Source organism: Accipiter gentilis, chromosome 24 (assembly GCF_929443795.1).
Source record: "Accipiter gentilis chromosome 24, bAccGen1.1, whole genome shotgun sequence".
Taxonomy (NCBI): Eukaryota; Metazoa; Chordata; class Aves; order Accipitriformes; family Accipitridae; genus Astur; species Astur gentilis.
Genome location: NC_064903.1, coordinates 826,182 through 895,621, shown reverse-complemented (window position 1 = coordinate 895,621; position 69,440 = coordinate 826,182). Strand labels below are relative to the sequence as shown.

At 58.5% G+C, this 69,440-nt stretch overlaps 1 protein-coding gene across 3 annotated transcripts; it reads right to left on the bottom strand.

Annotated features, from left to right (window-relative positions):
* Positions 1-35,695: 35,695 nt before the first annotated feature.
* Positions 35,696-65,883, bottom strand: BCORL1 (BCL6 corepressor like 1). Of its 3 annotated transcripts, none has more exons than XM_049828241.1 (14): positions 65,739-65,883; positions 57,821-57,959; positions 54,778-54,868; positions 51,931-54,510; positions 51,454-51,619; positions 51,128-51,208; positions 50,545-50,970; positions 45,722-45,951; positions 45,403-45,609; positions 45,145-45,311; positions 44,824-44,969; positions 43,832-43,909; positions 38,967-39,120; positions 35,696-37,306 (listed from the first exon to the last, which is right to left on the bottom strand). In XM_049828241.1, exons 2-14 carry the CDS (start codon positions 57,904-57,906, stop codon positions 37,030-37,032), a joined length of 4,689 nt encoding a protein of 1,562 aa, XP_049684198.1. In that variant the 5' UTR covers positions 57,907-57,959; positions 65,739-65,883; the 3' UTR covers positions 35,696-37,029. The 3 variants fall into 3 exon arrangements, with proteins under 3 accessions (XP_049684198.1, XP_049684199.1, XP_049684200.1); XM_049828242.1 differs by lacking the exon at positions 65,739-65,883 and adding an exon at positions 61,914-62,068; XM_049828243.1 differs by lacking the exons at positions 57,821-57,959; positions 65,739-65,883 and adding an exon at positions 55,356-56,078.
* Positions 65,884-69,440: the final 3,557 nt, after the last annotated feature.

Sequence of the window (69,440 nt, the reverse complement as noted above, 5' to 3'; positions counted from 1 at the left end):
AGAGGAACCCCTTCCCTGCGGTGCTGCCCGGACACTTGCTGGCAGAGCTGAGCCCGGTCCCGGTCCTGGTCCCAGTCCAGGTCCAGGTCCCGGTCCCGGTCCCAGTCCAGGTCCCGGTCTCCTGCACAGTGACCGCCAGGGCTTTGTGATGCCATTGTGACACGGGTCCCCTCGGGGGTATATAAGGAGCGAGAGCCCTGGGGCTCCCGCTCCCAGGAGAGCAGCTCCTTCAGGAGACCAGCTCCTTCAGGAGGCAGCATCTCCCCTGGGTGCCCATGGCAGGTCTGCGGCAGAGGACGCCGAAGATGCCCACGGACGAGGAGGCGAACGCCCGCTCCCAGCCCGCTGACGGGCTGCCGAGCCTGCGGAAGAGGAGCCAGGTGAGGGACGGGGCCACACGGGGCTGCCTCGGTGCCGGGCTTGCCGGCACCGTGGGGACCGCTGCGCCAAGGCGGCCGCCTCCATCGCGTTCCTCATCTTCCTCCTCCTCCTGCCCGCAGGTGGGACGCCAGCAGCCGGAGGCAGCGCCGCAGGGCGGACGGAGCCAGGCCTCGTCCCTCCGTGGGGACAGGCTGCCACGGCTAGAGAGCTCGCAGGCCACGGGGAGCCGCCACACGCAGGTAGGGAGCCCCGAGGGAGACGGGGCCGAACGTCTTCCCGACCCCAGGAGCTGCCGAGGGGCGAGCGGGAGGTGCGGGAGGGCACAGGCGGGTCCGGCCCCGGGAGCAAGCGGAGCCCCTCTTCCAGCCGGGACGCGGGGGCGAGGCAAGGGGGCAAGGGCCGCAGGCACGCAGCCTCTCTCCTTGGCTTCTCTTGCAGACGGACAGTCTGGCGCGCAGGGTGGCACTGCCCCGCAGCAGGGCGGCGCGGGAGGAGACAACCCGTCTGCCAGCCTTGACGCCTCTCCCCAGGCCGGCGGCGGCAGCCAGGCACGCACCCGCGGCTCGGCCGCAGGGCGCTGCCAGCACCCGCTGCAAGCTGCCGCCTCTGCCGGCAGCACCCGCTACGTCTTCTGCCAGGGGCAGGGAAACCGAGGCCAGCACGGCAGCCAGGGGCCACCGAGGAATCGTCCCATCTGCTCGGGGCGTCCGCGGTGACCAGGGCACAGCCGCGAGGGTGCAGGTCCAGAGGCCTGCCCCGCTCAGCCCCACAGCCCGTGCCGCAGCTGCGAAGGGGACAGCCCAGTGCCTCAGGAGCGAGGTCCCGGGCAAGGTTGCAGCTGCAGGGCGGAGACCCAGCCGGCAGCCGGAGGCACGGCGAGACGGGGCGCACGGCACGGCTGTCGCAACGACCGCAAGAACGGAGGAGGTTGGGGCAGCCGACGGCAGCGCGGCCCCTACAGCTCGGCCCGCCTTGGCCGAAGAGGAGGAGTGGGAAGAGGACAGCAACAAAGAGCTGTCCCAAGGGGAAGACTTCAGCACCAAGACCATCTGGGTCAACCCCTTGGTCCTGGAGCTCTTCCAGGACCCGCACACTGGTCCCCACGCAGGGCCCAGCAGCGAGGGCACACAGGCGGCAGCAGAGGCGGCTGGCAAGCTGCAGAGTGCCTCTCCTGCTCCAGCGGGGCTCAGGGATGCTGAGCCAGCAGGTTCTGCTCTGCCCACTGCTCAGGAGGAAGAGGGGCACCACACGTCTCTCTGTCCCACAGTGCAGGAGGAAGCGAAGAAGTCACCAGCTTCTCCTGTCTTTGGCGGGCAGGACGCAGCAGAAGTGGCAGAGAGCCAGGCACCTGCCCCGCACAGCTCCATGGCCTTCACTGCGGATCTGCAGGACATTGCCAACCGCATTGTGAGGGAGGTCCTGATTGAGGCTCTGGCTGCACTGAAGGTACCCAGCCAGCAGCCGATGGAGCAGCGGGACCTGGCACACAGCATGGCTGTGGCAACAACAGAAACAGCACACGAGGTCCGGGCAACCGACAGCGGCGAGGCCCGTACGGCTCAGCCCGCCTTGGCTGAGGAGGAGGAGTGGGGAGAGGACAGTGACAAAGAGCTGTCCCAAGAGGAAGACTGCACCATCAACACCATCTGGGTCAACCCCTTGGTCCCCGAGGTCTTCCAGGACCCCGACACTGGTCCCCAGGAGGGGAGCATCAGCCAGAGTGCAGAGGCAGCAGCAGAGGCAGCTGGCGAGCTGCAGAACGCATCTCCTGCTCCAGCGGGGCTCACAGATGCTGGGCCAGCAGGTTCTGCTGTGCCCAGTGCTCATGAGGAAGAGGGGCACCACACGCCTCTCTGTCCCGCGGTGCAGGACGAAGCGAAGGAGTCACCAGCTTCTCCTGTCTTTGGCGAGCAGGACACAGCAGCGGCGGCAGAGAGCCAGGCACCGGCCCCGCACAGCTCCACAGGCTACGCCGCATCTCCGCAGGACATTGCCGCTCGCGTTGTGAGGGAAGTCCGGATGGAGGCTCTGGCTGCACTGGAGATACCCAGCCAGCAGCCGGCGGAACAGCGGGACCGGGCACACAGCATGGATGCGGCGATGGCACCGAGGACACCCGCAGGACCTCAGGACTTCGAGTCGCCCTTGGCTCGAGAGCCTCAGGCAGAGGCCATCACAGCCCCGCTTGTGCCAGCAGCATGCGAGGATGGAGAAGACACGGCTTCTCCCATGTCTGGAGAGCAGCAAGAAGAGGCCAGCAGCACTGTTGTCTCCCAGGCAGCGCAGCAGGACGAAGTGGCTTCTTCATCGCCGCCAAACCCTCTGGCAGATGCTGGCGCGCCCCACCTTGCCCCAGCAGTGGACGAGGAAGGAGTGGCAGCGGCTTCTTCTCCCTTGGCTCGGGACCCTCAGCACCAGGTGAGCCAGGCGCGCGTGGCCGGCACCGGGCATCCCAAGGCACGGGAGGCAGTGCCCGGGCTGTGTGCCGCGGGGAGATGGCTGGTGCTCTCCGTGTCACCCCAGCGCCACCTCCTCCCTCCCTCACCCGTGTGCTTGCTCTCCCCATGCAGGCGGCCTCCGAGCACAGAGGCGACACGCAGCAATCCTCCGGCCGCAGCGACGTTCCCGAGTCGAGTGCCGCCCCGGCCAGGGCAGCACTACGCACACGGGGCTGTCGGCAGCCCAGTCTCCCCAGCCTCTCGCCTACAGTTCTCCTTTCCTTTCCCCGCAGGCATGGCCGCCCTCCTGCACGCCCCAGCTCGACGGCGACGGCCCTCCCTCTTCAGGAGGGCGCTCAGGGCTCTGCGCAGGGCGTTCCGCTCTGCCTGTGTGGCGGGACAGCAAGAGCAGTAGTGCCCCGCTGGCAGCGCCAGGCGGGTCCCAGGAGAAGGCAGCTGGCCCTGAGCCTGCATAGCGTCCAGAGGGAGCGGCACGGGGAGGCTCGCGAGGGATGGGGGCATGGACGGCACCCCAGGCACTCAGCCGCCCTGAGGACACGATGCTGCCAGCCACCGCTCGGTCGCGGACACTTTCTGCGCCCAGTAAGAGCTCACAATTTTCTCCCGGTGCTCCTCTGTGCCTGCTCCATCTCGGGAGAAAGACGGATGCAGGCAAGGCCTGTGCCCACAGGCAGAGCTGGAGAGACCCTGTGCTCCCTCTTTTCCAGGCCAAGAAGAGCCCGTGCCCTCGGCCTCTGCCCGTGCCTCCAGCGCTCCAGCTCCCGCCCAGCTGGGGCCCCCACCGGCCTCGCTCCATGCTGCCCATGTCTGCCTGGGCCTGGGCAGCCGGTGCCCAGGCACGGCCTCCCCTGGGCCCAGAGGAACCCCTTCCCTGCGGTGCTGCCCGGACACTTGCTGGCAGAGCTGAGCCCGGTCCCGGTCCTGGTCCCAGTCCAGGTCCAGGTCCCGGTCCCGGTCCCAGTCCAGGTCCCGGTCTCCTGCACAGTGACCGCCAGGGCTTTGTGATGCCATTGTGACACGGGTCCCCTCGGGGGTATATAAGGAGCGAGAGCCCTGGGGCTCCCGCTCCCAGGAGAGCAGCTCCTTCAGGAGACCAGCTCCTTCAGGAGGCAGCATCTCCCCTGGGTGCCCATGGCAGGTCTGCGGCAGAGGACGCCGAAGATGCCCATGGACGAGGAGGCGAACGCCCGCTCCCAGCCCGCTGACGGGCTGCCGAGCCTGCGGAAGAGGAGCCAGGTGAGGGACGGGGCCACACGGGGCTGCTTCGGTGCCGGGCTTGCCGGCACCGTGGGGACCGCTGCGCCAAGGCGGCCGCCTCCATCGCGTTCCTCATCTTCCTCCTCCTCCTGCCCGCAGGTGGGACGCCAGCAGCCGGAGGCAGCGCCGCAGGGCGGACGGAGCCGGGCCTCGTCCCTCCGTGGGGACAGGCTGCCACGGCTAGAGAGCTCGCAGGCCACGGGGAGCCGCCACACGCAGGTAGGGAGCCCCGAGGGAGACGGGGCCGAACGTCTTCCCGACCCCAGGAGCTGCCGAGGGGCGAGCGGGAGGTGCGGGAGGGCACAGGCGGGTCCGGCCCCGGGAGCAAGCGGAGCCCCTCTTCCAGGCGGGACGCGGGGGCGAGGCAAGGGGGCAAGGGCCGCAGGCACGCAGCCTCTCTCCTTGGCTTCTCTTGCAGACGGACAGTCTGGCGCGCAGGGTGGCACTGCCCCGCAGCAGGGCGGCGCGGGAGGAGACAACCCGTCTGCCAGCCTTGACGCCTCTCCCCAGGCCGGCGGCGGCAGCCAGGCACGCACCCGCGGCTCGGCCGCAGGGCGCTGCCAGCACCCGCTGCAAGCTGCCGCCTCTGCCGGCAGCACCCGCTACGTCTTCTGCCAGGGGCAGGGAAACCGAGGCCAGCACGGCAGCCAGGGGCCACCGACGAATCGTCCCATCTGCTCGGGGCGTCCGCGGTGACCAGGGCACAGCCGCGAGGGTGCAGGTCCAGAGGTCTGCCCCGCTCAGCCCCACAGCCCGTGCCGCAGCTGCGAAGGGGACAGCCCAGTGGCTCAGGAGCGAGGTCCCGGGCAAGGTTGCAGCTGCAGGGCGGAGACCCAGCCGGCAGCCGGAGGCACGGCGAGACAGGGCGCACGGCACGGCTGTCGCAACAACTGCGAGAACGGAGGAGGTTGGGGCAGCTGACGGCGGCGCGGCCCCTCCAGCTCGGCCCGCCTTGGCCGAAGAGGAGGAGTGGGAAGAGGACAGCAACAAAGAGCTGTCCCAAGGGGAAGACTTCAGCACCAAGACCATCTGGGTCAACCCCTTGGTCCTGGAGCTCTTCCAGGACCCGCACACTGGTCCCCACGCAGGGCCCAGCAGCGAGGGCACACAGGCGGCAGCAGAGGAGGCTGGCAAGCTGCAGAGTGCCTCTCCTGCTCCAGCGGGGCTCAGGGATGCTGAGCCAGCAGGTTCTGCTCTGCCCACTGCTCAGGAGGAAGAGGGGCACCACACGTCTCTCTGTCCCACAGTGCAGGAGGAAGCGAAGAAGTCACCAGCTTCTCCTGTCTTTGGCGAGCAGGACACAGCAGAAGTGGCAGAGAGCCAGGCACCTGCCCCGCACAGCTCCATGGCCTTCACTGCGGATCTGCAGGACATTGCCAACCGCATTGTGAGGGAGGTCCTGATTGAGGCTCTGGCTGCACTGAAGGTACCCAGCCAGCAGCCGATGGAGCAGCGGGACCTGGCACACAGCATGGCTGTGGCAACAACAGAAACAGCACACGAGGTCCGGGCAACCGACAGCGGCGAGGCCCGTACGGCTCAGCCCGCCTTGGCTGAGGAGGAGGAGTGGGGAGAGGACAGTGACAAAGAGCTGTCCCAAGAGGAAGACTGCACCATCAACACCATCTGGGTCAACCCCTTGGTCCCCGAGGTCTTCCAGGACCCCGACACTGGTCCCCAGGAGGGGAGCATCAGCCAGAGTGCAGAGGCAGCAGCAGAGGCAGCTGGCGAGCTGCAGAACGCATCTCCTGCTCCAGCGGGGCTCACAGATGCTGGGCCAGCAGGTTCTGCTGTGCCCAGTGCTCATGAGGAAGAGGGGCACCACACGCCTCTCTGTCCCGCGGTGCAGGACGAAGCGAAGGAGTCACCAGCTTCTCCTGTCTTTGGCGAGCAGGACACAGCAGCGGCGGCAGAGAGCCAGGCACCGGCCCCGCACAGCTCCACAGGCTACGCCGCATCTCCGCAGGACATTGCCGCTCGCGTTGTGAGGGAAGTCCGGATGGAGGCTCTGGCTGCACTGGAGATACCCAGCCAGCAGCCGGCGGAACAGCGGGACCGGGCACACAGCATGGATGCGGCGATGGCACCGAGGACACCCGCAGGACCTCAGGACTTCGAGTCGCCCTTGGCTCGAGAGCCTCAGGCAGAGGCCATCACAGCCCCGCTTGTGCCAGCAGCATGCGAGGATGGAGAAGACACGGCTTCTCCCATGTCTGGAGAGCAGCAAGAAGAGGCCAGCAGCACTGTTGTCTCCCAGGCAGCGCAGCAGGACGAAGTGGCTTCTTCATCGCCGCCAAACCCTCTGGCAGATGCTGGCGCGCCCCACCTTGCCCCAGCAGTGGACGAGGAAGGAGTGGCAGCGGCTTCTTCTCCCTTGGCTCGGGACCCTCAGCACCAGGTGAGCCAGGCGCGCGTGGCCGGCACCGGGCATCCCAAGGCACGGGAGGCAGTGCCCGGGCTGTGTGCCGCGGGGAGATGGCTGGTGCTCTCCGTGTCACCCCAGCGCCACCTCCTCCCTCCCTCACCCGTGTGCTTGCTCTCCCCATGCAGGCGGCCTCCGAGCACAGAGGCGACACGCAGCAATCCTCCGGCCGCAGCGACGTTCCCGAGTCGAGTGCCGCCCCGGCCAGGGCAGCACTACGCACACGGGGCTGTCGGCAGCCCAGTCTCCCCAGCCTCTCGCCTACAGTTCTCCTTTCCTTTCCCCGCAGGCATGGCCGCCCTCCTGCACGCCCCAGCTCGACGGCGACGGCCCTCCCTCTTCAGGAGGGCGCTCAGGGCTCTGCGCAGGGCGTTCCGCTCTGCCTGTGTGGCGGGACAGCAAGAGCAGTAGTGCCCCGCTGGCAGCGCCAGGCGGGTCCCAGGAGAAGGCAGCTGGCCCTGAGCCTGCATAGCGTCCAGAGGGAGCGGCACGGGGAGGCTCGCGAGGGATGGGGGCATGGACGGCACCCCAGGCACTCAGCCGCCCTGAGGACACGATGCTGCCAGCCACCGCTCGGTCGCGGACACTTTCTGCGCCCAGTAAGAGCTCACAATTTTCTCCCGGTGCTCCTCTGTGCCTGCTCCATCTCGGGAGAAAGACGGATGCAGGCAAGGCCTGTGCCCACAGGCAGAGCTGGAGAGACCCTGTGCTCCCTCTTTTCCAGGCCAAGAAGAGCCCGTGCCCTCGGCCTCTGCCCGTGCCTCCAGCGCTCCAGCTCCCGCCCAGCTGGGGCCCCCACCGGCCTCGCTCCATGCTGCCCATGTCTGCCTGGGCCTGGGCAGCCGGTGCCCAGGCACGGCCTCCCCTGGGCCCAGAGGAACCCCTTCCCTGCGGTGCTGCCCGGACACTTGCTGGCAGAGCTGAGCCCGGTCCCGGTCCTGGTCCCAGTCCAGGTCCAGGTCCCGGTCCCGGTCCCAGTCCAGGTCCCGGTCTCCTGCACAGTGACCGCCAGGGCTTTGTGATGCCATTGTGACACGGGTCCCCTCGGGGGTATATAAGGAGCGAGAGCCCTGGGGCTCCCGCTCCCAGGAGAGCAGCTCCTTCAGGAGACCAGCTCCTTCAGGAGGCAGCATCTCCCCTGGGTGCCCATGGCAGGTCTGCGGCAGAGGACGCCGAAGATGCCCATGGACGAGGAGGCGAACGCCCGCTCCCAGCCCGCTGACGGGCTGCCGAGCCTGCGGAAGAGGAGCCAGGTGAGGGACGGGGCCACACGGGGCTGCTTCGGTGCCGGGCTTGCCGGCACCGTGGGGACCGCTGCGCCAAGGCGGCCGCCTCCATCGCGTTCCTCATCTTCCTCCTCCTCCTGCCCGCAGGTGGGACGCCAGCAGCCGGAGGCAGCGCCGCAGGGCGGACGGAGCCGGGCCTCGTCCCTCCGTGGGGACAGGCTGCCACGGCTAGAGAGCTCGCAGGCCACGGGGAGCCGCCACACGCAGGTAGGGAGCCCCGAGGGAGACGGGGCCGAACGTCTTCCCGACCCCAGGAGCTGCCGAGGGGCGAGCGGGAGGTGCGGGAGGGCACAGGCGGGTCCGGCCCCGGGAGCAAGCGGAGCCCCTCTTCCAGCCGGGACGCGGGGGCGAGGCAAGGGGGCAAGGGCCGCAGGCACGCAGCCTCTCTCCTTGGCTTCTCTTGCAGACGGACAGTCTGGCGCGCAGGGTGGCACTGCCCCGCAGCAGGGCGGCGCGGGAGGAGACAACCCGTCTGCCAGCCTTGACGCCTCTCCCCAGGCCGGCGGCGGCAGCCAGGCACGCACCCGCGGCTCGGCCGCAGGGCGCTGCCAGCACCCGCTGCAAGCTGCCGCCTCTGCCGGCAGCACCCGCTACGTCTTCTGCCAGGGGCAGGGAAACCGAGGCCAGCACGGCAGCCAGGGGCCACCGACGAATCGTCCCATCTGCTCGGGGCGTCCGCGGTGACCAGGGCACAGCCGCGAGGGTGCAGGTCCAGAGGCCTGCCCCGCTCAGCCCCACAGCCCGTGCCGCAGCTGCGAAGGGGACAGCCCAGTGCCTCAGGAGCGAGGTCCCGGGCAAGGTTGCAGCTGCAGGGCGGAGACCCAGCCGGCAGCCGGAGGCACGGCGAGACGGGGCGCACGGCACGGCTGTCGCAACAACTGCGAGAACGGAGGAGGTTGGGGCAGCCGACGGCGGCGCGGCCCCTACAGCTCGGCCCGCCTTGGCCGAAGAGGAGGAGTGGGAAGAGGACAGCAACAAAGAGCTGTCCCAAGGGGAAGACTTCAGCACCAAGACCATCTGGGTCAACCCCTTGGTCCTGGAGCTCTTCCAGGACCCCCACACTGGTCCCCACGCAGGGCCCAGCAGCGAGGGCACACAGGCGGCAGCAGAGGAGGCTGGCAAGCTGCAGAGTGCCTCTCCTGCTCCAGCGGGGCTCAGGGATGCTGAGCCAGCAGGTTCTGCTCTGCCCACTGCTCAGGAGGAAGAGGGGCACCACACGTCTCTCTGTCCCACAGTGCAGGAGGAAGCGAAGAAGTCACCAGCTTCTCCTGTCTTTGGCGAGCAGGACACAGCAGAAGTGGCAGAGAGCCAGGCACCTGCCCCGCACAGCTCCATGGCCTTCACTGCGGATCTGCAGGACATTGCCAACCGCATTGTGAGGGAGGTCCTGATTGAGGCTCTGGCTGCACTGAAGGTACCCAGCCAGCAGCCGATGGAGCAGCGGGACCTGGCACACAGCATGGCTGTGGCAACAACAGAAACAGCACACGAGGTCCGGGCAACCGACAGCGGCGAGGCCCGTACGGCTCAGCCCGCCTTGGCTGAGGAGGAGGAGTGGGGAGAGGACAGTGACAAAGAGCTGTCCCAAGAGGAAGACTGCACCATCAACACCATCTGGGTCAACCCCTTGGTCCCCGAGGTCTTCCAGGACCCCGACACTGGTCCCCAGGAGGGGAGCATCAGCCAGAGTGCAGAGGCAGCAGCAGAGGCAGCTGGCGAGCTGCAGAACGCATCTCCTGCTCCAGCGGGGCTCACAGATGCTGGGCCAGCAGGTTCTGCTGTGCCCAGTGCTCATGAGGAAGAGGGGCACCACACGCCTCTCTGTCCCGCGGTGCAGGACGAAGCGAAGGAGTCACCAGCTTCTCCTGTCTTTGGCGAGCAGGACACAGCAGCGGCGGCAGAGAGCCAGGCACCGGCCCCGCACAGCTCCACAGGCTACGCCGCATCTCCGCAGGACATTGCCGTCCGCGTTGTGAGGGAAGTCCTGATGGAGGCTCTGGCTGCACTGAAGGTACCCAGCCAGCAGCCAGTGGAGCAGCGGGACCGGGCACACAGCATGGCTGTGGCAACGACAGAAACAACGCATGAGGTCCAGGCAACCGACAGCGGCGAGGACGAGGCCCCTGCAGCTCAGCCCGCCTTGGCCGAGGAGGAGGAGTGGGAAGAGGACAGCGACAAAGAGCTGTCCCAAGGGGAAGACTTCACCACCAACACCATCTGGGTCAACCCCTTGGTCCCGGAGGTCTTCCAGGACCCCCACACTGGTCCCCAGGAGGGACCCAGCAGCGAGGGCGCCGAGGCGGCAGCAGAGGCGGCTGGCGAGCTGCAGAGTGCCTCTCCTGCTCCAGCGGGGCTCAGGGATGCTGAGCCAGCAGGTCCTGCTCTGGATGGTGCTCCTGAGGAAGAGGGACACCACGCACTTCTCGCTCCCGCAGCACAGGACGAAGCAAAGTCACCAGTTTCTGTCTTTGGCGAGCAGGACACAGCAGCGGCGGCAGAGAGCCAGGCACCGGCCCCGCACAGCTCCACAGGCTACGCCGCATCTCCGCAGGACATTGCCGCTCGCGTTGTGAGGGAAGTCCTGATGGAGGCTCTGGCTGCACTGAAGATACCCAGCCAGCAGCCGGCGGAACAGCGGGACCGGGCACACAGCATGGATGCGGCGATGGCACCGAGGACACCCGCAGGACCTCAGGACTTCGAGTCGCCCTTGGCTCGAGAGCCTCAGGCAGAGGCCATCACAGCCCCGCTTGTGCCAGCAGCATGCGAGGATGGAGAAGACACGGCTTCTCCCATGTCTGGAGAGCAGCAAGAAGAGGCCAGCAGCACTGTTGTCTCCCAGGCAGCGCAGCAGGACGAAGTGGCTTCTTCATCGCCGCCAAACCCTCTGGCAGATGCTGGCGCGCCCCACCTTGCCCCAGCAGTGGACGAGGAAGGAGAGGCAGCGGCTTCTTCTCCCTTGGCTCGGGACCCTCAGCACCAGGTGAGCCAGGCGCGCGTGGCCGGCACCGGGCATCCCAAGGCACGGGAGGCAGTGCCCGGGCTGTGTGCCGCGGGGAGATGGCTGGTGCTCTCCGTGTCACCCCAGCGCCACCTCCTCCCTCCCTCACCCGTGTGCTTGCTCTCCCCATGCAGGCGGCCTCCGAGCACAGAGGCGACACGCAGCAATCCTCCGGCCGCAGCGACGTGCCCGAGGATGACTCGGGTACGTTCCCAAGTCGAGTGCCGCCCCGGCCAGGGCAGCACTACGCACACGGGGCTGTCGGCAGCCCAGTCTCCCCAGCCTCTCGCCTACAGTTCTCCTTTCCTTTCCCCGCAGGCATGGCCGCCCTCCTGCACGCCCCAGCTCGACGGTGACGGCCCTCCCTCTTCAGGAGGGCGCTCAGGGCTCTGCGCAGGGCGTTCCGCTCTGCCTGTGTGGCGGGACAGCAAGAGCAGTAGTGCCCCGCTGGCAGCGCCAGGCGGGTCCCCGGAGAAGGCAGCTGGCCCTGAGCCTGCATAGCGTCCAGAGGGAGCGGCACGGGGAGGCTCGCGAGGGATGGGGGCATGGACGGCACCCCAGGCACTCAGCCGCCCTGAGGACACGATGCTGCCAGCCACCGCTCGGTCGCGGACACTTTCTGCGCCCAGTAAGAGCTCACAATTTTCTCCCGGTGCTCCTCTGTGCCTGCTCCATCTCGGGAGAAAGACGGATGCAGGCAAGGCCTGTGCCCACAGGCAGAGCTGGAGAGACCCTGTGCTCCCTCTTTTCCAGGCCAAGAAGAGCCCGTGCCCTCGGCCTCTGCCCGTGCCTCCAGCGCTCCAGCTCCCGCCCAGCTGGGGCCCCCACCGGCCTCGCTCCATGCTGCCCATGTCTGCCTGGGCCTGGGCAGCCGGTGCCCAGGCACGGCCTCCCCTGGGCCCAGAGGAACCCCTTCCCTGCGGTGCTGCCCGGACACTTGCTGGCAGAGCTGAGCCCGGTCCCGGTCCTGGTCCCAGTCCAGGTCCAGGTCCCGGTCCCGGTCCCAGTCCAGGTCCCGGTCTCCTGCACAGTGACCGCCAGGGCTTTGTGATGCCATTGTGACACGGGTCCCCTCGGGGGTATATAAGGAGCGAGAGCCCTGGGGCTCCCGCTCCCAGGAGAGCAGCTCCTTCAGGAGACCAGCTCCTTCAGGAGGCAGCATCTCCCCTGGGTGCCCATGGCAGGTCTGCGGCAGAGGACGCCGAAGATGCCCATGGACGAGGAGGCGAACGCCCGCTCCCAGCCCGCTGACGGGCTGCCGAGCCTGCGGAAGAGGAGCCAGGTGAGGGACGGGGCCACACGGGGCTGCTTCGGTGCCGGGCTTGCCGGCACCGTGGGGACCGCTGCGCCAAGGCGGCCGCCTCCATCGCGTTCCTCATCTTCCTCCTCCTCCTGCCCGCAGGTGGGACGCCAGCAGCCGGAGGCAGCGCCGCAGGGCGGACGGAGCCGGGCCTCGTCCCTCCGTGGGGACAGGCTGCCACGGCTAGAGAGCTCGCAGGCCACGGGGAGCCGCCACACGCAGGTAGGGAGCCCCGAGGGAGACGGGGCCGAACGTCTTCCCGACCCCAGGAGCTGCCGAGGGGCGAGCGGGAGGTGCGGGAGGGCACAGGCGGGTCCGGCCCCGGGAGCAAGCGGAGCCCCTCTTCCAGGCGGGACGCGGGGGCGAGGCAAGGGGGCAAGGGCCGCAGGCACGCAGCCTCTCTCCTTGGCTTCTCTTGCAGACGGACAGTCTGGCGCGCAGGGTGGCACTGCCCCGCAGCAGGGCGGCGCGGGAGGAGACAACCCGTCTGCCAGCCTTGACGCCTCTCCCCAGGCCGGCGGCGGCAGCCAGGCACGCACCCGCGGCTCGGCCGCAGGGCGCTGCCAGCACCCGCTGCAAGCTGCCGCCTCTGCCGGCAGCACCCGCTACGTCTTCTGCCAGGGGCAGGGAAACCGAGGCCAGCACGGCAGCCAGGGGCCACCGACGAATCGTCCCATCTGCTCGGGGCGTCCGCGGTGACCAGGGCACAGCCGCGAGGGTGCAGGTCCAGAGGTCTGCCCCGCTCAGCCCCACAGCCCGTGCCGCAGCTGCGAAGGGGACAGCCCAGTGGCTCAGGAGCGAGGTCCCGGGCAAGGTTGCAGCTGCAGGGCGGAGACCCAGCCGGCAGCCGGAGGCACGGCGAGACAGGGCGCACGGCACGGCTGTCGCAACAACTGCGAGAACGGAGGAGGTTGGGGCAGCTGACGGCGGCGCGGCCCCTCCAGCTCGGCCCGCCTTGGCCGAAGAGGAGGAGTGGGAAGAGGACAGCAACAAAGAGCTGTCCCAAGGGGAAGACTTCAGCACCAAGACCATCTGGGTCAACCCCTTGGTCCTGGAGCTCTTCCAGGACCCGCACACTGGTCCCCACGCAGGGCCCAGCAGCGAGGGCACACAGGCGGCAGCAGAGGAGGCTGGCAAGCTGCAGAGTGCCTCTCCTGCTCCAGCGGGGCTCAGGGATGCTGAGCCAGCAGGTTCTGCTCTGCCCACTGCTCAGGAGGAAGAGGGGCACCACACGTCTCTCTGTCCCACAGTGCAGGAGGAAGCGAAGAAGTCACCAGCTTCTCCTGTCTTTGGCGAGCAGGACACAGCAGAAGTGGCAGAGAGCCAGGCACCTGCCCCGCACAGCTCCATGGCCTTCACTGCGGATCTGCAGGACATTGCCAACCGCATTGTGAGGGAGGTCCTGATTGAGGCTCTGGCTGCACTGAAGGTACCCAGCCAGCAGCCGATGGAGCAGCGGGACCTGGCACACAGCATGGCTGTGGCAACAACAGAAACAGCACACGAGGTCCGGGCAACCGACAGCGGCGAGGCCCGTACGGCTCAGCCCGCCTTGGCTGAGGAGGAGGAGTGGGGAGAGGACAGTGACAAAGAGCTGTCCCAAGAGGAAGACTGCACCATCAACACCATCTGGGTCAACCCCTTGGTCCCCGAGGTCTTCCAGGACCCCGACACTGGTCCCCAGGAGGGGAGCATCAGCCAGAGTGCAGAGGCAGCAGCAGAGGCAGCTGGCGAGCTGCAGAACGCATCTCCTGCTCCAGCGGGGCTCACAGATGCTGGGCCAGCAGGTTCTGCTGTGCCCAGTGCTCATGAGGAAGAGGGGCACCACACGCCTCTCTGTCCCGCGGTGCAGGACGAAGCGAAGGAGTCACCAGCTTCTCCTGTCTTTGGCGAGCAGGACACAGCAGAAGTGGCAGAGAGCCAGGCACCGGCCCCGCACAGCTCCACAGGCTACGCCGCATCTCCGCAGGACATTGCCGTCCGCGTTGTGAGGGAAGTCCTGATGGAGGCTCTGGCTGCACTGAAGGTACCCAGCCAGCAGCCAGTGGAGCAGCGGGACCGGGCACACAGCATGGCTGTGGCAACGACAGAAACAACGCATGAGGTCCAGGCAACCGACAGCGGCGAGGACGAGGCCCCTGCAGCTCAGCCCGCCTTGGCCGAGGAGGAGGAGTGGGAAGAGGACAGCGACAAAGAGCTGTCCCAAGGGGAAGACTTCACCACCAACACCATCTGGGTCAACCCCTTGGTCCCGGAGGTCTTCCAGGACCCCCACACTGGTCCCCAGGAGGGACCCAGCAGCGAGGGCGCCGAGGCGGCAGCAGAGGCGGCTGGCGAGCTGCAGAGTGCCTCTCCTGCTCCAGCGGGGCTCAGGGATGCTGAGCCAGCAGGTCCTGCTCTGGATGGTGCTCCTGAGGAAGAGGGACACCACGCACTTCTCGCTCCCGCAGCACAGGACGAAGCAAAGTCACCAGTTTCTGTCTTTGGCGAGCAGGACACAGCAGCGGCGGCAGAGAGCCAGGCACCGGCCCCGCACAGCTCCACAGGCTACGCCGCATCTCCGCAGGACATTGCCGCTCGCGTTGTGAGGGAAGTCCTGATGGAGGCTCTGGCTGCACTGAAGATACCCAGCCAGCAGCCGGCGGAACAGCGGGACCGGGCACACAGCATGGATGCGGCGATGGCACCGAGGACACCCGCAGGACCTCAGGACTTCGAGTCGCCCTTGGCTCGAGAGCCTCAGGCAGAGGCCATCACAGCCCCGCTTGTGCCAGCAGCATGCGAGGATGGAGAAGACACGGCTTCTCCCATGTCTGGAGAGCAGCAAGAAGAGGCCAGCAGCACTGTTGTCTCCCAGGCAGCGCAGCAGGACGAAGTGGCTTCTTCATCGCCGCCAAACCCTCTGGCAGATGCTGGCGCGCCCCACCTTGCCCCAGCAGTGGACGAGGAAGGAGAGGCAGCGGCTTCTTCTCCCTTGGCTCGGGACCCTCAGCACCAGGTGAGCCAGGCGCGCGTGGCCGGCACCGGGCATCCCAAGGCACGGGAGGCAGTGCCCGGGCTGTGTGCCGCGGGGAGATGGCTGGTGCTCTCCGTGTCACCCCAGCGCCACCTCCTCCCTCCCTCACCCGTGTGCTTGCTCTCCCCATGCAGGCGGCCTCCGAGCACAGAGGCGACACGCAGCAATCCTCCGGCCGCAGCGACGTGCCCGAGGATGACTCGGGTAAGTTCCCAAGTCGAGTGCCGCCCCGGCCAGGGCAGCACTACGCACACAGGGCTGTCGGCAGCCCAGTCTCCCCAGCCTCTCGCCTACAGTTCTCCTTTCCTTTCCCCGCAGGCATGGCTGCCCTCCTGCACGCCCCAGCTCGACGGCGACGGCCCTCCCTCTTCAGGAGGGCGCTCAGGGCTCTGCGCAGGGCGTTCCGCTCTGCCTGTGTGGCGGGACAGCAAGAGCAGTAGTGCCCCGCTGGCAGCGCCAGGCGGGTCCCAGGAGAAGGCAGCTGGCCCTGAGCCTGCATAGCGTCCAGAGGGAGCGGCACGGGGAGGCTCGCGAGGGATGGGGGCATGGACGGCACCCCAGGCACTCAGCCGCCCTGAGGACACGATGCTGCCAGCCACCGCTCGGTCGCGGACACTTTCTGCGCCCAGTAAGAGCTCACAATTTTCTCCCGGTGCTCCTCTGTGCCTGCTCCATCTCGGGAGAAAGACGGATGCAGGCAAGGCCTGTGCCCACAGGCAGAGCTGGAGAGACCCTGTGCTCCCTCTTTTCCAGGCCAAGAAGAGCCCGTGCCCTCGGCCTCTGCCCGTGCCTCCAGCGCTCCAGCTCCCGCCCAGCTGGGGCCCCCACCGGCCTCGCTCCATGCTGCCCATGTCTGCCTGGGCCTGGGCAGCCGGTGCCCAGGCACGGCCTCCCCTGGGCCCAGAGGAACCCCTTCCCTGCGGTGCTGCCCGGACACTTGCTGGCAGAGCTGAGCCCGGTCCCGGTCCTGGTCCCAGTCCAGGTCCAGGTCCCGGTCCTGGTCCCAGTCCAGGTCCCGGTCTCCTGCACAGTGACCGCCAGGGCTTTGTGATGCCATTGTGACACGGGTCCCCTCGGGGGTATATAAGGAGCGAGAGCCCTGGGGCTCCCGCTCCCAGGAGAGCAGCTCCTTCAGGAGACCAGCTCCTTCAGGAGGCAGCATCTCCTCTGGGTGCCCATGGCAGGTCTGCGGCAGAGGACGCCGAAGATGCCCATGGACGAGGAGGCGAACGCCCGCTCCCAGCCCGCTGACGGGCTGCCGAGCCTGCGGAAGAGGAGCCAGGTGAGGGACGGGGCCACACGGGGCTGCTTCGGTGCCGGGCTTGCCGGCACCGTGGGGACCGCTGCGCCAAGGCGGCCGCCTCCATCGCGTTCCTCATCTTCCTCCTCCTCCTGCCCGCAGGTGGGACGCCAGCAGCCGGAGGCAGCGCCGCAGGGCGGACGGAGCCGGGCCTCGTCCCTCCGTGGGGACAGGCTGCCACGGCTAGAGAGCTCGCAGGCCACGGGGAGCCGCCACACGCAGGTAGGGAGCCCCGAGGGAGACGGGGCCGAACGTCTTCCCGACCCCAGGAGCTGCCGAGGGGCGAGCGGGAGGTGCGGGAGGGCACAGGCGGGTCCGGCCCCGGGAGCAAGCGGAGCCCCTCTTCCAGGCGGGACGCGGGGGCGAGGCAAGGGGGCAAGGGCCGCAGGCACGCAGCCTCTCTCCTTGGCTTCTCTTGCAGACGGACAGTCTGGCGCGCAGGGTGGCACTGCCCCGCAGCAGGGCGGCGCGGGAGGAGACAACCCGTCTGCCAGCCTTGACGCCTCTCCCCAGGCCGGCGGCGGCAGCCAGGCACGCACCCGCGGCTCGGCCGCAGGGCGCTGCCAGCACCCGCTGCAAGCTGCCGCCTCTGCCGGCAGCACCCGCTACGTCTTCTGCCAGGGGCAGGGAAACCGAGGCCAGCACGGCAGCCAGGGGCCACCGACGAATCGTCCCATCTGCTCGGGGCGTCCGCGGTGACCAGGGCACAGCCGCGAGGGTGCAGGTCCAGAGGCCTGCCCCGCTCAGCCCCACAGCCCGTGCCGCAGCTGCGAAGGGGACAGCCCAGTGGCTCAGGAGCGAGGTCCCGGGCAAGGTTGCAGCTGCAGGGCGGAGACCCAGCCGGCAGCCGGAGGCACGGCGAGACGGGGCGCACGGCACGGCTGTCGCAACAACTGCGAGAACGGAGGAGGTTGGGGCAGCTGACGGCGGCGCGGCCCCTACAGCTCGGCCCGCCTTGGCCGAAGAGGAGGAGTGGGAAGAGGACAGCAACAAAGAGCTGTCCCAAGGGGAAGACTTCAGCACCAAGACCATCTGGGTCAACCCCTTGGTCCTGGAGCTCTTCCAGGACCCCCACACTGGTCCCCACGCAGGGCCCAGCAGCGAGGGCACACAGGCGGCAGCAGAGGAGGCTGGCAAGCTGCAGAGTGCCTCTCCTGCTCCAGCGGGGCTCAGGGATGCTGAGCCAGCAGGTTCTGCTCTGCCCACTGCTCAGGAGGAAGAGGGGCACCACACGTCTCTCTGTCCCACAGTGCAGGAGGAAGCGAAGAAGTCACCAGCTTCTCCTGTCTTTGGCGAGCAGGACACAGCAGAAGTGGCAGAGAGCCAGGCACCTGCCCCGCACAGCTCCATGGCCTTCACTGCGGATCTGCAGGACATTGCCAACCGCATTGTGAGGGAGGTCCTGATTGAGGCTCTGGCTGCACTGAAGGTACCCAGCCAGCAGCCGATGGAGCAGCGGGACCTGGCACACAGCATGGCTGTGGCAACAACAGAAACAGCACACGAGGTCCGGGCAACCGACAGCGGCGAGGCCCGTACGGCTCAGCCCGCCTTGGCTGAGGAGGAGGAGTGGGGAGAGGACAGTGACAAAGAGCTGTCCCAAGAGGAAGACTGCACCATCAACACCATCTGGGTCAACCCCTTGGTCCCCGAGGTCTTCCAGGACCCCGACACTGGTCCCCAGGAGGGGAGCATCAGCCAGAGTGCAGAGGCAGCAGCAGAGGCAGCTGGCGAGCTGCAGAACGCATCTCCTGCTCCAGCGGGGCTCACAGATGCTGGGCCAGCAGGTTCTGCTGTGCCCAGTGCTCATGAGGAAGAGGGGCACCACACGCCTCTCTGTCCCGCGGTGCAGGACGAAGCGAAGGAGTCACCAGCTTCTCCTGTCTTTGGCGAGCAGGACACAGCAGCGGCGGCAGAGAGCCAGGCACCGGCCCCGCACAGCTCCACAGGCTACGCCGCATCTCCGCAGGACATTGCCGTCCGCGTTGTGAGGGAAGTCCTGATGGAGGCTCTGGCTGCACTGAAGGTACCCAGCCAGCAGCCAGTGGAGCAGCGGGACCGGGCACACAGCATGGCTGTGGCAACGACAGAAACAACGCATGAGGTCCAGGCAACCGACAGCGGCGAGGACGAGGCCCCTGCAGCTCAGCCCGCCTTGGCCGAGGAGGAGGAGTGGGAAGAGGACAGCGACAAAGAGCTGTCCCAAGGGGAAGACTTCACCACCAACACCATCTGGGTCAACCCCTTGGTCCCGGAGGTCTTCCAGGACCCCCACACTGGTCCCCAGGAGGGACCCAGCAGCGAGGGCGCCGAGGCGGCAGCAGAGGCGGCTGGCGAGCTGCAGAGTGCCTCTCCTGCTCCAGCGGGGCTCAGGGATGCTGAGCCAGCAGGTCCTGCTCTGGATGGTGCTCCTGAGGAAGAGGGACACCACGCACTTCTCGCTCCCGCAGCACAGGACGAAGCAAAGTCACCAGTTTCTGTCTTTGGCGAGCAGGACACAGCAGCGGCGGCAGAGAGCCAGGCACCGGCCCCGCACAGCTCCACAGGCTACGCCGCATCTCCGCAGGACATTGCCGCTCGCGTTGTGAGGGAAGTCCTGATGGAGGCTCTGGCTGCACTGAAGATACCCAGCCAGCAGCCGGCAGAACAGCGGGACCGGGCACACAGCATGGATGCGGCGATGGCACCGAGGACACCCGCAGGACCTCAGGACTTTGAGTCGCCCTTGGCTCGAGAGCCTCAGGCAGAGGCCATCACAGCCCCGCTTGTGCCAGCAGCATGCGAGGATGGAGAAGACACGGCTTCTCCCATGTCTGGAGAGCAGCAAGAAGAGGCCAGCAGCACTGTTGTCTCCCAGGCAGCGCAGCAGGACGAAGTGGCTTCTTCATCGCCGCCAAACCCTCTGGCAGATGCTGGCGCGCCCCACCTTGCCCCAGCAGTGGACGAGGAAGGAGAGGCAGCGGCTTCTTCTCCCTTGGCTCGGGACCCTCAGCACCAGGTGAGCCAGGCGCGCGTGGCCGGCACCGGGCATCCCAAGGCACGGGAGGCAGTGCCCGGGCTGTGTGCCGCGGGGAGATGGCTGGTGCTCTCCGTGTCACCCCAGCGCCACCTCCTCCCTCCCTCACCCGTGTGCTTGCTCTCCCCATGCAGGCGGCCTCCGAGCACAGAGGCGACACGCAGCAATCCTCTGGCCGCAGCGACGTGCCCGAGGATGACTCGGGTACGTTCCCGAGTCGAGTGCCGCCCCGGCCAGGGCAGCACTACGCACACGGGGCTGTCGGCAGCCCAGTCTCCCCAGCCTCTCGCCTACAGTTCTCCTTTCCTTTCCCCGCAGGCATGGCCGCCCTCCTGCACGCCCCAGCTCGACGGCGACGGCCCTCCCTCTTCAGGAGGGCGCTCAGGGCTCTGCGCAGGGCGTTCCGCTCTGCCTGTGTGGCGGGACAGCAAGAGCAGTAGTGCCCCGCTGGCAGCGCCAGGCGGGTCCCAGGAGAAGGCAGCTGGCCCTGAGCCTGCATAGCGTCCAGAGGGAGCGGCACGGGGAGGCTCGCGAGGGATGGGGGCATGGACGGCACCCCAGGCACTCAGCCGCCCTGAGGACACGATGCTGCCAGCCACCGCTCGGTCGCGGACACTTTCTGAGCCCAATAAAAGCTCACCACTTTCCCCCGGTGCTCGTCTGTGCCTGCTCCATCTCGGGAGAAAGTCGGATGCAGGCAAGGCCTGTGCCCACAGGCAGAGCTGGAGAGACCCTGTGCTCCCTCTTTTCCAGGCCAAGAAGAGCCCGTGCCCTCGGCCTCTGCCCGTGCCTCCAGCGCTCCAGCTCCCGCCCAGCTGGGGCCCCCACCGGCCTCGCTCCATGCTGCCCATGTCTGCCTGGGCCTGGGCAGCCGGTGCCCAGGCACGGCCTCCCCTGGGCCCAGAGGAACCCCTTCCCTGCGGTGCTGCCCGGACACTTGCTGGCACAGCCAGGCCCGGGTCCGGGCCCGGTCCCCCCACACAGTGTCCATGGCTGCCTGGACCCGGGCAGCCGGTGCCCAGACACGGCCTCCCCTGGGCCCAGAGGAACCCCTTCCCTGCCCTGCGGTGCTGCCCGGGCACTTGCTGGCACAGCCAGGCCCGGGTCCGGGCCCGGTCCCCTCTCACAGTGCCCATGTCTGCCTGGACCCGGGCAGCCGGTGCCCAGGCACGGCCTCCCCTGGGCCCAGAGGAACCCCTTCCCTGCGGTGCTGCCCGGGCACTTGCTGGCACAGCCAGGCCCGGGTCCGGGCCCGGTCCCCTCTCACAGTGCCCATGTCTGCCTGGGCCCGGGCAGCCGGTGCCCAGGCACAGCCTCCCCTGGGCCCAGAGGAACCCCTTCCCTGCCCTGCGGTGCTGCCCGGACACTTGCTGGCACAGCCAGGCCCGGGTCCGGGCCCGGTCCCCTCACACAGTGTCCATGGCTGCCTGGACCCGGGCAGCCGGTGCCCAGGCACAGCCTCCCCTGGGCCCAGAGGAACCCCTTCCCTGCCCTGCGGTGCTGCCCGGACACTTGCTGGCACAGCCAGGCCTGGCTCCGGGCTCGGTCCCCCCACACAGTGTCCATGGCTGCCTGGACCCGGGCAGCCGGTGCCCAGGCACGGCCTCCCCTGGGCCCAGAGGAACCCCTTCCCTGCCCTGCGGTGCTTCCCAGGCACTTGCTGGCACAGCCAGGCCCAGGTTCGGGCCCGGTCCCCTCACACAGTGCCCATGTCTGCCTGGGCCCGGGCAGCCGGTGCCCAAGCACGGCCTCCCCTGGGCCCAGAGGAACCCCTTCCCTGCCCTGCGGTGCTGCCCGGACACTTGCTGGCACAGCTGAGCCCGGTCCCATTCCCAGTCCCGGTCCCCACGCAGGGCCCAGCAGCGAGGGCACACAGGCGGCAGCACAGAGGGCTGGCGAGCTGCAGAGTGCCTCTCCTGCTCCAGCGGGGCTCAGGGATGCTGAACCAGCAGGTTCTGCTCTGCCCACTGCTCATGAGGAAGAGGGACACCATGCGCCTCTCCGTCCCGCAGTGCAGGACGAAGCAAAGGAGTCACCAGTGTGACAAATTTATTTTATGTGTTTGTTAATCAAACCGGTTCTGTAAAGCCTTGCACAGTGTGTTCGTTTTTGCAGGGCAGTGTTTGCCTTTGCAAGCAGCTGCGATTGGAAACTTTCTAACTGCAATGTCTTGCTAAGCCAACAAGATGTGTTAGCTTTCAATGCCTAATAAGGATATATTTTAAAGTACGCATGCTCCAGATGACCAGAAACACACAAGAAGACTACCACTCCCCCAGCAACAAGGCCAGGAGATACTAAACAAGCCCACGTGGTCCCAGACTCTGGACTTTAACCCAGCAACAAAAAAACTATAAAAGGGGGACTCTGAAGGGAGGGTGCAGGCGCTGTTAGTAGAGCAGTGACTCCTCGGCTGCCCAGCGCTGCTTTGCCTGTTTGCTGCTTTCTTCAATAAAACTTTGATTGGATTATCCACAGACTGGCGTACAATTTTTCGTCGCCACTTATAACAATTTGGTGCCCTGACTCGGATAAGGTTAACTTGGTTTGGAATCTAAACTCGGGGGAGGTGCCCCATCCTTGGATGGCCCCGGAGTGGACAATGTCCTTTCCAAGACACTTACCTCCGAACCCTAAATTTGGCAAGCAGGCAAAAGAACACTGCAGTACCCTGTAATTTTTGTGCACGAATATCCAGACGAAGACTCCAGGTTAGGTTGGTATTGAAAGCGTTCCCGTTCGGTTGGGGTGGGTTTCCTGAAGTGCGCATGAACAAGACACTCCCGAGAGGAGCGAAGTGAGTGTGGACCCTCTTGTAGTGCGGTTCTCATTGCCCGCGAGGGCGTGAGCCACGAATGAGGGGCGCGAATGTGTGTGAGAAGGCACCTCGGAAGATGGGGCAGAAGAAGAGCAAGCCTTCTGACTCCATGGTGGGTTCCCTGGGGTGTAGTTTACCTGGGAAGAGGGATGACTCCACAGGGGATCCTAAAGTCAGTCTCCCTGTGATACTGCCAGATAGTCCTTTAGGGGTAATGATTGCCCATTGGGATAAGTCTGGGTGAGAAAAAAGTAGAGAAAAGATGGTGTATTATTGTATGCAAGTGTGGGGTGGCAAACAAATTAGGAAAGGCAGGGTATTTTGGCCTGGTTTTGGGACATTTGAGGATTGGATATGTCAGGCCCTAAACTTATATGTAAATTCTAAGGAACCCTTTAGTTTAGAGGAGAGTGAATATGCTAGTTTATGGCTAAGATTAGATACCCGAATCCATGTGTTTGCTCTAAGTGAAAAGAACCATAGGAAAAAACCTAAAAGCCCCAAAGAACTTCCCACACCTCCTCCCCCTTATGTTTCCCCTGTACTCGCACCTGACCTAACCCCCCCTTTCTCCTCTCCCCTGACAGACCCAGACCCAGACTTAGGCTCTCCTAGTTCCTCTGAAGAGGTTCGGGGAATAACAAGGAGTCAGACTAGGAGGAAAAAGCAGTCAGAGGAAAAATTATACCCCTTGAGAGAAATAGCTATGGGGGGCCCACAACCTGGCATGGGATTTGTGTCAGTACCCTTGAATTCCGGAGATGTAAGGAATTCAAGAAAGAGATGGGGAATCTTTTAGAAGACCCTTTGGGAGTATCTGAAAGGCTAGACCAGTTTCTAGGTCCTAATGTGTATACGTGGGAGGAGTTGCAAGTGATGTTAGGTATACTATTCACAGCAGAGGAAAGGGAAATGATTCGAAGAGCAGGAATGAGAGTTTGGGATCAACAACACCAACACAGTCCCGGCACAGATATTAAATGGCCACTACAACAGCCAAACTGGGATAACCAAAATGCAGAACATAAAACTCATATGGCAGATCTGCGTACTATAATTGTTCAAGGCATTAAGGAATCTGTTCCCCGAGGACAGAATATTAACAAAGCATTTAGTGAACACCAGAAGAAAGATGAGACCCCCACTGAATGGTTAGAGAGATTGAGAAAGAATCTGCAGCTCTATTCCGGGCTGGATCCTGCCACTCCGGTGGGGCAAGCCATGTTAAAAACTCAGTTTGTGGCGAAATCATGGGTAGATATTAGAAACTGGAAAAGCTGGAAGATTGGCAGGAGCGAGGATTAGATGAGCTGTTGAGAGAAGCTCAGAAAGTATATGTGAGAAGGGAGGAAGAGATTCAGAAAAAGCAGGCAAGGATTTTGATGGCAGCTGTCTGAGAAGGACAGAGAGGAATAGCACCCCATACGGGGGGATGTAGTGCCCAAGGGCCAAAAGAAAGACCTCAGGGAAGCCAGGGTGACATAAAGGATTCGAGACAGGTTGAGTGTTTCTACTATCAAAGGAAAGGACACATGAGGAGGAATTGCAGAAAGCGTATACAGGATGAACGAATGTTTAAAGAAGATTAGGGGGGTCAGGGGCTCTATTTGCTGGGGACAGCTAGGAAAACAGAGCCCTTGATAAAATTAAAATTAGGTCCCCAGCATCAAGAAGTAGAATTCCTTGTGGACTCTGGGGCAGAAAGATCTACTGTCCAGTTCGTGCCCCGAGGAAGCACACTGTCCTCGGAGAAATTACAAGCAATAGGAGCAAAAGGGGAACCATTTCAGGTACCAATAATAAAGGGAGTGGAAATAGAAACTCCATCTCAAATTGGAATAGGATCCTTTTTATTGGTACCTGAAGCAGAATATAATTTATTAGGAACAGATATAATGATTGAATTGGGAATTAATTTAGAAATAAAGAATAAAGAAATAGCAGTAAAATTGTGTGTTTTGACAACGGAGGATGAAGCTAAAATTAACCCCGAAGTGTGGTACACTCCAGAGTCAGTAGGATGATTAGATATTGCTCCATTTGAAGTCACTATTAAGAACCCAGAAATTCCCATTAGGGTCAAACAATATCCCATGTCACAGGAAGGTAGACATGGATTACAGCCAGTGATTGAAAGGTTGTTGCAGCAGGGATTATTAGAATCTTGCATGTTACCACACAATACCCCCATTCTGCCCATAAAGAAATCGGATGGGTCCTACTGTTTAGTACAGGATCTAAGAGAAGTGAATAAGAGGACTATTACTAGATTCCCAGTGGTAGCCAATCCATATACTTTACTAAGTCAATTCTCACCTGAATTAAAATGGTATAGTGTAACAGACTTAAAGGACGCATTTTGGGCCTGCTCTCTAAAGGGGAAGTGTAGGGATTATTTTGCCTTTGAATGGGAAGATCCTGACACCCATAGGAAACAGCAATTAAGATGGACTGTACTTCCACAAGGATTTACAGAATCACCAAATTTGTTTGGGCAAGCTCTAGAACAAGTATTAGAAACTTTTGAATCAAACCCAGAAGTGACTTTAGTGCAGTATGTGGATGATCTGTTGTTAGCTGGGGAAGATCAAGAGGCTGTCAGAAATGAGAGCATTAGATTATTGAACTTTTTAAGCCTAAAGGGATTAAAGGTTTCAAAGTCTAAATTGCAGTTTACTGAGAGGAAGTAAAATACTTAGGACACTGGCTGAGTAAGGGAACTAAGAAATTAGATCCTGAACGAGTGAATGGTATTTTATCCCTCCGGGCACCAACAAGTAAGAGACAGATAAGGCAATTGTTAGGACTTTTAGGGTACTGTAGACAATGGATGGAAAATTATAGCAGCAAAGTGAAGTTTATGTATCAGAAATTAGTAGGGGTAGGATTAATAAAATGGACTCAGGAGGACGAACAGAGTCTAGAAAGCCTCAAAGCTGACCTTGTAAATGCTCCGGTGTTAAGTTTACCCGATATTAGACGACCCTTTTATTTGTTTGTGAATTCAGAGGAAGGAGCAGCCTTTGGGGTATTAACCCAAGAATGGGCTGGAAGAAAGAAACCCGTAAGCTATTTTTCCAAATTATTATATCCGGTTAGTAGGGGATGGCCTCCTTGCCTACAAGCTATAGTAGCCACGGCCCTTTTAGTTGAGGAAGCTGGGAAAGTAACTCTAGGAGGAGAATTGAAAGTGTATACACCTCATAACATACGGGGGGTATTACAGCAGAAGGCAGACAAATGGATCACTGACGCCAGGCTGTTGAAATACGAGGGTATCCTAATACATTCCCCCAAGTTGGAGCTTGAAACAACTAGCTTGCAAAACCCAGCTCAGTTCTTATATGGGGAACCAAGCGAGAACTTAATTCATGATTGCATACAATTAATAGAACACCAAACCAAAATTAGAGAAGATTTGGAAGAAGAGGAACTATCAAATGGGTTGAAATTATTTGTAGACAGGTCATCACGAATGGTAAATGGGAAGCGAAGGTCAGGGTATGTGATAATAGATGGGACCACCCTAGAGGTAAAAGAATCTGGCCCCCTCGATGCGATGTGGTCAGCCCAAGCTTGTGAATTATATGCAGTACTAAGAGCTTTGCAGTTATTGAAAGATAAACAAAGGGACAGTATTTACAGATTCCAAATATGCATTCGGGGTAGTTCATACATTTGGCAAAATTTGGGAAGAACGAGGGTTAGTGAATTCTCAAGGGAAAGGCCTAGTACATGAAGCCTTGATAAAACAAACTCTAAAGGCTCTAAGAGGACCTAAACAAATTGTAGTAGTACATGTAAAAGGCCATCAGAGTGGTATTAATAAACAAATAAGGGGAAATAATTTGGCTGATGAAGAAGCAAAGAAAGCCACCTTACTAGTCGTAAGGGAAGTGGAACAAACACAGACTAAAATAAAAGCCAATAGTATCGTGAGTTTTACCACTCAAAAAAAGGAGAAACTTAAACAAGGAAGGGAAATGGTTTCTCCCTGGTGGAAGAGAAGTAATTCCAAAGGGGGTGGCATGGAGAATAATGAGAGAATTTCACAGGCAAACTCATTGGGGAATACAGGCATTGGTAGACCAATTTGGAACTAAGTATATGTGTATAGGAATATATGACATAGCCAAGAAAATCGTTGGGGAATGCCTAACGTGCCAAAGGGTAAACAAGCATCAGCTCAGGGAAAGAGTATCAGGAGGGCGTGAACTGGCTAAAAGACCATTTGAAAGAATACAAATCGATTTCACCGAACTTCCTAAAGTGGGCAGATACAAATATCTCCTAGTACTGGTGGACCATTTGACCCACTTTGTGGAGGCCTTTCTGGTAGCCTGAGCCACTGCAAAAACCGTAGTCAAGGTACTGCTGGAAAACATCGTACCACGATATGGAAACATAGCAGTAATTGATTCAGATCGGGGACCCCATTTTACCTCCAAGGTTATCAAGGAGGCCTTGGATCCCCTACGGACTAAATGGGAATATCATACCCCATGGCATCCACAGAGTTCAGGAAAAGTAGAAAGAATGAATGGCAAAATTAAGAAACATTTGACTAAATTAATCATTGAAACTAAAATGAATTGGATAAAATGCTTACCATTAGTCCTATTACATGTAAGGACACAACCCAGAGCAGACACTGGGATCTCTCCTTTTGAAATGTTATATGGGATGCCCTATGACCTAGAAATGCCAATTGAGCACCCAAAGGTAGAAGAAAAATTCGTACAGGAGTATATCATTGAACTCATGAAGAGATAGCAAGAACTAATAAAGAAGGGACTGATAGTGCAGAGGCCACCCTTAGATATTGCAATACACAAAATTACGCCTGGAGATAAGGTATTGATCAAAACTTGGAAAGAATCATCTCTAACTCCCTGTTGGGAGGGACCATTTCTTGTTTTGCTTAGTACAGATACTGCAGTCCGGACTGCCGAAAGAGGGTGGACTCATGCAAGCAGAATCAAAGGACCAATTCAGAGTTCTCACTGGGAGGCGACCAGAGACCCTGACAGCTTGAAAAATTAAGTTCCGAAGAAAAACAGATGAGTAAGATCATCTTTTGTAAAGATCCTAACTGTATATGTTATCCCTTTGTATGTTACAGGTGTAAACTCTGTAGAGAAAAGTGGTGGACCCATTGCTCATATGGGTATTCCCCTAGTGGTATTTGCCACGAATGTTATAATTATGAACGGGAACTAACTGAGCGAGCATTACGTGTGGGAGTAGCAACCGGGGAAATTATAAAAGACTCCAAAGAGTGGTGGGATATTTTCGCTAAAGGCATAAACCCTGAGAGGTGTTGTTTTCACACCAACGAGCCGTGTCCAACGAAGGCTGAAATAGTGTAAATATCTTGCAGACAGACAGTGGTCAGAGTGGGGTGTGGAGCTTGGGAAGTGAAGAATAAAAACTGGGACGCGTATAAGTCAAGGCAAATCAAATATAAAGGAGGTTCCCCTGAAGAGTACGACTGCTGCCGAGAAGATGGTACACCTCGCTGCTCTAAGCAACAGAGTAGGCAGAGGAGAAGGCAGAGGTGTACTGCTGTGGGGATTAAGGTTGATGAACCACCTCCAGAGAAGGCTCACGGAGCCCCTTGACTTATCACTCCCAAACAAAACGACCTCAGAACTTCCCCGAAGTCTCCCATCTCTCGCCAGGGATAAAGACAAAAACCAAAATGATTATCAACACCCTCGGAATACCTGTCACAAGGGTAAAGGCACACCATTTTTCTCAAACTTAAGATTAAGCATTTGGATGATAAGACTGTTGCTAATGACAATGGGGATAACCCAGGTAAAGGGAACCCCCACCAACCTTATAAATGGACGCTCTCTAGGTGGGAGGATCAAACGATACTACAGCAAGTAATTGATACTGGGGCCCCAAGTTTTAATCAGTCTTTATGTCAACTTGTACCCAGAGACCCATGTCTACATAACTTAGGCTTTTATTTTTGTCCTAGTTCCAATCCTGGAAAGGGGTATTGTAACTATCCCAACTCTTACTATTGTGTTTATTGGGGTTGTGAAACTATAGCTTCTGACTGGACTCCTGGGGGAGGTCCAGATAAGTTCCTATCTGTAGGATGGGGACCTCATGGATGTACACCTGCTTCACATGGTTGGGATGGAAGCCAAACAGGACCATGGAGTGGAAATTGCCTATATATATATATTAATGTAACCAACCCAATAGATCCTGCTTGGTTAATAGGAAAAACCTGGGGAGTAAGGTATTGGGAACCTGGTACTGATAGGAGAGGTCTTATCTTTATTAAGAAGGAAGAAATAGGACAGACACAAGCTGTAGGCCCCAATTCAGTGATTAAAAGACCTAAAGCTTCGCCTCCAGTTAATAACGCAGATATGGAAGTAGATAATTCTACTAAAGAGATTGAAAAGGAGAAGGGCCAGTCAGACCCTCTATGGGAGATAATATTAGCGACTTATCAAACTTTAAATGATACCAAACCAAACTTGACAGAGAGTTGTTGGCTTTGTTACGATATAAATCCACCTTTTTATGAGGCAGTTGGGGTCAACAACACATATAATTTAAGTACAGAGACTGCCCCCTCCCAGTGCTCTTGGGGAGATAGAAGGAAGGGAATAACCATGCAACATATTACTGGAATAGGAGCTTGTATAGGTACAGTACCTAAGGCAAAACAAACGCTGTGTAGTTCCATTAATACCAACATCAAAAAAAAACCTGTCAAAAAGTGGATTATTCCCCAGGAAGGAGCTCGATGGATATGTTCAAAAACAGGACTTCGTGTGTATCTCTAAGTGTGTTTGATGCCTCTCAAGAATATTGTATACAAGTCACTATTATCCCGAGAATATTGTATCACCAAGAAAGTGTAATTTATGATTATTGGGATATTGAAACACGAAAAAGAGTGAAGAGAGAACCCCTAACTGCAATTACAATAGCCGCCACACTGTTAGGTATTGGGACAGTAGGAGCAGGGACGGGAATCACCTCGCTCATCCAACAGAAACAAAGATTTAGTTCTTTAAGGGCTGCTGTAGATGAAGATTTAGGAAAAAAATAGAAAAATCGATAACAGCATTAGAAAAATCTTTAACCTCACTATCGGAAGCAGTGCTACAAAACCGGAAAGGGATGGATCTCCTATTCCTACAGCAAGGAGGGCTCTGTGCAGCCCTAGGAGAGGAATGTTGCTTTTATGCTGATAACACAGGAGTAGTTAGAGATACCATGACAAAATTACGAGAGGGGTTAGAAAACCAGAAAAGAGAAAGAGAAGCCCAACAGAACTGGTATGAGTCCTGGTTTATCAAATCCCCACGGTTAACTACCTTGCTGTCAACCATAATAGGACCAATAGCTGTATTAACGTTGATATTAACTTTTGGACATTGTATATTAAATAGAATTATTGGATTAGTAAAAAATCAGTTAGAAGCTGCACACTTAATGTTATTAAGAAAGCAATGTGAGTACTTAGAGGAAGCCAAGATTGGTGAAGGAGGAACTTCCATTCTTTCTCTAGCTCGAGAAGCCGTAATCCGGTTTCACCAACAAAATGATGAAAAAAAAAGGGGGGGGATTGTGATAAATGTATTTTACGTGTTTGTTAATCAAACTGGTTCTGTAAAGCCTTGCACAGTGTGTTCGTTTTTGTGGGGCAACGTTGGCCTTAGCAAGCAGGTGCGATTGGAAATTTGTAACTGCAATGTCTTGCTAAGCCAACAAGATGTGTTAGCTTTCAGTACTTAATAAGGATGTATTTTAAAGTATGCGTGCCCCAGATGACCAGAAACACAAAAGAAGACTACCACTCCCCCAGTAACAAGGCCAGGAGATACTAAACAAGCCCACGTGGTCCCAGACTCTGGATTCTAACCCAGCAACAAAAAAACTATAAAAGGGGGACTCTGAAGGGAGGGTGCAGGTGCTGTTAGTAGAGCAGGGACTCCCCGGCTGCCCAGCGCTGTTTTGCCTATTTGCCGCTTGCTTCAATAAAACTTGGATTGGATTGGATTGGATTATCCATTCCTATTGGACTGGCGTACAATTTTTCATCGCCACTTATAACAACCAGCTTCTGTCTTTGGCGAGCAGGACACAGCACAACTGGCAGAGAGTCAGGCACCTGCCCCGCACAGCTCCATGGCCTTCACCAAGGATCAGCAGGACATTGCCAAATGCATTGTGAGGGAGGTCCTGAGGAAGTCTCTGGCTGCACTGAAGATACCCAGCAAGCAGCCAGCAGATCAGTGGGACCGGACACAAAGCGTGGATGCGGTGATGGCACCGAGAACACCCGCAGCACCTCAGGACTTCGAGTCGCCCTTGGCTCGAGAGCCTCAGGCAGAGGCCGTCACAGCCCCGCTTGTGCCAGCAGCATGCGAGGATGGAGAAGACACGGCTTCTCCCATGTCTGGAGAGCAGCAAGAAGAGGCCAGCAGCACTGTTGTCTCCCAGGCAGCGCAGCAGGACGAAGTGGCTTCTTCATCGCCGCCAAACCCTCTGGCAGATGCTGGCGCGCCCCACCTTGCCCCAGCAGTGGACGAGGAAGGAGAGGCAGCGGCTTCTTCTCCCTTGGCTCGGGACCCTCAGCACCAGGTGAGCCAGGCGCGCGTGGCCGGCACCGGGCATCCCAAGGCACGGGAGGCAGTGCCCGGGCTGTGTGCCGCGGGGAGATGGCTGGTGCTCTCCGTGTCACCCCAGCGCCACCTCCTCCCTCCCTCACCCGTGTGCTTGCTCTCCCCATGCAGGCGGCCTCCGAGCACAGAGGCGACATGCAGCAATCCTCCGGCCGCAGCGACGTGCCCGAGGATGACTCGGGTACGTTCCCGAGTCGAGTGCCGCCCCGGCCAGGGCAGCACTATGCACACGGGGCTGTCGGCAGCCCAGTCTCCCCAGCCTCTCGCCTACAGTTCTCCTTTCCTTTCCCCGCAGGCATGGCCGCCCTCCTGCACGCCCCAGCTCGACGGCGACGGCCCTCCCTCTTCAGGAGGGCGCTCAGGGCTCTGCGCAGGGCGTTCCGCTCTGCCTGTGTGGCGGGACAGCAAGAGCAGTAGTGCCCCGCTGGCAGCGCCAGGCGGGTCCCCGGAGAAGGCAGCTGGCCCTGAGCCTGCATAGCGTCCAGAGGGAGCGGCACGGGGAGGCTCGCGAGGGATGGGGGCATGGACGGCACCCCAGGCACTCAGCCGCCCTGAGGACACGATGCTGCCAGCCACCGCTCGGTCGCGGACACTTTCTGAGCCCAATAAAAGCTCACCACTTTCCCCCGGTGCTCGTCTGTGCCTGCTCCATCTTGGGACAAAGACGGATGCAGGCAAGGCCTGTGCCCACAGGCAGAGCTGGAGAGACCCTGTGCTCCCCTGGAGAGACCCTGTGCTCCCTCTTCGGCGCTCCGGTTCCCGCCCGGCTGGCACCCCCACCAGCCTCACTCCACAGTGCTAGTATTTTGAGGCTAGTTGTGTTCTCCTAGTGCCCCGGCATTGTTTGGGGTATGGGCTCTTGCTGTCAGCATCTGGCAGTCTGGCAGGATCCTTCCCTTCTGCTTGTCTCTGATTCAAGTCAAGGACTTTGAACATATCAGATCTATTGTAAATTTGGTCTGGTTTATCTACTGCTCGCGCTGCACTGTGTTGTCTTGGTCTCATGAGGAACCTCGCCATTGCAGGGGCATGTAGGAGCACCTACATGAGCCACATGCCCCTCCATTTTTAAGACCCTTCTCCGTGGCTCTGGTGCTCTCCCATCAACAGCAGTGAGTGCAGCACTGCGCCCCATTAGCGAGTTCTGCCCCGGCAATGCATTATCAAGCCTTTCCTTCCAGTCCTGGTGTCAGGGCATTCCTGCCACCCTTGGTCTCTTCTTTTACAGCCATGCCAGTGACCTGCTAGAAGCCACCGCATGCCTTGAGCCTCTCATTCTGAATATATGCCCAGCTAAGGCTTTCATTGCAGAGATTAAGGCAGGTTTTGTATCCCTGGACCAGCAGCTATTTTTCATCAGACTGGAGCACATTTATGTAGCAGCCCAGCAGTGTCCTGCAGGTCTCTCAAAGCTTGCCGTCTCTGCTGTGGGGTTCTGGGTCAGCCCTTCTTCCTCCTCGCCTTTGCCATGCTCTGGCACCACCTTGCCTCCAGTGTTGCAAAAAGCTGAACTGGCATCCTCCACACTGCTATGGTCAAGGTAATGACCGAGTTGCTCAGCTGTGCTCTTTCTCCTTGCTGAATGCTGCTGCTTGGATATCTAGTCTGTTTTTAAGGCTTTCTGCTCTCACCAGCCAACACCTTGGGCCATTTTCTACTCAGTTTTGCCTCTGTCTTTTCTCCTTCTTTAGTCTTCTGTTGCTATCTTTGCACTGCAGTTTTCTAAAGTGGCTCTGATTCATTGGTGCCAACACCCTCGTGGACCTTCTTGTAAACCCCTGGCTTGTTTCTTGCCCTCCAACTTCCCTTCCCACTCACTGCTCCCTTCTCCTTAAAGCCTCTCTGCATTGTTTATAAGGACTTGAACTTTTTTGGCCTTGATGGCTTCCTGCAGCAATTCACTTCTAAGATCTTTCCTTCCTAAGATCTTTCCTTCATAAAATTCAGCACCCCTGGGGTAAACCTGATGCACCTGATGATGTTTGCTGTGGTCTCCATGCTGGAGAAGCTAGCTAGCAGTTGCTGCGGGAGGAATGAGGGTACAGCTGGCTGTTGTGCCCCTGCGCCTGGGCTGCAGGACAGGCAGGGAGTCGCCATGGAAAAGTGTCCGTGGTTTAACCTTAACTCTCCTTAAATGACCTGTTTGTGCAGATGGGTGTGATCTCCTGCAAACACTTAGAACAGCTTGCATCCTGGGGGCAGCCCTGACCTTTTGTGACCACCCCAGATCCTGCAGCCCTCGCTGCCCTGGCTTGCACCCCAGCCGACAGTTCCTGGGTATTGTATGTTCCTCCGCACGCAACCCCAGCTACGTCATCCTCGTCGTCCCTGGGAAGCCTCCGATGCTCTCTGCTTCACCACTCCTGTTGGCAGTTGCTTCTGCCTTTGATCTTGGCTCTGAAATGTTTGATGGCCATTTGCCTCCAGCTTGCTTTTTGAAGCTGGGCAGAAATTTAATTGTGCTGTTAAAACACAATGCTTGCAGATACAAGGGCTGGATGAGGAACTGCTACTTAACCGCTGCTGTGGCTACTGCCACAAACAGCAAGGGACCCTTTCCACTTTACCTCCTGGGTCTGGCATGGAAATACTCTGATCTTTCACAGGCACTTGTAGGAAAATCCTCTTTACCCAAAACCAGTGCGTGTTCTGCCGCAGACTGAGCTTGTTTTCCGTGCATGCACAGACCCAGCCCTACAGAAAAGCTAGGCTTCTGCAAGGGTCCCACGGCGGAGCTAGCCCCATGCACCACCAGCATCACCTAGGAACAGCAACCAGGAGAAGCAGAGGAGCAGGGCAGGGCTTGGCCATGGCAGCCAGCGGGGTTTGGCATCTCCAGCCAGTATTTCCACTAGTGCTGAGCTGGGTGCGGCCGCAGCAAGGCCTCAGGGAGGGGATCGCTGCCTGCTCCAGCATGAGAGCTACAGCTTGGGAGAGGCCAAGGCCGAATGGCAGCATGTAGCTGTGGTGCTTTATTTCAGGTCAGCTGGTCCAAAAGCAGAGCAAGCAGCACTGTGGTTCTCCAAGCTGGGCTTGTTCACAGAATATATTCGCTTCTCCCTGGGGTCGTTGGTTGGGTACAGAGAGGTCTGGTGAGAAAGCGTAGCTGGCAAGCAAAGCTGTCCAGCCGCTGTCTTGGGCGAGGGGGGTCTGACCTACACTCGGGCTGCAGCTACATCTCCCTCCTGCCACCCTAGCAAGCCCTGGGAAGGCAGATGCAGCCGCTCCAGCTCCAGCGTGGGCCCACAGCAGTACCAACCCCAGCATGGGTGCTGCAAGGGAGGGGGTGCAGGCAGAGCACTTGAGGAATCCGGGGGCCTGGCACAGCGGGGACCCCCCCAAAGGGCTGGGGTGAACCTGGGCTGCAGAGCCCGGGGACACACAGACAGGTGTTCATGCACGTGCTGCTGCAGTGGCTGGCTGTGCACACAGAAGTGCATGTACACACGTGCACACACACATGTTCACACACACACAGAATCCCACTGCCGTAGGGGCCAGCTATGCGTGTGGACATCGCTGCCACAGCCAGATGTGCTTGTGCACCCCCCCATCACTGCTACTGCTGCCTGTGTGCGGGTACACCCACCAACCCCCCTCACCACCACAACCACCCCCAAACATGCACCCTCCTACTGTCCAGCCTGCCCGTAGGCACACCTACCCACAGCCAGCTGGGTGCCGGGGTTAAGGAAATCCCGTTCCCTCGCTCTTGTACCGATTAGTCTTTATCGTACAAAATCGTATGAACTGGCTGAAGATGCAGAGAGCGTACGTTGTATTCTGCACAGTCAGGGTTCCGTCAGCATGACTAAAGGACCCCAGCTCATTGCAAGGAGGAGAAGGACAGCCCCCACCCACCCTGAAGTTAAGGACCTTTGTTTCTTGGAAGCTTAAAGCCATCCACAAAGAATAAAGGACACCCCTGGACTACCCAGATCACGCCAGCGTGATCAAGAAAGGCACGGATAGATGATGACGCCATAGAATCACGGCTGCTTTGCAAGCAGTTGTGCGTGTGTCTCTGCGTGTGCGTGTTTTTCATGCCACCAGCAACCCCCCCCACCGCTTCCCACAGGCACGCACCCCCCCTCACCCCCACCCCACCAGTGCCGTGGCCGTGCGTGTGCCCCCAGCCCTGTCCCATGTTCCCGCGCACCCCTTCACTGCCTCCGCACAGGGGCTGACACTTTGAGAGCTGTTTTGGGGTTCAGGTGCACCGTGGGCACGTGGAGAGGCTGAGGCCTCCCTGCGCCCTTCGAGGGCACCTGGGCTGGGGAGTAGGGAGAGAGGTTTAAAATGGCTCTTTCCGAGGCCTGGTTTCCAAGAAGAAAACCCAAATAAAATCCCAGCAGTGCCCCACAAGCCCCCTCTGCTCCCATGGGGGTGAAGCCCGGCAGTGAACAGCTGCCCCACAGCCAGGGCTGCTGGGCACGGGGGCTGGACACAGCTCACCGACCATCAGCAGTGGTGGTTGGGTGCAGCTGGGCTCGGCCACAGAGCTTCCATTGTCAGCTTGAGTCCAGAAGCGGGTGTCCGTGCGCTGGGAGGAGCAGCAGGGTCTCCCCAACAGCTTTTCTGACACGACGACGTCCCCCTGCTCCATGGCTGCAGGGTGCACAAAGGCATCACTGCCAGCTGAGGCTGTGGGCAGCTCTGGGCAGGCAACCTTGCTGTCTCCCCTTGCTGACCCACAGGTTCAGGCCATCACACAAGGAAATCGGCCCGCAGCAGGCATCAGAGACGGAACAAGGAAGAAAAGGCAGGAGACGGGGGGCCTGATGCAGGTTTTTTTCTGTACATCAGTGTTTTTGACACCACAGCCTGTTGCTGCTTATAATAAAACAGAAATCAGAAAGAGCAACCAGAATACACACCCAAAGGCAAAAAACCCTCGGCTTAAACAAGGCGCTGCCCGGCCCCCAGAGGGGAGGCTGACAGCTGGGAGTCCAAGGGGAAGGGGTAACACCTGCCCGGGCTGGGAAGAAACACAACACAAAGGAAAAACGAACCAACAAAAAAACCCACCCAACGCTCCCGCTGCAGAGCAGGGGAGAGCCAGAAAAAACAAGATTGTCCCGTCCTCGGTCCCATTAGCACCTGTACAATAAAACTGTACCATCTCCTGGGAGCGGAGCAGCCCTGCCCCGCACCCGGGCAGCGGGCGCCGTGCCTGCCCTCTCCCAGAGAACTGCTCCTGGTGACACAGGAGGGGCGCGGGGAGCGGGGGGAGGCCGAGCAGACACCGCGCAGGGCAAGGAGTGGGCGAGAGACCCCGGGGCAGGGGGACAAGCTGCCAGGAAGCGTGGGGTGCGCTTGGGGTCCACGGGCTGCGCCTGCCCGTGTGATGGCCGCCGGGGAGTGGGAGCAGCAGCACGAATGAGATGCGGGAAGGAGCCCGGTGAGAGGATGGAGCAGCAGGGCTGGCTCTCAGCTGGCAAGTGAGCGCCTTCAGCACAAGCCAGCTCCAAAGCTAAGGGAACTGACCGTTCCCAGGCTCCCAGCCGAGGTGCCAGAGCCCGACCCTCGAGGGCCGTGACCCCCCCTGGGTCTGCGGCTCAGGGGCTGGCTGGTCCAGGGGGAGCGCCAGCCTCGGGGAGTGCTGGAGAGGGGCCGGAGGAAGCCCTCGTCCCCTAGCCCAGAGCTCACCATCACAGTGATACAGACTCAGCAACAACCAAGGAAACATTACAAATTAAATACTAATTAAATAAATACTATGGAAGACATTGGGAGGGGGAGGGGGAGCAAACAGAGAGGCGCAGTTCCATGGGGTCAGGCAGGGAAGGGGCAGTGGCACCCACCACCCCTCGCTTCGGCGGAGCCGGAGCCGCCACTGCCCCACAAGCTCCAGCTCACGCAGCCCCACGGAGGGGGCTTCAGTGCCCGCCATAGCCGGATGGGGCCGACGGCTGCAACCGCTGTCGCTTGTCGTGAAGGGACCCTGGGAAGTCCTTGGAGGCGAGGGTCCTCTCTCCCCAGCTGGAGAAGACCCTGAGGAGAGGAAGGCTGGCTGGCCAAAGACTCGGGTCCCTGCTGCTGGCACTGAGAGGGCCGCTTCCCGTTGGTCCTTATTATTGCCTCATGATGCAGGGAGCGATCCGTCCCCGTCAGCTGCTCCAGGCCTGGTACTCCACCGCTGAACCCAGCAGCTGCAGCAGCTCGGGCTCGTAGTGCACCAGCTCCACTGTCTCTGCAGCGCCCGGCGCTGGCTCGGGGCTCTCTGGCACCTCCTCCTGTGCCAGCACCTGGCTGAGAGAGACCTGGCGCTGGAACTCCGCCTTGGGCAGCGTGGCGATCTCGAAGTGCGGGAAGCGGGCCTGGAAGATGCGGGAGGACAGCTTCAGCCGCTTGAGCACGTCGGAGAAGAGGAACCAGTTGCAGGGCCTGCAAGGATGGCAAGAGGAGGAAACTCACTAAACGGAAAAGTAGTGCTTTTGTTGCTGCCTCTTCCAAGTCGCCTTTCTCCCCCCCTGCAGTCCAAGCCAACGTAATAGCCGCGGCGTCACAGGAGGTGGAGAAGGGAGCTCCAGCGCTGTGACCTGACTTAGCCCTCCCCGCGACGGAGGGGAAACAATCTACTTGGGCCCATCAGTGCAAGCTGCTGCTGACCATCGCTGGAGAAAAATGGGGCTAGGAGCAACATCAGAGGGAGGAGAGAGGGAGGCTGCCTGGCAGGCACGGCACAGAGACACCACGCGGCAGCAGAACGCATCTGGCCATGCAGCAGGATTGCTCGAGGAGAGCCCTGACTACACTCCTGCTCACTGAGGACGGCTGGGTCTGTCCCAAGCGACGCAGCCGTGCTTCCCCTGCCGTTGCACAGCCAGCGCTCTGCAGGGACGCGAGGAGCAGGACCCGGAGAGCTGCACATCTCCAGACACTGACGGTGTTCCTGCAAGGCTCTGTCTTCATCCCAGTATCTCTCATCCACGTTTGAAGGAAAACAACCCCCTAAGACACACAAGCTGCTCTTAACCTCAAGGAGCTGAAATGACTGACATGCCGCCAACTGTGAATGGGATGCCGGGGCTGTGACCACCAGTGGTACAGAACAGCAGGCACCAGACAGCTGACACAAAACCAACTACCTTTTTGGCTTTACCTCTGCTGCTTCTCGGTTTTGTTTTAAAACAAGTCCTTTCTTAAACCAAAGGGATCTTTCCTTGCTTGCTTCCCCCACATATAGGTCTCCCTCATCTATAGACCCTCAGTCTTTCTCCTCTTTTTATTAACTCTGGGGGACAAGACCAGGGAGACTAAAACAGGGACTGAAGGACTTCACAGGCTTCTTGACGTGCCAGCCATCAGCCAACGAATCCCAGGCTGGGACCTCTCTAAGGTTTCACTTGCCCATCTAAGTGAGCATCCCCCCCAGGTTCCTCCACAGTCACTGGAGAGCTGATTGGTCACACCCAGTGGTTCATCTCAGCCTGACATTCACTCCTGCCCTCGTTTGAATAAATCCTGCTGTCAAGTCATTGCTGACTGCAACAAGAGACGAAGGTGACCACCTCAGAGGTGGACCTCTGAGAATTAGTCAAACAAATTCCATCTTACCATGCATATTCCACTTGCTTCTCTGACTTAGGGCTTACAAAGTGTGGTTTCTACCCTCACATTTTTCTTAAAAAAGAGTCTATGCAATGCTTCATTATGAGATGGTGTATGAAGGGGAGTGTGTCACAAGAGGCATGTTACTGCCTCACCAGCAGCAATTTGCTCCTTCTGGGGAAGATGCAGTAGCTCCATTCCTCTGTGTCTCTACCTGGAGAACAAGGATAAACATATCTCCCCTTTGGAGGAGTGCTTTGAGATCTACAGGACAAGTGCAACTCTATGCGGCCTGTCTCCTTAGCACACAGTCAGCTTGGGCTCTTAGGCAGACATGTGAACATCTCGTGTTACCCCTCACCTGGAGGACAGCCTAAGGCTTTGTTGTACTGCTGCTATCCTCACAAGTTCAAGGGCTTTGTTCTGTGAGCTCCCCCTCCACCCCAGCATTAATGTCACCCAAATGCTCTCTGCTCCAGGAAAAGATACTCACCCCCGAGAGACTGACACTTGGAGGTTATAGCTGGGAAGCAGTGGCTTGTCTGAGAACTCAAACATGAAGTTGTCTGCTTCTTGCTCCTCTTCCTCCTGGTCTGAACTTCCTGGAGGGTTGAGCAGAAGATCGCATCCAATGCTATCTTTCCCCTCTGCAACAAGCAAAACAGATGTTGGTATTGCTCACAGTTTCACACCAGCCTGCGCTTATCACTCCCTGGGGAACAGCTCTGCCCAGCTGGACCGGCTACCACCACAATCTCATGTGCACCTTCCCACCGTGTCACAGCAACTGTAAGAGCCAAGTCCCAGGGGCTCCTCCTGCTGTCCTTCCAGCCCCTCATCTCAGAGAAACTCTGAGCAAGCACTGGCTGCTCTGCACACTGAGACTTGACTCAATGACTGGATTAGGTAGAAAGAAAATCTTATGTCACAGCAGCAACATTCAGGTTTACACTGATCCTGCATGCGAGACAAGGCACTGCCTGCTTGCAAAATCAGCCACTTCGACTGGCAGTCTTTTCTTGGGTCAACCACATGCTGACCTCCCAGACTCTCCCTGAAACAGCCTCAGCCCCCTGGTTTCTACCCTCACATGTCCTCGGCCTGGAAGAACCTGCATCAGAGAGGAAGGAGGTGGATGCATGAGATGCTTTGTCTGCACAGGTCCTATAAAGGAAGGCACTGTGGTCTGCTCGTTGAGTACTTTCCCACGCAGATCCTGCTCTTGACAACTGTCAGCAGGTTATCCAGAGGTGTGTGCCAGCAACTGTGTCTAAATAAGGACTGCAAGGCTGTGCCACCAAAATGTGCAGCGGATCTAGAGACTAATACAACCAAACAACAATAAGCGTGACTTCAGAGAACCAACCCCACAGATTTCTGGCTTAAAACTGGCTGTTCCAGGAGGTATCTGAGCTCCAGCAGGATTTGCTTCCGTAGGAGATGGAGAGTAGCACACTTGATCCTTAAACCATTTAAAGACAGTTAAATTTACTATTCACCAATCTGAAAAGCATCTGTTGAAAAATAGCTTGCTGCCTGGATTTTATTATTAAGAGGTATGAATAGTCTTGGGTTTGCAGAGTGTTTTTGACCTGCTGAGATAATACAGTGTAACTCAAAAAACTTCCAGAAAATAGAGTTTAGATTCTACAGAGAGAAGTCAGAACAAATGTGCTTGTACGCAAATAAACCAATCATACAAAAGTTCAACACTATGCACGAGAGAAAAGGCTGCAAAAAAAAAAAAAATCTTATGGTGTGCTGCATGAGAAAGCTCCACGCACCATACTGCTCTACGAATAAATGCAGCACCCAGCAAGCATGTTATTTTAATAGAGAAACAACAGCAGATGACAGGAGACATAGACTCAACCGGGGTCTCGGAGAAAAAAATGAAACAATTTCTTAATCCTGCCAAGGAAAAAAAATTCCCTAAGAAACAGAAAAACAGGGTGCTTAAATCTTCAAAACTTATTGTAGAATAGGACAAAAATAAGTGACATGAATATTGGCCTGATATCACTGCTAGGCAAAGCTCAGATGCCATCACTGAAAAAACTCAAATTTCTTGAGCAACCCAGGAAAAAAGAATTAAATGCATTCAATGTGGCAACAATATGGTCCAATGTCTATCCTGAAAATCCTTCTCACTCAGTCCTGTTCATTAGCCCAAGTGAAGGCTGCAACAAGAACAGGAACATCCTGTACCACTGCAGAGTCACAGGGAGACAATCAGGCACAACAATGCTAGTCCCAGGTGTAGAACAAAACCCTGGAGTGGGACTTTGTATCTGGAACTACAGTAGCATGAAGTGCAAGATGCTGATGACTTTACCATACTCAGACCTCAGAGATCCCACACCCTGGCTTCCCTCATTATCTTTTGGCCCCCAGAGATTTGCAGGCCTAAAGGAAAATGTGGACAACATTCCTGCCTCAAAGAATAGAAACAGATCAAGCAGGGGCCTGGGATTTCTCCTCCACCCTGAGGGACATGCAATGTTTTGTGCTTCAGCTGGTGGATCTGATGGAAAGGGAAACTTTGAAGGACTGAATCATTGAAGGAGGAGAACTGTTTTCTGCTGAGCTGGTTTGCTGCCTGTGACAGCTGGGAGCAGCTCAGTTACTCCAGAGCAGAACCAGGTACTTCCCTGCCCTGGGGAGTATCTGCTTTTGGTAACCCGAGGTGACTGCTGAAGATAACTGAGCCAACTGATTTTTACACTCAGTAAAAATCACTGTAAAGAAACCAGGCCCTTGTCTCAGGCTCAGGCATCTTGCTCTTCCTTGCCAACTCACACAGTGTCCTGCAGTACTGCCTGGAAAAGCACAGGTGACAATGCTGTAAAACTGCCATTTCACTATTGCTGTAAGCTGACCTAGGTGTGGATGAGAAGGAAGGTCCCTTTCTGTGCCCACTGAAAACAGACCTGGCAGGATAAAGGATTACTTCCCAGCTGGGTTAGTTCCTTGCCGCAACTTGCCACGCAGCCTCCCAAAGGCAGTATCAAGGGCAGCACGGGGAACACTCCATGCAGAAGGGCAAAAGGAGGGGCAGCGTGACTGACCCTCTGACAGCAGTGTGGTGGTGCTTCAGCTTGGGATCTCTGCTGTCCTCTCTCCGAGCCAGAAATATCCCACAAGCAACACCAAAGCCATGGACTTTCAGAACATTTTGTGTGGCTGACATTACTCCAGGGCTCATCACTCTCATGTCTAGGAGGAACCTATGTTCTCCCAAGCACTGTGCAGAGGTACCTGTTAAAGTCTGAAGCACTTGAGATGCGAGCATTAGCACAACCAACACTGGAAGGATCTTTCCACTGCAGCAAGGATGAAATGATGTTTCTAGGGAAGGGTACGGGCAAATCAATACAGGATTTGTCTGTCTTGTTAACCAACTTCAGGTAGCACAGGAGAGAAGGAAGACAAAACCTGACAGATGGTATCATGTGAATGACAGAGACCCAGTAGAGACACATCCACAGTGGTTAGGATTTAGTGTGAAGTTCTACTGGAAGAGGTAGGACATGTTTAACAGAGAAGGTAGTAGTCTTCCACCACCAAATAAAGAAATACTCTGTAAAGCTCGACTAAGGTCTACGGGAAGGAAAAGAAGTGCAGTCCCCAGCACTCCCTGTGGAGATTTTCCATGTATTAGCCAAGTGTCTAAGTAAGGCCCTTGTGAGTAGTGAACTGCCATCACTGATGGCATCCCAATACCCCTCCATTACCCCAAGAAATACCAAAAGAGTCCGCGATGGTTTGCTTACTGAAAAAAAAAAAAAAATCCTTCTTTTTGCCTACAGGGGTGGAGGACAGAAATATGGGAAGACATGATGCAAGACAAGATTTTTCAAGACAAGCTGAGGGATATGGAAATGAAAGAACTGAAACAGGCAGTTAATTTGAACAAAACACAATCAGCTTGCTTTTCCAAGATCCACCGGTTACATTTCAGGCATTAGGGTATAAAGAAAAACAAGATGGCACATTTCTAAATTACATGCATGTGGCAGTGGGTCTCCTAGAGGGTATGAGAATTGGCAGTCTACAATCCCATGCCAAGATCTTCAAGAGGAAAGGACACTGATGAACGGGACATAAGCAGATACTAGAACTCAAACACATAAACTTGCTAGGTAACCAAGAACTCAGCATGCTGCAGTAACCAAAGAGAGCCAAACTCTCCTACCCACAAAACCACACAGAATTTTCCTTCCTTGTTTATCAGAGAAATCCAAGTGGGAATCAGTGATAAATGAAAAGGGATAATATCTTTACTTTAAAAATATTACAGTCAAAGAATAGCTATTTTTCTTGTGGTAAAGAGGCTGCTTCTTAAAGGCTTGTGATAGCTTCAATGTGAGTGAGAAATCTAGAGGAAGGAGGCTGTGGTTTCAACAGTTTCCTTGGCATGCCTGAGGTGCAAAAGCCTATGAACAAAGCCTTCTTAGGAGTACAGAATTTCTTCTATTCTGAAATGAAGAGACATCAGGGTCCTCCAAGGACAAGTCCTCTACCAAAAGCACCCTCCCATATGTATCTGATTTTTTTCATTTCTAGAAGGATGTCAGAAATGATGGAGGTGACCAACTAAAATCAACAGCCTTTTTTTTAGCTTGCCAGCATAAATAATCTAAGTCTTTATGAAGGGCTTGGCAGTGCTGATCCACTGCCTCAGAAGTGGTTGGGAGGGACTCTGCAAGTCTGCCACAGGCCCACGGCTAGATCCAGAACATCTTCATTCACGGACCCTAGGGGAACTGGAACAACACAGTGAACTATTTGTGGACCTTGTGCCTGTATCGTTTCAAGAAAACTTCTAAGCTGGTAACCACAATTTTCAGGAAGTGACAGTAAAAGGTACAAGTCATGCCTTCACTGGGAAATGCCTGGCATTGTAAGAAGAGGACTTTCTCCAGATGAATATCTCCCCTCCAAAGAAGAGGAGAGGGACAGGCAGCTCTGGAACCTGGAAGTTCAAGACTTCTATACCTTGAAGGAAGAAGTATGTCCTCTGCCTTCCTTGGTTTTATCTTGATGACTGGTTAGCAGGGAACTGCTACAAGAATAACATGCTCTGGGATTGATACCCAAAGACACTCAGGAATCGCCAGCAGCACTTGGAGTCTAGTCTTGCATGCTGTGTTCAGCCTGCTTGGAGGGATCCATACATGCAGCTTCCCCCCCAAAAGTACCTTTCAGGAGCAACTCCCAGCATGTAACATTACAGTAAGATCTCTATCCAAGACGTGAGTTGGGAGGGACACAGACCCGAGTGAATGATGTGTCATTACCTAGCATCACTTCTCTCTGCTCTGCCGCTGGAAATGAAATGGCATAGACTGAACTCACCTAGTACAGAGCTGCTGTAGAAGTCCCATGCTGTTCGAGGATCTCCATCAGTGCGCCCCTGGAGATCTGAAAGGTAATCTAAAGAGAAAAAATTGAGAGGGTTAATGCTTATCTACTGGCCAAAGCATAATCCTGGCATGCATATCCATTGATCCTGGGTAAGCCACTTCACCTCTGCTGCTTTTCCCCACTTTGCAGTTAGGTGTTGTGGCAAAAGCTGAACTGTAACTTGCAAGAAGGGTACCCACACTCGGGAGGGGGACAACATGACCCTGGGCCTCAGAACATGAAATAGAAGCTGAAAAGGGAAAACAACTGACAACACTAAGTGGGTTGGAAAGAAAGGTTCTTAGGGTTGTCTTGAGTTCAAAATTACATCTTCAACACCTGCATGTATAGTTAAGCCTGGAGGAGCTCAGACAGACAGCTGGCAAACAAGATTTTTTGGGGGAATCACCGCTACTCTAGCTGTCTCTTCCTTGCTGTTGTGTAGAAGCCACAACACTCATCTTGCTTTTACACAAACAGTGCGGAGAGCAGGCATGCTTCACTCTCGGCCACAGGGATCCAAAATGGTCCTTTCTAACAATGTCAGGCAGGCAGCATTTGGGCAGAGCTGTTTTTGAGTAGAAGGCATCATTACTTGGCAGCAAAAATATGTTCACTTTGGTTATGCAGTAGAACCAGGAACTGTGGAACAGTGCCTCCAAGCCTCATACACAGCACTGTCTTTAGTTGTGTGACCACAGCATTGCCATCTCCTTGCACATTAAAGACGGAAAAGTGACTTGTATCTTGTGTGGAAAGCAGTATACAATTCTATAATTAAAGTTTGGGTGGTAAACACACACACACATACACATCAGGACAGAGCAAAATTATTCAGTCACCTGCTGCTCAGGCACTTCTAAACCCTTTGACACCCAGATTTGGTCCTGTATGCTGCCAGACAGAAGGATAGAAGCACTGCCACCCCCAGACTCAGCACCTACCACAGAGGAAGCGCTTCATCACTTCACTGGTGGCAAGCTTCACAGCTGTCTGCCCAGAGTAAGTGGCCAGAGTGGGATCAGCACCATAGGAGAGTAGAAGCCACATGGTTTCCAGGTTGTCGTTTGCTACTGCATCATGGACAGGCCTGCAAGGACAGAAGCATTGGCAGAAAAAGAAGAGACTGAGAGAGTTTGCAAAGCAAATGTTTTGGATTAAGACAAATCCAGTGATGACCAACAGCTCATCCTGAAAAACAGGCCCTGCTCCCTGCCCCCACACTTCTCAGTGCTTCCGCAGGTGTTCCCCTCTCACTGGCTTGCCTTGTGCCATCCTGTGCACTGCAGTTCACGTTGGCACCGTGCTCTAGCAGAATGTGGAGGATGTCGATCCAGCCTCGTGCACAGGCTTCGTGCAGAGCTGTGTAGCCAGCGTTGTCACGATGGTTCACGTCGCTGCTCTTTTTCTGCAGGCAATAGAGCACTACATCCTACAGGAACAAGAGCATTGTGGGCCTGGTTACACACAAACCCAGACAAGGCAGCACAGGACACAAAGTAGAAAAGGGCACCAAAACTTACCTTGTAGCCCAGGCGAGCTGCTCGCTGCAGAAGGGTCTCCCCTGCATTTTTGTTCACAATCAGCCGTCGAGCGCCAGGAGGAATGTTTTGGGCCATGGGCAATTCGGGGGAACTCCCTGGGCTGACCCGATGGGACTTACAAAGTGTCCACAAGTCCTGGGGCTTCTTCAGAGAGCGCATTTTGGGCTGGTTCCAGCAGCCTTTCCCCTGGAAAAGAAAGGAATACAACTCCTTGGCACATGTTGCCATGGCATACTAACAGGAGTCCCCTTCTCTCTCTTCTCCCCATGCGTGCTCCCCTCATCAATCCAAGCCATACCTTTCCCTCATCACAGATCCCTGCCAGGTGTTTTGTTTTACATTTGCGTTTTCCTGATGGTTTCTCCAGCTCTTCTTGGACAGGAGAGCTGTCAGAGTGCTCCAGGAAGAAGCCATTCCGAAAGTCTGGGCGTCCTTGAGATTTTCGGGGGGATGGGGAAAGCCTGCTCCTCAGTCGTAGCTCTGTGCCTTTACCCTTCACAGGCTCTTTCTGCTTCCGGTACCTAAAATCTAAAGGAAAAATGGCAATGAGGAGCTTCTGTAGGTACAGCACTAAAGGCCAGCAACCCAGACCTCTGCCACCAGACAAAACAAACTGCCCATCGTTGATGGCTGCACATCCAGAAATCCAGACCAATGGTGGAGGCACCGCAGTAAGTAGAAGCAGAGTGAATACACAGATTCTCCCCTTCAGGAACAGATTCAGCATGGTCACAGGACACTCAACGACAGACAGCGGTCCTGCTCTGAAAAGGCCGAGCCTACTGAGAGCTGGGGCTTGCACACAACCGAGTAAGGCTTTTCCTTAGGTCTCACAGGGAACCCAGTACAAAACAACCCAGATTGTCAGCACACTTCCCAGTAGTTTGGTAATTGCATGCTGCCAAATGGTGCGCTCCCCTACCTGCGAGGCTGAACAGGACTCACAGGGTATACCCCTTAGAGAGACAGAAAACGCGGGAGGCATCCCCTTTAAGCTGCCTGTGAACAGTCATTGTTTTGCTGCCTACAAAACCAGACCCTGCCTTGCCCTCTCACGTCTTCCCCTTAAGTTAAGCAGCACATTAAAGTTTCAATTAATATGCATGCAGGTAGGAAGTACCAGGGTGCCTCAAGAGAAATCCAGTCTTTTCTTCCTTGCATTATACAGAGCTGCAGGTTGCTCATTACAGAGCCCTGCGCATCATGCAAGGACAGGTGCTCTGCTTCCATGAAACAGCAACATCCTGTAGCAAAGGCACGACAGCAACAGGAAAACAAAGTATGGAACGAGAAAGTAAAGCCCTGTGAACAAATAACCACCTTGGCTTGTATGATGCCATACACCTCCCTCTGCGCAGGTGATCACTGTTGGAATGAAACAGGTTACAAAGGAAGAGACCTGTGCAGACCAAAGGACAGAGGAGGCATCTGTACACAGCTTTGCAGAGTCTGAGTCTCTCAAGCCAGGCTCTCTCCACAGTTTTGGGAACAAAGACTTTGCTTCATTTCTAGGTGAAAAGCTAGATGCCCCAGTGGGTTAGTTCAAGGGATCAAGAGGATAAACTCCAGAAATGAAACTTTCTATCCGTTAGGGACACTGCTGCCTCCAGTGCCAAGGCAGGTTTTGCAGATCTCCAGGAGCAGCGTCTTCAGCTTCCACATTATGCTGAGACTCTAGATTCTCCACATCAAGCACCACATATAACTTCCACTTATGTCTTGTTATTGCTAGGAAGCAGGGGCCATGGATCTTGCACAGAAAAATGGGTTTGGCCAAGATACCAAGGTAGAACCACAAATAAAATCTCAAAGCAAGCATGTCTCAAGTACTGTTGTGGTGTTCTGGTCTCCACATCTCAGGAAGAATGGAGTGGAAGTGGAGAAAGGCAACCAAAACAGCTGAGGGGTGGAGAAGCTGCCCTACAAGAGAGTCTGGGACTCCTCAATCTGGAGAGGAGAAAGCTGAGAAGGACATGACCAAAATTTGCAAAAATCATAACAGGGTGGATCAGCTGAGTGGAGGAATCTTGTTCACCCAACCCTGCAGCACAAGACTGAAGGGCACTTGATGAAACGAGCGAGAGATCAGTTAAAAAACACAGAATAAAGGACTTTGCACAGCACGGAGGGAACTTCAGGGCTTCACTGCCACTGGAGTTGATGAAGCCAGGTGTTATCAGCAGGACCAGAAAGGATTTGGGCAAAGTCATGGACAACAGACCCATAAACAAGGTGTAGAAGGCCTGGGTAGGGACAGCCCTCATTTAGCTGCTCTGGATGCAGGGGAAGCCCACGTGGCTTAAGTCCAGGAAGCAGCTGTGCTTGACTGCTGTCCCTGCATAGCCTCTGCACTTGCCACAGTCAGGAGAAAACTGCGGGCTAGACAGACCCTGACACAATGCAGCATGCTGGATGTACTTAGGCAAGGAACAAGAGACATCTCCTTGTTCTGAACAAAGTGGCATGCACCCACGAGACATGGTCTGGGGCAGCAGGTCTGAATTCTGCATGCACAACTCTCAGGCTGTAACTAAGCAAAGTTTTAGCGATGATACTTGTCAAGAAGGCAGCACACAGCAATCACTAGTCTGCTTGCTGTTGTGGAAGCAATCATCGGACAGAGCTTTCTGCCGGGCTGTCTGTAACACTGTCCTTCTCTTTTTTTACAGCATTGCGACACTTTCACAATGAATGCACGGCAGTATGCAAGGACTTGAGATGTTCCTTTCCTGATATCCAATTCCTTCTGCCAGCGTGCAGGGGCTCTGTGTTCTAGAGCAAAGCTCTTAAAGTAGCCCAACACTGTAGTGTTAAATACACCTCACCTGGCAGGACACATGTCCATGTCAGAGAACACCTTCCCAGCAATGAATAGCACCCTTGGGCTATGGAGGAGATGGGTAGGAAATGGCACAAACCTAAGAAGAGTCAGGAATGTGGCCAGGAAGAGCCAAGTCTCTGACTGGTACGTGAAGAGAAAGGGGTAAACTGCTGACATGTCAGACAACATATAGCAAACAGGATGGTCTGTGCTTGCAAGTGGCACACTCCAACAGCCCCTGCACACCCAGCAGGAGGGAAACCCAGCGACTCCATTGCTCCTCTGAGCACAGAGGGGAGGTGGACAGTGGGTTTCTCTAGTCCAGAGGTCCAACACATGCCTCTGGCAGGAATCTGCATCTATTTTCACTCTTCAGTATCTAAAGGAGACAGAGGAACACCACTGGCTCAGTGCTCTCATCAATGCATACACCTCAACCATAGCTGAGTGGCAGTGAAACTCCAGGGCATGCACTCATAGGTGAGGAACAGCCAGATCAAAGTGGTCCACCTGAAAGCAAGGCGGTACCAGTCAAAGAGAGGAGACACTGCCAGTGGATCCAAGCACTACCTTCACCATCAAAGGGATATAGCCTCCTTCACCCAAGTGCCTGCCCCGAAGCCTAGAGGTCCTGGTTGTTTCTTAGGTGCACTAGATGATGAGATGGCATTAGCAACCAAAGGTTGCTTGTGTTTACCCCTCTCCTGGAAGGGATTCAGCACCAGCGAGCCAGGTGTTTGTCAGTGGATCGCTGCATTTCATACCCGAAGACAACGCAGATTCTTTAGCTAGTACAGGAAACAGTGGCCTGCTTTCTCCAGACACGTGGGCTGGCCCCCTATCCCTCCTCTGGCTGCCAGCCAGCTTACAGTGCCATTGTAATGCCCAGGTCCTCATCTCCAAAGCTAGCAACGGCTCTAGGCCACAACTTCTAAAGCCAAAATACAGAAGCTCACATATCTGAGGGCCGAGCAAGCAGTCCCTGAGGGAAACAGGCTCCTGGACAGAAGACAGACACTCTTAAGACATGGGGTAAAGATCCTGGAGAAAAACCTCCCAAATGCTGCTGCACTCAAACCTCCTTCTCAGGCTCTGTTTGCAACAGGTGTCAGCAGGAGACAGTCCGAGAGCACCCTTGAACTGTGAAGATGCCAGGAAGTCCATCAGAAACTTTATTCTTGGTCTTACAGAGGCACCCAGACACTGTAGCAATAGGGTAAAACTGTGCCAGAGCAGAAACATAGCTTGGGAGATCAGCTGGTGGGAGGACAACGGCCATCTCTACTACTTCTCGCAGTGCCTCAGCAGCACCTCAGCCTCTCCTGAGAACTGTCAATCTGAGCACCAACGTGGCAGAAGGCAACAGGTCTGTATCCACTACATCACCCCCAAGAGAAAGGCCCAAGGGTACGGAGGGCTGGCAGGAGTGCTTCACCCAGCACTAGTTTGGACATGCTCTTCTGCAAGCCTGACAGAAGTTACCTGTGGGACACTCAGACACAGCTAGGAGCTACCAGCCAGCTGTCAGCACACACACCGAGACATCGGCGCACTGCTGGATGAATCCCAGCCTTACTTCCAATGGCCTCAAACTGTCCCTACATGGACAGAGAGAAGGGACCGCAGAGACTGCTAAACCTCACAGAAACACACATCAAAGACTTTGGTTTGACCACATGGTCTAGGCAGTTATAGGAGAAAACACAAGAGCAGAGGTAGAGCAGTGAGCAGGATACAGGCAGGTGGCACAGCATTCCCCTCCTAGCAAAGCTGCAAATATGAACCAGAGAGGGGGATTTCTCCATCACTTGCAGACACTCTAGCTTTGTTAATCCTCTCTCCCTTGTGCTCCCTGGTGCAAGCTTGCAAGTTGCCTTAATAAAGCAAGACAAAGCATAAAGAAGCCCAGTTGAATTGTGATGGCTCCATGTCCCTCTACTTTAGCCAGGAATGCTGAACACTACTCCCAGGGGCCCATGCTTGTCCAGAAATATTCCACTGTGCTACCTCGTCTGATTCTCATTTTCCCACGCCCTCTGTCTTAATCTGAGGGTAAGATCAGTATTTGATTAGCCACATAAGCTGCTGTTTCCTACTCTGAAATTTACTGTAAATATTTTTTAAACAAGAGCTTATCAATTGAAGCAGTCCATGCTGTGGACATCTAGCCATTAATAATAATGGCATTTCATGATTACAACACCCCCCCAAAATCCCACACACAACAAAAAAAGCAACAAAACAAAAAAAACCCATGTCGATCCCCAGCCCCGTACCAAAAACCCCTTCCCAGATTGTACCCGCTTTGGATTTTCGCCTCCTGTAAGGGTAGCCCACTCGCTCTTCCTCTCGCTCAGTCAAATATTCCCCTGTCTGGTATTTCCGGCTTTTCTGTCGTCTCCTTTTCTTCCTTTTGATGTGGCTGTCATCTTCTTCCTCCTCCTCATTGGGCTCCCACAGCTGCCTGGGTGATTCCACTCTCCAGGGCAGCTCCCGGGTCCTCCTCGTGTAACAGCTGCTCCTCTCAGACAGAGACCTGTCCCTGGCCCTGCGACTATGATAGTGTGATGTCCTGTGGGATTTTCGCAGCTTGCGACGTTTCAAGGATGTCTCCTCCTCCTCTTCCTCCTCCTCTTCTTCCTGATCCTCCTCCAGCAATGGTAAAATCTCCTGACCACTCACATCACACTCTCCCGTCACACCAGCAGAAGAGCCAGCAATGCTTCCTGCAAGAGAGTGGGATTTCTAGCTGACAAAAAGGCCAAGAGTATCTATAAGAAAAACCTGCAAGGCAGGACAGAAGACAGGCACAAGGCTAACTAAACAGGGAAACGCTCACAGTCCGCCCAGGACTCCCACCTGGGTCCCCTGGCACTAACTCACCTGACTGACTGCGCGTCCGGCTGCTCAACACCACTGGAATGAAATCCCGAAAGTTGTTCTTGGGCTTCTTCTCAAGGTAACCTGTGGGGAAAACTGAGCCTTGAGAAAACACGCCACAGATCCATGCATGCACATCTGCTGGCCTGCGAAAGGCAATCCAGCATCATGCTGCAGCTCTATTTTGGATCCCAACATGCTAAAGGAAGCCAGTAGGTCCAGAAGCTGTTCAGCTTCAGGGGAGCAGTGGTTTGGCCCCATGGGCATCAGGGCGACAGGAACAGCTGCAGACTGACCCTGCAAGAACACATTGCCATTCACAAAAGTACCTTCCTCGTGGCTGTCCCCGCGGTGCACCGGAGATGGGAACTCTGTCTTTGCTGGCCTTCTGCGCTTACGCTTTACCCTGAGGCTGTTGTGATCCTTCACTGATCCCAAGCTGGTTCGGCCTTCTCGTTTGCTGAGTTCATGCGGATTGTCATGGTGTTTTCGCCACTGCGAATGGAGGACACAGACTGAAGCTTGAGCTGCTGACTGACTGAGCTGGAGTAGCAAAGGAGAAGGGACAAAACGTTGTCCCCCACTCACCATGCTGGTGCCCTCCAGCGATTTTGACACCCCAGACCCGTTTTTGCTCTAGATAGCCTGCAGACACAGGTACATCAATCCACTGCCAGGTAATGCCAAAGAGCATGGGTGGAAAACCCTGTGCACTCAGCTGCCCTCCTCTACGAGCTCCCTCCTCACCCCCAACCTCACCTGCTAACCTTTGCCATAACCCCACAGTCCCAGCCCATCCCACCCACCTTCCGGCCATGCACACTCCGGCTCCCCGATTTGCTTGGGGACTCCTCACTGTCCTGGGCTTGGCACTTCAGTCTCTTGTGGGCCTGCCTGGTGTCCCCATCCTGCTGCCGCTTGGACTTGCAGCGCACACTGCCCTCTTGCTTGATTTGGCCTGCTCCTTTGAGCTTGACCTCTGCAAAGGCCTGAGGAGCAGTCCCAGCTCGCAGGCAAGTCACAGAAGTAAATGACACGTCACACTCCACTCGCTCCTTCTTGACCCTGCACAGATCCACCTGACGCATGCACTGCAGGGGTTCTGCAGCTGGTGGCTCCTGAGAGCCTTCACAGCCTGGCTCCTTGCATTGACTCTCCGCAGCCACAGTGGGCACCTCTGAAATCATTCGCAGGTTCTGCTGCCCAGCCGTGGGCAGATCATGGGATAAATACGCTGCTAACACTTGGTTTTTGGGCTTTGCATCCAACTGTTTGAGGCTACAGCTCCCCTGGGGAGCCTCAGTCTGTACATTGCCCTCCTTACTGGAGTCAGCCTCTAGTTGCTCACACTCCTGACTCTTCTGAGGGTTGTCCAGCTTCTCCTTCCCCCCTTTCACATCCAAAGCACTGGTCTGAAGAGATGGACCTGCGTCCAACGGGACTGGATTGGCCGGCTCCTCGTAGAGCTTGGGCAAGGCCCGGCAGCTCTTGCTCTTGGCGGCAGCTTCCCGTTCCTGAGGTGGGAGCCTGGGCAGCCCCTCTGGCAGGCTCTGGGCGGCTGTGCTGGACTCTGTGGGCTGGACACTTGGGAATGTTGGGAGCTCACCGGCACCAGCTGGCTTGCAGGAGCTGTTCTGGTTTGGGGGTAGCTGCCCTGCTGTGGAGATGCCAATTGAAAGCAGGGGAGTCTGATGATAAGGAGACCAGCCAAGAGGCAGAAGCTGAGGATTAGAAGGTTTTCCATTCACGGGGCATCGTGGGTACACACTTCCCTGGCCGGGATTCCAGGCGGAGCTGTCCTTGGACTGACACAAAGGAGCTCCTGGAACAACTCTGCCATGAAGATGTCTCCTGGCAGGATCCTGCTGTCCTTCTGTGCTGACCTGGTTGGCTTTCTTCCCACAGGGAACCCCAGCGCTGCGAGGCTCTCCCTGATCGATGATGGAAATAGGCTCCTGCTTGGGAAGGTGGCGCGGGTCCCTGTTGAAGCTCACACCCGGGTCCTTGCTGAGCAGTAGCGAGGCAGGCACTGGGTTGGCAACGCCGACGTAGGTGCCCGGAATGGTGCTGATGAGTGTGGTGTTCTTCACCCAGGAGCCCTGCTCACCGTTGCGCAGGAACTCAGGGAAGATGACTAAGGGAGGGGTGGTGCCGAGACACGAGGTGACGCTGCTGCCCGTAGTCTGGGCCGCACGCTGGGACTTGGACAGGACCGTGGTGAGAAGTGCTTTACCACTGGTGTGCACGGGTGTGAGGATGGGCATAGGAGGTGTTTTGCGCTGACTGGGTGGAGGCAGTTTCTGACGATTTGACTTGGAGGAGAGATCGAGAGGCATCTCGCTGCACTCTGGAGAGGAGACCATCTCACGCTCCAGCTGTGGAGGGGACTTCAGAGGGGAGAGCGAAGTGGCAGCAGCCCCCGGTGCATGCGGCTCCGGAGCTGCTGGGGCTCTGGCTTGCGCACCAGTGCCAGAAGAGGGAGCAGCGCTCCCACACGATGCTGCCAGCGGAGGCTGGCTGGATGAGAGGGAAGGGCCAGCAGTGGACGGGGGAGCACCCTCGGCAGCAGCCTGGGCACCGCTTCCGCCTGAGGGCGAAGGGCAGCTAAGCTGGTTCACCTCCACAGATACCACTTTGGCATCTGAAGCCAAGGGTCTGGTGACGGAGAAGGTGTAGGGGTAGGAGCGCAGCTCTGGGGAAGCAATAATGCCTGGCAGGCAACGCTCGTGTAGGTAGGAAGGCAGGACAGGGAGGGTGAGCGTGGAGGAGACCCCCAAGGTGGCTGGAAGTGTAGCCACGCTGAGCGGCTGCCCGCAGCTGGGTGGTGGGATGTACACCAGCGACTGGCTCGGGCTCAGAACTGCCCCAGCCTGAAAGGACAGGGGCAGTTTTTGCATAGCAGGGGCCTGAGATGTGGGAAAGCACACTCTGTTCAAAGTAAAAGTAGCGGGAGTGGAGGCAGAGGTGTTGCAGCTGGAGACAACCACAGACAATGTCCCTTCTGCCAGCATGCCCGGCCCTTGTGTTCCAGCGCTTGGGGTGGTTTTCTCCTTCTCAGCAGGCTCGCTCTCTGGAGCCACAGAGCAGGCTGGAGGAGCATCAGCCTGCTTGTCGCTGTGAGGATCTGCAGGTGTCCAGGCAGCATCAGCACCACTGCTCTCCTGCTCTGCAACTCTGGGGATTGCAGGCTCCTGCCCTCTGCCATCCCCCTGGCTTGCCAGAGGGCCCAGGGCATCATCTTTCACACTCTTTCCTGCACACTCCAGGTTTGGGTTGCGATCAGGTGGCTGCTCTTCCAGTTTGGGCCCAAGCTTCTCCTCCACCTTGCCATCAGCATCCAGCCCCTGGGCACTGCTGCCACCACCACTGACTGCTGTGAGCTCCACCTGCAACAAGAAGGGAGACGGTGTTCTTGAGAGCTGTGCAAGTGGCTCCTAGCGAAGTAGGCAGGACCTTCTCTCTAGCCCCCCCCCAGGACACAGAGGCAGAAGTGGCAAACAGCTCTTGCCGAACTAGAGCCTTGCTTTGCCCTTACTGCACCTAGGTGCCCCACTCTTGAGAAGGGGCCCGCGGGACCCACTAGGGTACATGCTCTTGCCTGTTCTGTCAGGGAAAGGCCTTCTTGAACCCAAACACACATGCAAGGAGCTCACCTTGGAAAGGCTGCTGCTGACGCAAAACTCTTGAGACCCCAAGTGCTGGGAGCTGCTTGTTTTAGACTCTTCATCAGAAAGGGGGGCTCTCCTAGCCGAGGAACAAGACACAGCATTACGAAACCCCAAGATACCCTCCCAGCATCCTACCCCTCCCTGTCTCCACATGGGACAGCAGCACAGCTGGCAGCCTGAAGAAGCACGCCTGCGCTCCAGGTAGCCAGCTCCTCATCACACGTTACACGGCAGGTACTGGCCACTGCAGGCTGAGGGAGTAAGGAGCACTGCTGCCCACTGCAGTCCTCCCCCTCCCAGAACTCTGCCCACTGGATAGCACCTCCTCACGCATAAATGCTTACCCTATAGCTCCTACGGGCCTGACAAGACTTTTTCCATGGCCCAGCAACTATATGCACCTCCCTTACACGCAGCCATTTTGACCCCCCCGGTCTCACCACGGGCCAGCCCAGCCCTCCCTGACTGTGCTGCGTCACAGTCCAGCTCCACACACCCACTCCTGTCCCCTCCACTTCCCGTTCTGCCCCACCACACGTTTCCAGTCCTATCCTGAGCCCCACCCTGCTTGTCTCTTCTTCCACAGGCACCTCCTCATTCCCATTCCTCCCTGCTCTAGGACTTCCCAGCCCAGCCGTTCTCCTCCAGCCACAGGTGGAGATCTCCCTCCAGCACCAAAGCTCTTCAGGCTCCAGCTGTCCTGGACGGGAGCAGCGGGTGTTTGCAGCCACCCCGATGTGCACTGTCCTGCTGGCCTGCACGCGTCTGACCCTTTCTCTTTGGAAGACAGCTCCTGAGCGGAAAGCCTGAACAAGTCCTGATAAGGACTGTGAACTCCACAGAAACAGGGTGCACCGAGGAGACATATGATCCAGAGAAGACTGGACAGGAGGCAGCGCTCGTGTGTTCAGTGCTCCTGCCCCGGCAGCATCTACCGGTGGCGATTCTCTGGTCTTTAAGGGTCATTTAGACAGGCTGCTGGTGCCAGGATAAAAGAGCTCAAGTTCAGTTTCTGCTGATGACGCAATTTCTTCTGGATTTGCTCCCCTACCTCCCAGGCTTTCACAACAAAGCGACAGACACCAGCTGCGGGAGGGAGCTTTCTCTTCGGGCTCCCGTATCCCCAGCACCGGGACCCCACTCCGGGCTGCCTCACGACCACCACAGCGCAGCCCCCACTGACCCTCCCAAGTCCCTGCGAGGGGCTCTTGCCCTCCCGCCCGCCTCGGCGGCGGTTTGGCAGGGCCCTCTCCGGCCTGGCCTCCCAAGTCGGCCCGGCCACAGCAGGCCCAAGAGGACTGTCAGGGGCGAGGGCAGATCAGATCGCCGCGGCGGGCTGCGGCGCGGCGCGGGGAAGGAACGGCCGGCCGGGGCCAGGCCGCCTCAGCGCAGCCGCCGGGGCTCGGGTCCCCGGCGGCGGCAGGCCCCGGGGCCCAGCCGTGCGCCGAGGCAGGCCGGCCCCCGCCGGGGTGAGAGGGTCTTGGCGGGGGGGAGCGCGGGTCCCGGAGCCGCGGTCCCGGTCCCCGCGGAGCCCTGCGGCGGGCGGAGCGGAGCGGAGCGGGGCGGAGCGGGACCGAGGCCGGCTCCGGCTCCGGCTCCGGCTCCGCACAGGCGGGCGGCGCGGCGGCGGGACGCCAGGGGGCGCCCAAGCGCAGCTGGCTGCCCGCGGCACCGGCGGCGAGCGGCCGGGAGCTGGACAGCGGGCCCGGCCCCGGCCCGGTGCGGAGCCCGGCCGCCTCCCGCCCTCGGCTGCCTGCAGGGGCGGCGGGACCCGACCTGCCCCGCCGCCGCCGGGCCGGGGCCCGGGCCCTGTCAGCTGCCGGGACGGCCCCGGGAGCAGCCCCGGCTGTGGTAGTGCGGCCTGCCCGCCTCCGGCCCGGGACCCGGCCGGGGCCCCTCCGCAGGCCAGCCCGGTCCGCGGCGCGGCGGGCGGGCGGGGAAGAGCCCGCGACCGCCAGCCGTAGGGGTCGGGGAGAGCACGGCCGCCCCGTGCGACAGCCTTCTCCCGTGGGGCCGGCAGCCAAGGGAGAGCGCTTGGCTGCAGCCAGCCCGGTTTGCCCATCTGGCTCAGATGCCCCAAACTTAAACGTTTATTGTAAACTAGGAGTAGCTCCAAGTGGTTTAGGAGAGGCAGAGGGCAACGCCATCCCTGGCCCTTATCTGAGGGACACACAGCGGGCCAAGCAGCTGCTGAGGGCTGAAGATGATCTCTGCCCGCGTTTCTGCCCCGAGCGAGAGTCTCGACTCTTCCCTGTCCTACCGCTCTTCTGACTGGCCCTCGGAAGACTCGCCACCAAAAGCCTCAACACCCGCAGTGAGGAATGACAGGCACACACCGCCTTTGAGCCCGTAAAATTTTTCTGGCTACCACACACGCGCTGAACAGAGGTAGTAGCCTCAAGGAAGCCACAAACTGATCAGTTTCAAAAACAAGACCCCAGAGCTGTGGGAATAAAAAGGCGATGCAATGCCACGGGGCAGGCCAGGAACTCGTCTTGATCAATTCTGCCTCCCAGCCACTAATCCTCCCTAATCTCCTATTTGGTGGCATGTCACAACTCTCCCATCTAATCATTTGGTCTATACTAACCCTCCTGGGTCACCGAAAGCTCTTCTTAGCGGCTTGGCTCGCAGTGGGTCAAGCTCTTTCCCTCCCCTGGCAGTTAATAGCACAGGTCTGGTGAAGCCAATAGCACGTGCAGACAGACAAGTTGGCCTCGTCACCCACCAATGCCGTGGAGGCAATACAGCTACGCACAGCCAACGGTTCCTCTGCAGAGACCTCCAGCGCACCCTGCTTGGGAGCCTTCCTCGCTGGAGCACAGGATGCGGGGACCATTGCAGAATGCCATCGTTTGACCACACATCCATCCCCTCCCTGTGGCTTTTTCGCATCTCAGTCCATTTTACACCCTAGTAAGAACGGGCTGAGCCAGCACCAGCTCCCTTCCTGTAGCCTCTCCAGATCCCTAACTCACTTTCTCCGCTCTCTTCTTCCTTCCTCTATCACGCCACCCACGCACCTCACCTCTCCTCGTTGAGGCCACACATGCGAATCCGCTCTGTGCTGGTCCAGTTGTGCACCCCACTATAGAGAGGTGCTGTAGAGATCATGACAGCTGCTCGTCACCAACTGGGACCCGCTGGGGCTCGAGGGGCCACTCTGCCTACAAAAGAAAAACAGAGGATTGGTAACTCTCCCCAGAATGCTCACATTCAACCGTGCTTCAGAGAGTGTCATGCCCAGCTTTGCTGCCAGGCAGATGGGGTACAGCGCCCAAGATGCTACATGTCTGTCTGGAAGAGGGCTGGAAGAAATCAGCAGCACCTTGGGACAGAATCCACAGTCCACTCATCCTCACATTAAACAACGTTATTGCCAGAAAGCCTCTGGCTACCCTAAGAGTTTCACACACGTGTCTTCCCACACATACGCATCCCTTGAAAGACTCCTCCACTTTTCTTCTCCCTCCGGAGGAGCCTCCAGCACTGGGTAACAAGCCTCAAGACAGACCTTTACCCAAGATGATGGTCTGTTAAAATGCTGGCATCCCCAAGGCTTCATATGACTTTCATAAACCAGCACGTGGTGGGTTCAAGGGGGAAAGCCTCAAACAAGGAGGCAGCTGGGGGACCCTGGAGGGGAGCAAAGGTTTGCCAGCAGTGCCATCAGACAGTGCCATCGAGTGATTGTCCCCTCCCTCTGTCAGGAAGATGCTGGTATTCAGTGGAGTTACGGGTGGAAAACATGAGGAAATCCAGAGATTTGCGAGCATCCAAGACGCACCGTCGGCTGGGTGGAGCTTTCGAGGGAGAACACTGCAGCCAATCGTGCAGCACTGGGTGTTCAAGCATTAAGGCAGCTTTGCTGCCCAAGTCGTATCAAGGAAAAAAGCAACGAAGGAAGAGAGGATCTACTGTCCTAACAAGTGGAGTTGGTCGAACCGAGTTGGACTGACTGCAAAACACAGAGATGCTGTCAAAGAGGTTCTTGGTTCAGAGAAATACTAAACGCACAAAGGTAAAGCAAGCACAGAGCCATGGCAATGTGCTTGGTGCAGCGGGTGAGAGTGGGAAGAAGCTGGAAGTGACACGTGATCCCAAATCTCCGTCGGTTTTCTTTTCCCTGACTAACTCCTGGCGACACAAGCTCTGAACGGGACAAGAAGCAGCTTGCACCATCCATTTACGCTGAAACAAGCTGCACAGGGATCTACCGGCCACTAGCTCAAGGGATCGAGCTGTGGAACTGAATGACTCGTCTGAATGCAGCTGCTGCCGGGTATCCTCACCTCAGCCCAAACATGCCAGTGGGGATCCTCCAGACAGAAAAGAAGGGCCAGGCACATAGGAGAATCGGGGCAATGCAGCTTGTTTGCAGAAAAGAAGCGACAGACCCGTCTGCACGTACGAGGGCACAAGTGAGCAAACAGACCACAGAAATCAGAGGCCAGGAGAAGAGGGGGAAACCTGCTAAAAGACACATGCTGTAAGATGGAAGAAATACTACATAATGAAGGGGGAGCTGGGCAGACGCTAAGACAGAGAGCAGGGTCATACCCAAAGAGAATGAGAGGTGGCTTGGAGCAGGAAGGGGAGGAGTCTTTTGATGCTTGGAGAGAAATGCAACATAAAGGAAATAGGGGAACAAACAATCTGCGGGGATTTCACCATCTTAGGCTAAACTGAAAGAAGGGGAGGAGAAAGGTTCTGCCCCTGAGCACAGTGGCAGGACAGATGTTTTGGGAGAAATCAAAAGGGACCTTCTGTGCAACGGGGGAAGGGGATGCATACGGCTGCACGACGTGGAACAGGAGTTGGAGACGAGCTGAAGCCTCAAAGAAGCACAGATCAGGCGTGACCCGAGAATAGGTCTGGCAAGGGAAAGGTGATAACAGCGTGGTATACGGAGCTGGGAGAAACAGTATGTTTTGAGTACTCAAGTAAGAGCTGGTCAACAGAGGAGGCATGACGGCCACGAGAAGAGAGCCACAAGGACATAGCAACAGAGATAGACACTGTTTCGTGAATTCTTGGCCTCTGTTCTCTACGGACAATGTGGGACCTGTGCCAAAGACAGGCATTTCACAGGGAACGAAGAAGGAACAGAAGAGAAAAAGAACCAAGATTTCAAGTAAGAGAAGGAATAAAACAGAGGGAAAACAACAGACGTGGTGTCAAGCACAAACCAGAGCGAACAGTGAAAGAACAGCATCCTTAAGAAGGTGGACCAGGAAGTTTTATTGAGAAATGCAGGGATAAGCAGCCTCCCGATGCAACATCAAACCAGAGAGAGCAACTGCAGCCTCCCTGGGTCAGAACACACTTTCACTTGAGTTGACACAAGGAAACCGAGGAAATCTCTCGTCTACACTGGTGCAGCTTGAAGCGACTTTAAATGGATGTAATTAAACTAGTAGGAACCCCTTGGAGAACACAACTAGGGCATGGTTTCACATGCCTGTCTTCAAGTAGAAGAAGATGTTGAAGACTGTTGAAGCCCTTCTCTCCCCTCACCCCTTCAATCATGTCACTGAAACTGTGCAGTGTCCCAGTAAACTTGACCAGGGAGTTGATCTCTGTTTAAAACCTCCCCCCACCCCCACCAGCTGGACTGATTTTAACCCATGCTAGCTCCTAGATCAGGTTCACCAAGAAGGAGAGAGGGCACAGCCTGGCACAGAATCTGCTTAATCCACTACGTCTGCCAAAGGAAGTGTATATGAAACCACAGTCTTATTTTGATTTAGCTAAATAGGTGCCCAGCCAATTCTAATTCACTCCAAAGAAAACTAGTTTAGAACGAAATAAGAACAGCATTTTGCATGGAGAAGCTCGTCGTGCGATATTAAAGCTCCTTCATTGCTCAAAACAAAAGGTCCTGCTCTAAGAATTGTGAGCAAGAAAGGTACCGAGCACGTTCACAACGTTCACAACAAGCCCTCAGGAGAGATCTTCAATGAAACTAATGTGGTGAATTAAAAGCAAGGGGGGTTTTGTTCATTAAGGCAAAACCTCTCATTGTTTTGCAAAAGGAGGGGATGCTACTCTGCAAATCAGTCTCTTCCAGGCTCCAGAAAAAGCAAAGCAGAAGATGTTTTCCTTACAGTAAAAGCATGCTTTTACTCAGGTTAGCAATGATTTAATCCAACAGAACTTCCACGTATAGCTAAGTCAAGAAATTACTATCTCTTCTGAAATACTGCTGTACAGCCGATGGAAACATGTTGTCCTGAGGTGAAGTTCTTCAGGAATGGATGTTTTCTAATAGTTATCTCTGGACAAATCCTCCTCCTTGCACTAAAATCCCAACAGCGCCAAGACAACTGTTGTTTCAACACAGGCCGAGCTGAGGGTGGCAGGACAGGCTGCCGTTGCCTTCACCTACCAGCTCCCACGCAGCTGAAGAGAATTAAGCCCTCGTAATCTCCATGCTGACCCCCGTTAAAATCCTGCCGGCTCCCTGGGTCTCAGGGATCCTAACTTGAGTTGCCCGAGGTGAGGCTTCCTAATTAAGTCTTCTGCTGCAACACTGCCCCTCACACTCCCATCCAAGCGTTAATGCGGTAGAGGGGTACGGGAGTTACAAAGTAGATTCGCAAGCTATCCCACTGAAAGCCAGCCTCCCCCTGCAAATAACAGTGATTCCTCAGCCAGATCAGTTCCCTGACCTGACTCAACACTCAGCTTCTCAATCGCTTCCATTGGCAAATACATAAAGCAACTTCCCTGAGCTGCCACCTAACTTCCAGCCACAGGTAGCAAAGAAGTTTTTTTTACCAGAAGGTTTGGTACTGTTGGCGTTTGCCCTAACAGATGTCACATCTGCATTGCCACCTGGTCTAACCCACTTTCATACTGCTTTGATCAGGCCAACCAGAGCCACAATCTTCTACAGGCATTCACCTCAACAGCAGCTGGGATGGACCCAGACCCACAGGTACAGAAAGGGGGCTTTTCCCAGTTCCTCACAGAGACAACTTGTGCCAGCCACTTCTTCACAGTGCAAACGCATTCTGCTTTAGGACTGTGCTGCCTTGACCCCCCAAGAAGCTTTTAACATATTTTCCTGCTCTGTACGTTTCCGAGTACTGAAACAACTTGGATTTCAAGACACTTACCTTCCCTCTCCCTGATCCCAGCACCAGCACGTGAGCTATGTGCCAACAGATCGCCACTGTTTCAGCTGCACCTTGCCTAGGCAAGCACGAGATGACAGGTACCGAAATGCCAGCAGCCAGACTCCTAAAATCCCCCAGCGGAAGGCTTCCCTCCGCCTGGGCTCCGGGCAGGCATCTCATCCCCCAATGCAGGTAGGAGAGCACCGTGTGACGGCGTCGAGCAAAGGCCCAACGAACAGCAACATGCACCGCAGCTGGAGTTCAGACGACAGCACAAGCTCTCCCGGGGCAAACAGCAGCTTCGCCTTTCCCCGCTGTATGAGCGGCAGCTGCGGCACGAGCCTCGTGAGGCCAAGGGCCAGCTCTGGAGATCCCGCTGTGGATCACGTCGGTAGGAACGTGGTGCAGCTCAACAGACAAAGCGATATGTTCGGCTGGGCTCCGGGGCCTTTATACGGGCGCAGTAAAACACTGCCCATCAGCGATGCCTCCTTTTGCACTGGCAGCACTCACGGCTGCTGCGTTAAGCGGGCCAACGGCACAGAGGAAGGAAAGGGAGACTTCCCAGCCTTAGGGTAACGAAAATGAGAAAGCCCAACACGTCCCTCTGCAGCAAGAGACAAGGAGGACGCGGTCGCTTGCCTTTCCAAGGTACTGTACGGTTCCTTTGGCCAGGGGGCACTGTGGAAGGCCGGGAGGGATGCACTTTGACCCTGGAAACACACCCGCAGGAGATACCTTTATAACATTGATTCCCAGAGAGCAGCAAAACCTCGAAGGCAGGAGGTTTCTTCCCCTCCGGCTGGCTACAAAATAAAAAACTAGGTCGGCTGCTGGAAACTCAAGCGGGACTCGCCGCTCGGAGCGCATTGCCTGCAACCCGGCTACTTCGACGGGAGCAAAAGCAGCAGCATGAGGCAGCACGTGCCCCTGCGGCTCGTTCAGCGGGGGTCAGACGGGCCAGAAGGAAACGGCCTGCGTCAACGGGAATGGTCTCCTTCCCTTGCGATAGTTTATTCACTTTGGCAATCTTCGTTGCCATTAGTAACACAGGCGAGAAATTATATTTGTTTTTATATGTGATTGTCAGGCGTCCATTTGAGGTACAGAGGTCCAGAGCAAGTACCAATCCCAAGAGTTGCCCGAGATCCCTTAGCAGGGCTTCAACTCTGAGCACGGCTTCAGAAAAGCCCTTTAAAGCAAACCGCTTGCAAAAAAAAAAAGAATTTAAATAAAAAATTAAAGTAAAAAACCATGACAGCCCTCTCACAGGACTCACAATGGGCACGATCCACAGCAAGGGAAAAATTTAAACAGGAAAACTGAAAAGAAGGAAACAGTTTATCTTATATTATGTTACCCCTCAGGCAGAAGTCAGAAACTGTAGCAGAACTGACCAGGAACAGCTAGTGTGGAACAAAATCTAGCAGGGACGGGTCAGGCCACCTCCACTGCCCGTCTACGCGGGAGCCAACGCCAGGCGCAGGGTCCGGCCCGTGGCCCGCACGGCATCCCCAAGCTCAGTTTGGGTTTCCCACTGGCCACACAGCAGCCCCGACTGCTGCGGAGCTGAGCCAGGCTTTGCCTACACGCATTTGCTTAAGCTGATTTAAAGACACAGTAACACCACAAATAATTATAGATACTCAGCGCGATGAATTGGAAATAAAAAAGGCAAAATCCATCCTCATTTCAAAAAAAAAAGTTTGCTGCACGTTCGGTAGTCCTTTAATAATAAGTCCCAGCTGCTGGACGGCTGGTGTCACCAAGCCCTTGCTCACTTGAGACAACCTGGCTGTCCCCACGGAAGCCCACTGTTGCCTATTTTCAAGGACTGAAAAAAAGAGCCACTAAGGGCAGATAGCGTTAAAAAATTTTGTATCTGAGAAGGCACGCATCATCCGAAACGTGGCAACGGGAGCACAGCCTCCCATCCCCAGGAGAAGAGCTGGCACGCCAGAGCCCAGGGATCCCAAGATCGGCTTCCTTCTGAAGGCCAAACCACGCCAGAGCCCGCTCTCTGAAACCCTCCCAGAAACGCATCTCCAGAGCCAGCTGAAAGCGACGGAGCCGGTGCCCTCGACGGGTACCAGGCAGCCCCCAGCACTGCGGTGGCACCAGCAAAACCCAAAGGCTAGCGACGAAAAAGGCAGGGCGGGGAAGGGGAGGCTGATGCAGGCATGGCAAAAAAAGAAGCAGACGAGCCGCAAAGGGCGCGGGATGCACCGGCCCTTCCCTCGCGCAGATCCCCCCCTAACTCCAGCAGCGGCCGGCAAGGACGAGGGTGCTGGAGAGCGGATGCTCTGCAAGGAGGAGAAACTTGCTTCCTCTTTATTTTAGCCTGGAAGACCTTTTCCCGGTGCTTTTCTGAACCAGCTTCACCCATGCTCGGGTGAAGGTACCGATGCTGCTCACCGAGGAACCAGCAATAAGCCTCCCGAGTACCGACACACTCCATCGAAGGAGTTTTGGTTTCCTCCCCGGCGAGGGCGGCAGGAAGCGCCTCCTCCTCCTGCCCGGTCCTGCCGCTGCCCGACCATCACCCTGGGCACGGGCGGGGGGCACGGCCGCCACCACCGCACCCGCGATCGGGCTCGGGGGGGCGGCGGCAGCGGCGGCGGAGCGGCACCGCCCCGGCCCGAACCCAGCCTGACGTCCCGGGGCTGGGACCGCCGGGTGGAGGCGGGGGTGTCCCCTGCCCGAGCCCCCGCTCCCCGCCGCACGTCCCGCTCCCCTCGGCCCGGGCCCCTCGCCCCGCGGGGGCGCGGCACGGCCCACGGCCCCACGCCGCGGCCCGGCAGGGCCCTCCCGCCGGGACGCGCCGGCCACCGCGGCCGCTCCGGGGGCTTCGCCCCGCAGCCCCGCCGGGGGCCAGGCCCCGCGGCGCTGCCCCGCGCCGGCTCCCGCAGCGCCCCCCCCCCCCCCCCCGGCCGGCCCCGGTGCCCGCCCCGGCTCAACAGTTGCCCCGGGGGCCGCTCCCCAACGGAGCTCGGCGCCGCCGCTCGTCCCGCGGCCCCGGTGGCCGCGGCCGGGCCCCCCGCGCTGCCGCACCGGGGCAGCCCCGAACATGGAGGTGGTGGTGGCGGCGGCGGCGGCGGCGTCCGCACTGCCCCCGGGGAGGGCTCTTCCGCCATCGCCCGGCGCCCGGCCGGCCGGCACCCCGGAGCCGCTGCCGGCGCGGCCGGCCCCGGGGCACGGCGGCCGCCGGGGCAGGCTGGGGCCACGCCGCCAAACTCCGCGAGCGCCCGGCCCCGCCGTCCCGCCGCTGGCGGCCGCCGCCCCGGGAGCGCTGCGCTCCGGCGGCCGCCCCGCCCCGCCGCGGCGCCCCGGGACCCCCCCTCCCCCGCGCCGACCCGGTAGCGGCAGGTGCCGCTGGGGCCGGGGCCGGGGCCGGAGCCGCCGCGCCGGGCAGGGGAGCGGCACGCCGCGCCGTCGCGGGGCAGGGAGCGGAGCCCGTTGCCTGCCCCCCCCCACCCCCCTGGGCCCGGCGCTGTCAGTGCCCGCCGCTGTCCCGCCGCAGGACGCTGAAACCGCCCCCCCCCCCCCCGGCCCACCCCCCCCCCCGGGGTGTCCCGGGACCGTTTCCATGGAGACCCCGTCCAACCGGGCGGGGGGGGGTGGGGGGGGTCGGGCCGCCCGCTGCCGTCCGCCTACCCCCCCCCCCCACACACACCTCCCTGGCGGTGGTTGCGGGGCCGAGCGGGCCCGGGGTGCCCGGGCAGCGGGGGCCGGGCGTCCGGCGCGGGGCGGCGGGGCGGAGTGGAATGGGGGGGGGGTGGCGGTGGTGGCGGTGGGTTGGGGGGGGTGGGGGGGGCGGGCACGCACCTGCTTCCCGAGCCGGGCGGGCGGCGGCGGGGGGTTGGGGCGGGGGGGGGGGCGGCGGGCCGAGACGGGCCCCCCTGCCCGTAGGCGGCGGGTCGGACAGTGGGGCGCTGCGAGCGGCGGTTCGGCGGTTCGGCGGCGGCGGAGACACTGGCAGCGGCAGCCGGAGTGTGAGGGCGAGAGCGAGCCGCCGCCGCGGGGGCTGACGGGAGCTGTAGTCCGGTAGCCGCCGGCCGGCCGGCCGCCGCGCCGCCCCGAGGACTGCGGCTCCCGGCGTGCCGTGCGGCCAGCCCTGCCCGCGCGGGGGGGGGGGGGGGGGGGCTGTGCGGAGCCAGCCGAGTCCGGAGAGGGAACGAACGAACGGGCGGGCGAGGAGGGAGGGGAGGGGGCTCCGCGCCCGGCACAGCCCGCGGGAGGGGGCGCGGGGGGAGGCCGCTCCCGCCCGGGGAGGGGCCGCACCGCTCCGCGCTCCGCGGACGGCACCTCCGGGCGGCACGGCGCGGCGCGGAACGGCACGGCGCGGCGCGGGGGGAGCCCCACGCACACACACACACACACGCCGCGCACACACACGCCCGACCCCGCGCCGGGGCACCGGCGCCCGCACCGGGGAGCGGCGCTCGCTCCGCACCGGGGGGAGGAGGAGAAGGAGGAGGCGGCGGGGGCGGGCGCTCGCTCCACGCCCGGGCAGCGGCTGGGCGCCCGGCAGCGGGCAGCGCCGGACGGGCAACGCCGGCAGCGAACGCGGCGTCCGCAGCCCCGGTGCCCGCCGCCGGGTGCAGACCCGCCGGGCCGGGACGGCGGAGCGGGCGCGGAGCCGCCTGCCCGGCCGAGGTGGGCGCGGGGCCCCCGCCCCGGCGGCGGCGATGGCGCTGGGTAGCCCCCCCCCCCCCTCCACCCGCCGCCCCCCTTCCCGGCCCCGGTGCACCGCCAGGCGGGCAGCGCTGCGGGGCGGGGGGCGGCCCCGGGCGGGGGTCGAGGCGCCTCCCCCGCGCCATGCGGGGCACCGAGCGGCACGGCACGGCGGCTGGAAGTTTCTCACCGGCCCCCGCCCGCGGCACCCGGGGCCCGCAGGCCCGGCGGCCGCCGCGCACACAGACACACACACACACACACGTACCCCCCCCCCTCCGCGGTGCCCGGCGCGGAGCGGCCCCGGCGGTGCCCGGCCGCGCCCCCGGCCTGCTCCGGCCCGACCGCCTCGCCGGGCCCGCCCCGCACCGCCCCGGCGACTGACAGCCTCGCCCGGCCCGGGGCTGCGCCGGCCCCGGCCCCCGCCCGGGCCTCGGGGACCGGCGGCCCCGCAAGCGCCCCGGCGCGGCCCCGCCGCCCGGGTACCCCGCCGCCCGCCCCCGGCCCTGCCCGCCCCCGGCCCTGCCACGCCGCCCTGGGCCGTGCCCCGGCTGCCCGGCCCTGCCCGGGCCCTGCGCAGGCACCGCCCCGCTGCCCTCTCCTCTGCCCCGCTGCCTGACACGGGCAGCCCTGCCTGCGCCCGGCCTCGCCCCCCGCCCCTGGCCCCGGCCTTCCCTCCGGTCCGGCCCCCGCTCCCCCCATCCGACGCCTCCGGCCTGGCGGCTGCCGCCCCCCGCGCACCGGCAGACCCGCCCGCCTCCGCGACCTTTCGCTGCCGCCCGCCGGGGGCGGCGGCGGCGGCGCGGGGGGCTCCCCGTTTCTGCACATTCCGGACGGGCAGGGAGGAGGGACGGGCCGAACCCTGCCCCCCGAGTCCGCGGCGCGGGGGTCTGCGGGGTGGGGGGGCGCAGCCCGGGCTCGTCCCGGGGCGCAGGCGGACAAGGCAGGGCCCGTCCTGCCAGGGGCGAGCGGCCGGGGGTTGGGGGGGGAGCAGAGAGGGTCGCGGTGTCACCGGACGGGGACGGGGGGGGCAGCGAAAGCACCGCGCTCCGGTGGGGAGCGGCCCCAGGGCAGGCTCTTGGGGGACGGTACCGGCGGCGGCGGGCGAGGGGCCGGGGGCTGCACTGGGAACGGGGGACCCTGTTCCCCCCCCCCCGCCACCGGCAGGGCGTGCGGGGTGCCGGGGCGTCGGGGGGGGGGGGGCGGACTGCTCCTGCACCGCGGCCCCACCGTGAGTGCCGGGGGGCCCGGCCGGGCCCCCTCCCCGTGCCCGTCCCTGCAGTGCGGTGCTGCTCCCGGAGGTGCGGCCGGGACTCCGCCGCTCTGCTCCGGGGCCCGTTTTCTCTCCCGGATTTGGCCTGTCCGAGGGCAAAGTCTCTTCTCAGCTCGGCATGTGTGATGTCCAGGGCCGCGCCAGAGGTGGGCTTATCCCACAGGGCACGGGTGACCGGGGTGTCCCCCCCCAGCTGGCACTTCTAGGTTGGCACCCGCACCCTGGCATCACCTCCTGCTGCCGGGAGCACCCTCTGCAGCCCTAGCGCCAAACCTTGCCTCTGCCTGAGAAGGGGAAAAAAAAATACCTTAGGAAGGGATTGAGCTCTTGGGGTTTTTTGTTTTTTTTTTTTTGCCAGAAGGGCCGCAACAGCCTCGGGCAGGGGATGGCACGTTGCCCCTTTGGGGGTGCGAGTACGGTCTGGGGGTGGTTTGGGGCACGGGCCACGGGCAGGATGGTGCTGAGTGGGCAGGGCGTGCAGGTTGGGGTGAGGTTCGGTAACTGCAGGCAGCGCTGCAAAGGGTAGCAGGGTGAAATGCCAGGGGCTGGCAGCACTAGGGGAAGGCAGAGAGCAAGGATGAAGCTGAGGAAGGCCGGGAGGGAGGAAACCCTTCCTGCAGAGGGGAATTACTGAGTTTCTCCCCGTGACACCCGTACCTTCTCCTACCTGTTGCCTCCAGCCAGGCCATGGGCAGATAAGATGCTCAAAGAGGCATTTCGGAGGCTGGGCAGATGGTTAGGAAGCCGGGCTGGCACAGACTGCAACAGGCGCACGACCGGCCCCGGGTTTATAAGGACCTACCTTATTTGCATCCTGGTGCAATTAGAAACAGGCGGTTTGAGTAATGGCCTCATCCTGCAGCTGGCCTCGCCCCATCCCTGCAGGAATTGCGTTCAGGGATGCAGGGTGCCGACCGGGAGGGCTCTGCATCCCACCATTGCATTCTCTAACATTACTCTGCTCCTTCCTGGTTTAATTAGAACCCACTCACAATTTACTGTCTTCAGGATGGGATAATTTGCATCCAGGGGCTTTAAAAGGTGGTGCTGAAAAATTCTGTGGCTCTCACGTTAGTGTTCCGGGGAAACTGTCAAGTTTGGGGAATAAGGAGCATCCCTCATTGGGGAGTGTAGTTCATCGGACGGTGGTCATGGACTAACTTGCAGAAAGGCCAACATGAATTATCTACCAATCCGCACTGCAAAAATATGATCGGGAACACACACCAGTAACTTCTCAACAGAAAAAAGCCAGGCTGCCTGCGATGGGTGGAGCTGGAGGCTCATTTTAACTCACCTCCATCTCAGGGATACATCTCCCGGGAGCCTGTCCAGCCACGGGCAGCGCGGGAAGCGGAGGACAGCCCTGGGCTGCTGCCTTGCCTTGGCGTTTCCTCGGCGCTGCCTGCCCAGGCAGCAGGACTCCTGCCAAACTCCGCAGGTCCGATGGCACCCGAGTGCTCTCTGAGTGCTCAGGGTGGTCCCCAGACGTAAGGGGCTGCGTGTCATCTGCCTGCTGTGGTCTCCTGAGCCATCACAGCGCAAGCACTCGGCTCTGATCTGGCCTGCAGTCGACCTTG

Bases quoted from the DNA above. Each gene is read 5' to 3' on its own strand.
- BCORL1 (XM_049828241.1), bottom strand. From the start codon at position 57,906: ATGATCTCTACAGCACCTCTCTATAGTGGGGTGCACAACTGGACCAGC. The intron at 45,952-50,544 runs GTACAATCTGGG...TTTTTCCTTTAG, and splicing joins GAGGCGAAAATCCAAAGCGG to ATTTTAGGTACCGGAAGCAG. The intron at 43,910-44,823 runs GTAGGTGCTGAG...TTTTCTCTTTAG, and splicing joins GATGAAGCGCTTCCTCTGTG to ATTACCTTTCAGATCTCCAG.